Below are 60,948 nucleotides of genomic sequence, written 5' to 3' on the forward strand. Positions count from 1 at the left end.
TGCATTTGCCCTGGAAATTATACACATGGCATGCTCTGCACTTTGCATTAATTTCACATTATTCCTATTTCATCAATAGTCAATATGAGATTCTACTGGCTTTGTAGGACTGAGGTTTAATTTGGACTGTCAATGTATATAGTGATTAAAGGTAAAATATGTAACTTTTAGCCTATTTTTATATGAATATAAATATTTTAGGCCTCATTTCCCTCTATCGGCTACTATATGATTGTGCCTGTGTGTTTCTTTGCATAAAGACACTATCTTGCTGTATTTTGATTTTGTTCCACTGTTAATGTTGACATTCATCCCTTGAAGGGATGCCTCTGTCTGTGAGGGGGGAGCTCGGCAGTAGCTCTTAATTGGTCCCTTTGAACTTCAAAGGGGTTGTGCACTGAGTTGATTGATTCGGCCATAAAAGTGTCAAACTCGTTCTGTACTCGTTAGTACTCTCTCTAATAAATTAAAGCATCAAAGACAGCTTACCTGTCTGATGTCTCTGAAAAGGGGGCGGGGGGGTGTTTGTACACACACACCCAGACCAGAAATGTTACATATTTTACCTCTAAAGTGATGGTTATTTAGCAATAATAATATATGTTGCCAAATTGGACAAAAGGTAATATTGGGAAAAGATATCACGGTCTCAATTCAGTGCTTGTTCACTTGTTACAGCTTCCAACATGTGTGTAAGTGATATTCTCAACTTGTAAACTTGGGGATCATGGACCTTGTGCAAGGCAAAGATGAAAGTGCATAGCACTTTTTATCACAAGAATAGGATTTGATGTGCATTTGTGCATTTGTCCAGCCATGATATACAATAGATTTAGCTTGCAATGACTATTACTTTAATATGGATCTGATTGTAGAGGTACAGGTATTAAGGGGAAAGTAACAGTACAATGAATAAATAGTGTTAGTTTCATAGGTGTAAGGGTGAAGATAGTGCTGGTGCTTCAGTGGGAGAAGAGCAGTTATACTGAGGCACTAACTCGAACTGCAAGGTAGGCCTGTAGGGATAATGGACCAACACACGTTATTGGAACCAGATAAACAATTGGGGGAGTGTGAGACTCTTGGTCTGAATTAGCGAGAGACTTAAGTTTTGATTTTAGCCTTTGATAAAGGTTACAGAAGAATAACTTGACCACGCCTACACTTTGTGTAAACACATGCTGTACTCTAGCATCTTGCTTTGTTGAGAGTTTTTATCCTCATCTTTAGAACAATATTTATGTTATTTAACATAACATTGACTATCCCACCGAGGCCGGAAAGGATGATTTCATGGCTATTGTCAGGCTAAGACTTGTTAAGACTTGCATAGAAATCAAATGACTGAAATGTTAAGCCCTTCCCTTGTGCATATTAACTCATATTTTGTCATAATGCCTTCAAGGATGCACTTTTCACTGGAAACCGGAAGGTCTGGAGCAATTTCACACAAACCACAAAGCAAAGTAATTTATACGATAAAATGTGTTGGCCGAATGGAAAGACGAGAAACAACTAACAGAAAAAACATCTCTTCAAATAAGCTTTCAAATTCAGTGTTTCGCAGTAACTTATTACTAAGTAATATATAACTATTATATTATTACTCTCTACAGTAACAAGTAGTGTAAGGGATTACAATTGCCAAAACATTAATAATGATATTACAGTTATGAATCCAATCCAAGTAATCATAACTTATATACTGTATCCCATCAGGTTTGACAGGCTGCAATGTGTGCAGTTTGGCTGATTGGTGACTCCTCCTGTGAGTTGAATCATTGTTCCGATGAAGTGAATTGAGTCAAGGAGCTGGCTAAACAGATTGTTTTATACATCACTTTTTTCGGGAAGGATGCGGACGTAGCTAAAGTAATATAACATAGTAATACAACAAGTAATGTAACTACTATAGCCTACTTTTGGATGCCAACAGTGGTATGTTCTAGGTTTTTTTCGGAGGGCATACGATAATCATTCCCTGCACGACATGCACGTGGTCGTGGTCATACGCTTGTGCGTGGTCAATGGATGAAATGGTTAGTAGAGGGCATATGCTTTTTTTTAAAGTGCACGTCATACAACGTATATAGCCTAACACGGTAGAACAGTGGTTATCAACCAGTGGTCCTTGAGGGGGTACCAGGGGGTCCCCAGCAAAATGTGTTAACATAGCATCACAATCATTTTAACCACTTAGCTTTGGCTATTCAATTTATTTATTTTTTATCTTGAAAATGTGTGCATATCTTTGAATATATATATTTTTTAAAGCGAACATTTTTAACTCAAATCTTTGCTTCTGGGGGTCCCTGACACAACATTTTCTGATGGGGGTCCGTGGCCAAATGTATATCAATTTAGGGGTCCTTGGCATGAAAAAGGTTGAATACCACTGTGGTAGAACACACCACTGGATGCCATTGCCAAGTAATATTAAAGCTTGACTATGTAAGATTTCTGGTCTGTGTCTGTACAAACACACTCCCCCCCCTCCTCCCCCCTCTGGCAGACATCCAAGTGATGGCTGTCTTTGGTGCATTCACTGATTAGAGAGAGCACTAACGAGCACATAACGAGTTTGACACTTTTACGGCCCAATCAATCAACTCAGTGCACAACCCCTCTGAGGTTCAAAGGGATCAATTAATAGCCTCCCCCCACACACACAGACAGAGGCATCCCTGAATGAATGTCAACATAAACAGTGGAATAAAACCAAGATACAGCCAGAGGAATGTGTATTCCTGCAGGGAAACACACAATAGTGTAGTGGCTCATAGAAGGAAATGATAATGATGGCTAAAATAGTTTTATATATCTATAAATAAAATAGGCTAAAAGTTACACAGTATACCTATAAGTAAAGTAGGCTATACTTTATAAAACAGTATAAATAAAGAGTAATGTATTATAGGCCTTCCTCCTGAATAACTTGCCCGACACTATAGGATATGCAATATATAACCACCAGAGAGTGAGATGAGAAACCCAGCCAATTAATTTGTCTTGTCTGTTCAAGCCTGCTCTCACTTTCTGCCACTGCCTGTTTCTCTGGCACTCTCTCCCTTATCTTTCTGTTTCTGTGTCTGTTTTATGAACCTATCAGTCTTTTACGCATGCGCGCGTGCACACACACACACACACACACACACACACACACACACACACACACACACACACACACACACACACACACACACACACACACACACACACACACACACACACACACACTCAGGGGTGCATTATCTTTCATCTCACTTTTTGTTCGTCATACAGTACATCACCATATTTAAGTAGGCTATCATTTCCATCATTTTTAGGAAGTATATTTCTTATATGCATTAGCCTAATTCGTGTGCAAAGCTGGTGAAATTCTGATGATTTATCTGTATACTGTGCCTACCACTTGTTAAATGTAATAATGACATTTAATAATGAAAATATTAATTATCCAATAAACCTGCTATAACCACAAACTGTACTGTGCAGGATCATTTAAGTCAATGTCTAATCAACTCATATGATTCAATTTAATTTAATTTCACATATGATATGATGATCTGTTCCCTAATCAAATCCAGAGTTATGTTTACAGATTATGTATTAGTATTATCACTATCCTAATACCACAACAAATTCCTATTATGTTTATTGTAATGAATAATAATTGATTGTCAATCCATTACAAATTGTATGGAAAGAAATATAATTTGATTAATTCTAACAATACTTTTTAATTAATAGTCTATTTGTATTTAATTCTCATAATGTAGCTGACTCAAATCTCAGTCTATCATGGGAAATACTAGACTAGATCTTCATCCTGTCTAGCTGGCCTGGAGGTGGAGGATGAAGTCATGTCTTTAGAAATAATGTATTTTAATGTACTTTTCATCGTTGAGCAATGCTGCGTTGGCGCACTGTACCAGGGGGTCCCCAGCAAAATGTGTTAACATAGCATCACAATCATTTTAACCACTTAGCTTTGGCTATTCAATTTATTTATTTTTTATCTTGAAAATGTGTGCATATCTTTGAATATATATATATTTTTAAAGCGAACATTTTTAACTCAAATCTTTGCTTCTGGGGGTCCCTGACACAACATTTTCTGATGGGGGTCCGTGGCCAAATGTATATCAATTTAGGGGTCCTTGGCATGAAAAAGGTTGAATACCACTGTGGTAGAACACACCACTGGATGCCATTGCCAAGTAATATTAAAGCTTGACTATGTAAGATTAATTTCACATATGATATGATGATCTGTTCCCTAATCAAATCCAGAGTTATGTTTACAGATTATGTATTAGTATTATCACTATCCTAATACCATAACAAATTCCTATTATGTTTATTGTAATGAATAATAATTGATTGTCAATCCATTACAAATTGTATGGAAAGAAATATAATTTGATTAATTCTAACAATACTTTTTAATTAATAGTCTATTTGTATTTAATTCTCATAATGTAGCTGACTCAAATCTCAGTCTATCATGGGAAATACTAGACTAGATCTTCATCCTGTCTAGCTGGCCTGGAGGTGGAGGATGAAGTCATGTCTTTAGAAATAATGTATTTTAATGTACTTTTCATCGTTGAGCAATGCTGCGTTGGCGCACTGTCAGGGAGTGGCTAACCAACCATAGGGGCGTACCTAAAAACTTTAAACTAGATATAAACCTTGGTCTCGCTCCGACAGATTCAGAAACCAACTGAACAAACACAGCGACAAGAAAAAGACAAAAGAAACTCGAACAAAACTACTACAAAATGTACTCGAGATCAAACAGCGTGACTCTGTCTATTCAGACGAACCAGGCAGAAAGCTTCGCCGTACCCAGAATGATGGCGACGCGGAGTAAAGAGCCAGAGATCTTCACCTTCGAGCGGATACCAGCTCAGGCGACCGCCGCGCGCTCCTACGCTCCTATCCGGCCGAGGAAGCGCTGCACCCGGGTGATGTACCCCGCTAAGGTCCGCATGCACCTGCCACCCGTCGAGAAGAGCCCCGTCAAGCGCTGGCTGCTCGTCCTGTGCCTGGTGGTGCTCTGGCAGATCTACACCGAGGAGCCCTGCCTCGACACGCCGGTGGCTAGTGGCGACAGCCCGGCGAGCGAGTACCAGGTTCTCCCCTTCCAGTCTGCAGAGGAACAAGTGCGGCATCTAACTGATGATGCCGGCGCTTCTTCCGAGGGTCTTCTTCCAGTCCCATCATCATCACCGAACTGTGACGATCATCTGTCCAGTCTCAGCTCGTCATCATGGGACCAGATTCTGATCAACACCACCTGCCCCAGTCCCAGCCTGGAGACGGAGATGAGCCGCATGTACAAGCAGAGTACCCGCAACGGCTACGTGGTGGCCCTCCTGGTCTATCACAGACTGGGCAGCGATAGCAGTAACTAAAGGGACTGGTACTGAAGAACCGAGCTGAATTTGTGGACTGGACTGTCCTGAGGACAGTGTCCTCCTCCGGACTGAAGTACGGAGTGGAGCTGCTCTCCGTGCCCGGCGTCCCATGGGGAAACGAGCTGCATGTCGAGAGTCTCAAGACATGTTTACTAGCTCACCATGGGTGTGGAAAGAACACTTGAAGGACTGAACTGAACTGAACCGAATGCATATTTACTACTTGCAACGGAGTGAAACTTGAAAAGAAGAAACTGTAAAAACTTGAATTTTATGTTTGTGTGCTCACAAATAGAAGTAGAAATTTGTCCTCAGGCAAATAGCAAACTGTACTTTTTAGAACTCACACAGCATAGTCGAACTTGAAACTGACACAATTGTTTGTTGATCATGAAGAATATTGTATTTATTTATTCAATTATTTGTTATTTATTTTATTTAATGAAATAAAAATATCTCTAAAATGAAATTCATGTTTTCTGCCTTTTCATATAACTGTGCAATTAATCAGGGATGGTATTATTGTAGCCTACATATTTGGCTAAGTAGACCCAGTTACCAATCAGTGGGCAGTTGTTAATATCTTGCATCTGTTTATAATCTCAATTAGGCCTATATGACTGATAGAAATTTGATGACAAAAGAAGAAACATTTTATAAATAGGAACAACTGCTCCCTCCAAGTGATGGCAAGGACAAAGCTAGAATAATTAATAATAATAATAATAATAAAAATACATAATTTTAAGGATAACGGTATAAGCCTTTTTTTTAAAGGATGACAACATTTTTACAGACTGAAAATCCTAGGCATATTATGGTTACTTCATATATCGCAGCTGGGCTCTGGGATCAATCTTTGCATAGAGGAGAGGATGAGTAACTAATTGCAACTGGACAAGTCTTAAACCTTCCCTGGGGCTTTTGTGACTCCTTTTGTTATTTTAATGATTAATATTCATCATGTTTAGACATGATCCTTGTTCATACACACACATTATCTCATGGTTTATCAATGCATTACCTCAAACTAAACATTGCACATCAATGAATGTGAGAGGGGCATGTAGAAAGAACATTATGCATATGTGAGTAACCCCCATCCGCTATGTTAGAGCAGTGGTTCTCAACCTTTTCAGGCCGCGACCCCCCAAAAAAATCACATTTGAACTGGGGACCCCCTAACCTTGCGTCACCAGGCTTTCCACCTTGGAGCATAGGCCTCGGGGGAAAGCCTGGTATTCGTTCTAAAACTAGTCTCACGTGGCCAGACAATTTTCAAATGTACAGTCTGGGACTCGGAAGCTCTGATCATGATTAAAATATAAACCGGATGTGAAGCCTCCTCACCACTTCCATTTCGTCTTTACAGTCGCGCAAATTTACCCTAATATAAATCAAAATCCTAGTATATTTAGCCTGCTGCTTAGCAGAAATGGAAATTAAAAAACAAAATGTAAAGATATTTTAAAATATATTTTCGTGAACGGAAGTGCCAGTTTCCTCTCTCGGATTTCGGGAGGTAAGGTGTAGTTCCAGACTCTATATAGCGTTCGGAGATTGTGGAATAGTTGTCTGGCTACGCGAGACTATTCTAAAACTAGCCGTGTGATCTGGTTTAGAAAAAAGGAAAGAAATAATTTTGGTTCCGGTGGTTGGTTCCTGTTGGCGTTGCATTGTTTTTGTGCGCCACACAATACGAATCAATATTGTTTAGTCTCGCTAGTCGCGCTACGAGCTAGAATAAAAGATGGACATACCAAACCATTATTATAACTAAAGAAACGAAACGATTATACCAAACTAAACAAGTATTAAACTAGGGGAATCATTTTGGAGGATGGCACCGGTGGTTCCGGTCATTGTTTCCGGCCACCTATTTCCGCTCCGACCGGATCATAAACCCGAAAATGGTATTGATCCCAGGCTAGGGACCCCCCACCATGACAAGCACTTGGCATTGTAGTCGTTCTGGCATTACATTTTGTTTGACTCGGTTCCACCATATTTCACAATTTGGCCAATGTTTGACAATTTTTATTGTAGGCTATAGTTTGTTGATTACTTTTGACGCAGTAATAGTCTTTTTTTTCAGTATTAAAACTACTGTATGTTGGTTTGTTTACTGTTGAGTGAGAAAACAAAGTGGCTAATCATCAGGTTGAGAACCACTGTGTTAGAGAGATGAAACCCCTATCACATGAACAGAAAAAAAGGATAAAATCATTTGTTGGAATGTTCAGTAAAGGGGGGCCCATAAAAATAAAAGATTCCAAGGCACTCTTCTCAATTAAATATTTATTCATTATAGCTTTAGATTAATTAGTAATAATCTTCAGGGAAAGAAGGCCATGTTCTTTTAGCCTTAATGTCTTCCTGTACCACGTGCTGTTTACATTTCTAACTAATAAAGTATTCAATAGATCAAAATGGGCCGAAGCATGTGTGCTCAAAGATAAACTAGCCTGTTTTATAAAGCTTTTTTTACATTGGGAAGAGTGCCGTGCAATCTTTTTTTCCCATCATATGACCTCAGGGCTTTTGGGGATGCCGTTCGAGGCGGAAGTTTATGTTTGGGTAACCATGACACCAGTTTATGAGCCTTCATCACTACATGAACATGGTGATTCCGGAAAAGATGACAAGGGAGATCCTCTGTCATGCCGACACAGTAACATTTCAGGTTTCGGAGGTGCAAAATAGCGGATGGGGGTGGTGGGTGTGTGGGTGGATGTCTGTGTGTGTATGAAGGAATGAAGGAACGCAAGCACATAAATATTACATAAGAGATTAAGGTATTGTCACAGACATGTGTATACATGTACTGTATGTATGTAATATGGGTGATATCATAGCCAACATACTACAGCTACTCATTTGTTAAAGGTAGGGTAAGTGATATTTTTTGGTTAAAACAAAAAGTATTTTGTTAAAAGGTTAAAGTATTATATTCTGATAGTAATCATTGCTATAGAGTGTTTGTTCAGTAACAGGAGTCTCCCTGTCTCTCCAGCTCTTTAATAAACAGAAAATACATTTTTCGGTAGGTGTCAAAATCTCAGCCAATCAGGAGAAAGTACCCATTTTTAAGCTTAATTTGTATAGTGTTCCAGTTCCAATTTTGTCTGCTCATTTCTTAGTGTCATCACTTCCAATTTCACTTGTTTAATCTGTATCCTGATTGAGCTCTCTGTCCTGGTTGGATAAAATTGGAAATGAAACTGAAAGTGAAACGAAAATGCATTTTCTGTTTAATAAAGAGCTGGAGAGACAAGGAGACTCCTAATACTGAACAAACACTCTATAGCAATGAGTACTATCAGAATATAGAGCTATTTAACACTTATTTTAACCAAAGCAAATCACTTACCCTACCTTTAAGTAAGATCAGGGTTGCTATGTGCATATCAACCTAATTCTAATTAATTTAAATAACGTTATTGAACGACCTTTGGACTTAGATAAATGGAACTCAAACAGATGTAGAATGTAAGCTTGAGTCATCCAAAAAGACAAAAATGTATCCAAAGCACTCTTCTTTAAGTTTGAAAAGCTTTAATATCAGGTGAGTTTGTAATTGAACAGTTTCAACAGACAAGACTAATTGTATTGGCTACATCCCCACAAAACAACACAATTAAATACAATACACTACGCACACATGCACACACGCATGCACACACTTTGTCCATCTGACTGTATCAGCTATGTAAGTGTATAGAATCTCAATGCAATTTAATCATTGTACAGAATCATTGTACAATCTGATATATGGCTTTTAATATACAAACATGTGTGGGTGCCTGGTGGCCTGGCTCCCTGACTCCCAAAAAGAAGAAACCTCTTGATTTTGTTGACCCCATGACCTTTCCTCTTGCCCCACTATCAGGCTGGACTTTCAATATCTCAATAGATATTGCTGGATTGCTACAAAAAATGGTGTTGTGGTGGATATACACACACAGGACAGTTATGATTCACAATGTTTACAATAGTTTACTTGGCTCTTCAAAGAGGAATACATCTCTGTCGTTTCTCTGCCTGCACTCCTACAGTGTACACATTCAGGCTCCCAAGAGGAACACACCTTTTCATTTTGGTGGCCCCATTCACTTTCCTTTATTCCCACCATCAGCCAAACATTCCAATTAGCAAACTACTGAGATTTGTCCTTGCATTGTTGTTGTGAGGGTTTTTCTCAAAGATAGCGAACTGCAGCTGTGATTGTCCACATCCACATTCCTGTATGAGTGTTATTTTATATTGCTGTATCCAGGGGTTATGGTACTGTGTGGTTAAGATACCGTGTGTCTACCTACCATGGGGCTATATACTGTATACTATATCTGTTTGTGTGACATCGTTCAACCTTCTTTGGCCTTGTAACCGGAAGCTGTGGCTTCACACACACACACACACACACACACACACACACACACACACACACACACACACACACACACACACACACACACACACACACACACACACACACACACACACACACACCATCTCCCACACACTGAATCTTGCCATGTAAATACTGCAGTCAGCTTCCTCCTGACGTGACAGAGCCATTATTTACAAGCATTTATTTGAAACACTATCCACATAATCTGCTCTCTAGTAAACGACACACCGTTATATGGATACACTTACACCCACACTACACTCACATGCACAGACACTTGTACAAACTTGTTTAAACTAAGTCATGGTGCGTCAGGAGCTCTCACGCTCTTATCCAGGGTGACCTTCAAGAAGCGTAAACACAGGATAATGTTTCTATACCTGCATTAGCATTACAAGCACTCAGCAGTACAGAGAATGATTAGGCTGTTTAAGGGAGAGATAAGAAATGAGTTTTGGCCTTCAGCATTGCATAGTCGCATGTAACTGCTTTTAATTTTATAATTCTATTGTAATTCTGGAATCATAAAATCCCTCTGAATTAGTTTCAGCTGAATTAAAGTGATTGTACTTACCATCTGTCACCCACGTTTTGCATGGGAATAGGCGTATGTTGCTTAGGAATACTGTTCACCGAAGCAGTCTAACTGTACATGTATATTAACCTAAACCCGGTATATTTCGTTGATTGGGGTCCCCCGGGGGTCTGCACTAGGCCAGTGGTTCTCAACCTGTGGGTCGGGACCCGCAGAGGGTCCCCACATGATTTTGGGAGGGTCCCCAGATGATAGTGAAGTGACAATTTAAGGACCTTTTTAATACCTAAAACAAATAACAAACAAGAAAAAGACCATTACTGCATCAAAAGTAAGCAACAAACTATTCTATAAAAACTGGTCAAACATTGGCCAAATTGTCAAATAACAATTCCTTGCTTGTGAGGGGGGGACCCAGTTCAAATGTTCAAAAGAGGAGCAGTGGACATGTCAAAGTCCATCCATACCACACAGTAAAGACATAGTATAGTTTCAAACACAGTTTTTTGTTTCCCCAATATGCCCGCCCCCCCTGCACCCCTCTCCCTCTCCTCTCCTGCCTTTCTCTGTCCCTCAGTTTCAGAAAGCATTCCAGTGACTCAGGCCAACAGTCTGAGTCACTGTTGGCCGGAAGCATGGACCAGTTCATATACAGAATGGTGAGAATGGGAAGGGATTTTATAGAAATTCTGCAGAAAAACATATTGTCTGATCTTACATCAGGACAGGAGGGTGTGTTATGGAGTTAAGATAATCCATGAATTGTGTGGAGGAGGGAAGTGTTTGTTTGTTTGTTTGTTTGTGTGTGAAGGTATACAGTATGTGTGAGTTTGCGTGTGTGGTATATAATGTGTGTAAAAGGAGAAATAGTAAATGTGAGGTCCCAGAACTGTGCCATGTACAGTAGCAAGACGCAAGAGTCACAGTTTCACAGATTCAATAGATTATTATCAATGATAATCTCGTTCTCAAACATCTGGTCACATGCACAGTCATATAACTTTGGTTACGTGATTATGTGTGATCTAAGATACAGCAATGCGTGACGTACAGTAGTTGTAAAAGCTACAGTAAATGACTAGGGAAAACCCACATTAGAGACTGTCATGACTTCCTTTGAAAATGACTGGTTTGGCATACAGGTGGTGCATGGTACTTAGGGATTCCTCCACCACGTGGTTCTGTTGGTGCACTAGCAACTCCTACAGGTTGGTCGGGGCACCTGTTCAACAGGGAACAGAACTGGGAGGGATAGCGCGTTCCTCCGTATGAGTTACGTATGGTGTAACTGATCACGAAAAGAAGAGGCTGGGGACTCCATGCGTATTGGAGGAGACATGGTTGTCTACACATACACCCTCCACAAGACCAAGAGTGACTGGATTTCTGTATACAAATAAGGGAATTGGAAATAACAAACTGAGAAAGAATGAGCATGTATTTATATATTTCATATTTTTATATTTGTATATTAAAATAAAAAAGATTTGAAATGTTTAGATCTTTTAATTTTATTTATTTTTACATTTTTTACATTTTTACATTTTTACATACCTCTTGAGAGAGGACACTGACTTTCACACAGTTAAAACTATGACATCTGCATACTACTGCACCTACCTTTTTGTTAAATGAAGGTTGCACAATCCTCTACACAGAGAGAGAGAAGACAGACTTTCTCACAATCACAGTTAAAGTTATGACATCGGATACTGCACCTACCTTTGTCATTCCTGAGACACGTCCGGTATGTGTTCCATGTGGCATGTAGTCCTCCTACCTGTGGTACATCAGCTGTGCTACAGGTATGTACTGTATGTAAGTGGTTCTCAACCTGTGGGTCGGGACCCCCAGGGGGGTCCCCACAGGATTTTTGGGGGGTCCCCAGATGACAGTGAAGTGACAATTTAAGGACTTGTAAGACCTTTTAATACCTAAAAAAAAAAGACAGAAAGAAAGAAAGGAAAAAAGACCATTACTGCATCAAAAGTAATCAACAAACTATACTATAAAAACTGGTCAAACATTGGCCAAATTGTCAAATAATCTACTGTAAGAGGCAAAGATTGTGAAAATAGCTGATTTACAAGCTTGTAGATCTGCTAATTTCACAATATCTATCTTAAAGTTGAACCAAGCTTTACTGTGTTGCAGATACAGAAGCTCAGATGACCACAAGGCAATTGGATTCAAGGCTGGCTGGGGAAAATGTGGTTGGCAAAAAATATCCATTAACACTATCCCTAACTGATAACTACATCTGAGGTTCCCTTCCTGAATGCACTTAATCCCACATTACTCCAGCTGAACTGCCTCAGTAGCCAGAGGGACTGTGGTTTTCTAGGCAACTCTTTGGGGGGGTTAACATAGAAGACTGTAGCCCAATGTACAGTACAGTCTTGTACAGTATACTCCATTGTAGGATGGTGTTCTGCAAGCTCACAAGCTCACTTGTAGATCTTTGGCGGTATAATAAGCACGTGGTTGCAATGGGCTGCTCCCACTTGTGGAACTGTGTAAGTGTAAATGTGAAGCAGGGTGTTGTTGAAATCAGTAGTACATGTATGTTGGCTCAGCAAACATTACCATCCCTGAATAAATAGAACGTTTTTTTAAAAAGTTGTGGAATGTTAATGATATTTTACTAGCATGATTCACTGCATCTAAATGTCCCCCACCCAGGATTATTAAGTATAGGTAATACTGTAGGAGTGTCCATCAATGGAGTGCTTGAAAGCTTTGTTCAATCCCCATTGTTGTATCTTAAGGCCTGTGGTTTCTTTGAAGGGGTGACTAAAAGGCAAGGTCTGAAGAATGCTTGTATAGGGTTTGACGAGTGTCCGTATCAAGGAACAGTTTTAGCATGCTGAGACAGGTTTCTAGATTTAAACAGGGCTTAGAGACAACATTCAGTGAGTGCCCACATTACATCTAACTATATAAATGGCGAGCGACTTCCGCACCCTCGGTGCGACACCCCACAGCTCTGTTATCGAATAAACAACGCACCGCCAGACCACATGTCGCCAACTGACTCGCCACGGCGGCCGCGCTGAATTTACGCGTCGCGTAGGGGACATCTCATTGCTCACTACACCTTTTCCACCGCGCAACATAATTAATTCTACTCACCAAATGTCGGACAAAACGGAAGGGGAGGCAGCTTCGTACCGTTTACCGTGCACACCACCGACACCGCACGGCGACGGGTTTCGCCGAAACAACACGAGCGGCCGCCATTGCACTCTGCCCATGTCCTCCACAACACCACACACACAGCTCCTTTGCTTCAACCCCCCCCCCCCTTCTTACGTACCTCCTTTGTTCCACCCAGGCCGTTACTTTCACTTCACTCATGTCTCGATCACAATATGTCCGTCCTTCACGTGCCATGTTCATCCCAAACACAAAAACAAACAGCCACGGCCAGTCGGCCACAGCACAGCACGCTGCCCAGGGTAATCTGGTAAACAAACCTGCCTAGGTTCATGACACCACAGGACTCGACAGTGATGTCATCATTATGCAACCCGGAAGTACAAATACCAAGGATAGGTCAGTGATGTCAGTCGGGTTGCCAAGTTTGCTGCCAGGTTTTAAAAAACAAGCCACAGAAACAAGCAAACCGTGCATGAAAAAAAAAAAAACTGCCGAAGGGGTCCGCCATGTTCCAGGGGGGTCCCCGGGGGTCCCAACACTTTTTTTTTCCTTTTGGACACTTTTACTCCGGCGATTTGGGTACCCCAATATACACGCACCCACGCTGGGCCCCGTGCGCGGCTGGGGTTGAGGGGGGCGTAGCCCCCCGAAACTCTAGTTTACAATAAATCAGTTCTGCATTTGCAGAAACAGATTGCTGCTGCAGATTTTGCTGTGTGCATGGTCTATTGACACACAGAAAGCAGTTTGTGAGACATATCCTAAATGCACCCACATCCACATCCACATCCACACACACACACACACACACACACACACACACACACACACACACACACACACACACACACACACACACACACACACACACACACACACACCCACACACACACACACCCCCCCCCCCCACACACACACACACACACACGCACGCACGCACGCACGCACGCACGCACGCACGCACGCACACACACACACACACACACACACACACACACACACACACACACACACACACACACACACACACGCACACACACACACACGCGCGCACACACACACACACACACACACACACACACACACACACACACATGCGAGAAGAAGTTAGCGCAATCTGATGTGATGTCATCGACAGCATGAAATCTGAGATCTCTTCCTTACTGATGCCAATGAATTTTCAAAGCATGACCTGTATGCGATGCACAAACGGAAGGCCTCTTAAGCTTATTATTATGCAAAGTAGGACAGGGGCCTTTCAAAGTTTTTGTTTGCTAGTCCACATTTTCAAAAGAAATTATCTTGTGATCCAAAGTGTGTGATTGGCTCACATGATAAAGCAAAGTTTACTGCACCATTTATACAGTAGCCTAGATGTAGACTGTTCTCCTTGCACTTGGTATTGTACTGATGTGCCGTGGCTGACCTGTCACTCTTGGTTCAATGAACCCTAAAGTCCAGTTTATAGACGACATACACAGAAATTACCGTTCACATGCGCAAGGCATCTTTATTGACAAACAAGGGAGACTCCCTCTATACTATGTGAATAAAAGAACAACAAATTAATGATATTAAAACAATACGACCTGATATATCACGAAGGCAATTCGCTCCACATCTAGGTCTGCATGCAAACAAGCGTTCGGTTGAGCGCCTGGAGAATTCTGAAGTTCTTATCTATTCCATTCAGTATATCAACGCAGTTGCTATCAAGGCCTTCCTTCTAACCGGAGCACAGCTACTGTGCTCCACACTCTATAAAGTAAAGGTTGACGGCCCAAGGTTCCACAATGGACCATCAGTACTCATCTTGCTTTGCACCACAAGGACTAAGATTTGAAGAATATATACTGTACATACAACATATAAAACAATATTGTTATAACTGCATAAATCGTTTCTTTCCAAAATGTGATTGGTATCACAAAAGCAAAACGCATTACAAAAAAAGACTATTATTTTGAGTAATATTCTTATCAAATACTTAGGCATATAGTTACATCAGAGAGAAGTGTTAGGATAGGAATGCATTGGCAGTGCCCTAATTAGTGAGTCAGCTAGGTGTCCTGTACATGTATGTGCATGTACTGTACATATCATGTGTCAAGAATTGTGGTTCATGAACTGGGTTGCCGGTTATAACTTGTCTCCAATGTGGGTGAGCTACTGTAAGAGAATTAAATCCAGAGGGAACAGAAAAAAATCCAAGGAATATTTATACTATTAGAATAAATGATGTGTACTGTATAGGCTGGACCCTGGCCAGTGGGCTAAAGTTAAAGAGTGAAGCTTTGGGGGACGTTGAATGAAACCCAATAGAGTCATTAGCGTGCGTGCGTTTTTGTGTATGTGTGTGTGTGAATTGGCTTCACTGATTTGTTGAAAGATGAGTGACGTTTAAGTTATGTGTGACATTTGTCTTGCCGTCACATCACTAATGTCATAGATGACTAACGTCATAGACCGGCCTTCAAGTACTGACAAAGGGTACTGGATGGACCTGTTGTCACAGTATTGATAGCATAGCACTGACATAACTGTACTCTCGCCCCTCTGTTGTCTGTATGCAAAGCCCTATGTGCTGGGTGCAATGCCATTTTGTCTGCCTTGCTAAAAAAAATAAGTTTAATCTGAAGACTATGTGACTTAGTTTTATCCTTCATTGTTTGCACTACTGGGGGATTATAAATCAAGCTAGACTTCTTGGATTTTGTTTACTTACCTGTTGCATTAAAGAGCACCTATCTTGTGAGCCATTAGATCCAGCGCTTCCTTCTGTTTTAATCATAAAACATAATCGTAGATTTGTCTGATGATGAACTTTGATTTACACCTAGCATTGACAGATTCACAGAGAATGAAGAAGACGAGCAATGAGTGGCATTTGTTTGAAACATGATATTATCCAAGAGGATGTGGTCACACATTTTAGTTACTTCACATGCTCACAGTTAATACGACAGTTGTGTCGTATTACCTTACATTTCCACTACCTTACATACCTTCCGCTAACACTCACACGCTAACTAACTAACTTCAAAGGCCTGGCCCACAGAGAATAGGTTGCTCTTACTGTAAGCCTGCATTTAAAAGATGACACAGTTTTGGCAGATTTAAGGTCATCAGTCTGTTTGACCCAGAACGTGGGACCATAATGACAAAATGCACGCACCTTCACGTGATTGGTTTAACTTTAGAGGCAGTGAGCAGGTCAAAGATGTATTCAAGATCTAAATCATTAATAGCTGTGTATCAGTAAGTATAGCACTTTGAAATCAATTCTGTATCAGGATCGAGCCAGTGAAGTGATCTCAGTATAAGAGTAATGTATTCACTGAAAAGGTTAATTTCAGTGAATGTGGTTAAATACTTGAAAAGCAAGTGTGGCAAACAAAGCGTGGCAAAAAATATCAACATAAGGGAATTTTCCTTCTCAACTCATGACCTCATGTGCCGCAACTATGTTCATGCCTGACCTTGGCTGTAACACCACCAACCGCAACATTTCTGCAATAGCTGATAAATACAGAAGCAATGAGTAACACAGGGACTTTATTGTGAAGTCATGAAATCTTACAAGTTAAATTTGTTTGGATCACTTTGACGTTAATTACAGTTACAATGTAGTGAAATGTCTTTAGCTTATGACTTCCTATGATCAATGTGTTTGTACAGTGTAGATCAAACTCGTCTATATCTCTACACTGTACGTGTCCTGAAAGCATTCCACTCACGAGATGTTTGGTATTGTATGTATTTCATCATGTGATTTGAAGAAGTGTGTGTTTGCGTGCGTGCATTGTTTAAAGGCCAGGACTTGACCTATATGGGATCCATGCCAGCTTGTTTAGGAGTACACGACTCACCATAGAGACATGTGATTGGTTACGTAATGGACACACACACACACACACACACACACACACACACACACACACACACACACACACACACACACACACACACACACACACACACACACACACACACACACACACACACACACACACACACACACACACACACACACACACACACACACAGCCAATGTGAATGACCCAGAAAGATTAAAGCATGAATAGAAGGGGAGATGGAGAGGCATATTTAAAAACTCTTGTTAGCCAGTGTTGTTATTGTGAAGAACCCTGTCTCTGGAGCCCCACTCGCCATGGTTCACATGACGCTCGTCTGTCACGAGCGTCATGGCGCAACTTGTACCTGGGTTTGGCACTTTCTCCATTTACAACCCATACATCTACATAAACGTTCAGATTTCAAATATAAAGTGCTGACCCCACGGCCATGGATGTAATAAGTTGAAACGCTCGGGTCTAACTACTCGTATCTTCCGTATTGTTCATAGTGCAATACACCTCCCAACCGAGGGTCTCGTAGTTGAAAGCATATGAAGGAAACTTTTTGAAAATGGCCACCGATCGGATTAAAATGCTTTTTATTGAACAATACGGAAGATACGGGTACTTAGACCCGAGTGTTTCAACTTGTTACATCCATGGCCGTGGGGTCAGAACTTCATATTTTAAATCTGAACGTTTATGTAGATGTACGGGTTGTAAATGGAGAAACTGCCAAAACCAGGAACAAGTTGCGCCATGACTGTCATGATATGACAGTCATGTTTCAGGGCTAGGGCCCCATGTGACTCACTCTGACCTACATGTATACTGTAGGTCAAATCAAACAGAGACTCTCTCCCCACTGTCCCTCACCTCTAAAAACAAGACTACGAGTCTAAAAGCCCCACCAGCTGCACCCAACCAGACCAAACTATCTGAACTGACCGGCAATGACATATAGCATTGTAGCATAATTTTGAGATATCTTGCGTAAATCTTCATGACATTTATGGCCTAAGGGTGGCGCTAGAGGAACGCCAGGGGTCACCAATCACAGAAACTTCCATGGCAATCTTGCCAGTAATTTGTATTATGTTGTTTGTGACCAAAGTGTTCAAGGACACACGGATGGACGGAGCCCAGTCACTGGCAGAGCAAAAAATGAGGAGGTGAGGTGAGGTGGTGGGATGTAATAGAGGAGGAATAGAAGTTAGGGTGAAGCTATGGTTTGAATGGAATGAAAAGTGTGAGAAAAACAACAACCTCTATGAGTTGACTGTACTGCTGAACCCTGAGAGATATCGACTGGGTTATTGTTAGCCTCTACTGCTCTCTGCTGGTACACATAGGCACACACATACGCATGCTGTGGCACACATTGCACACCATACAAAAACATTACATATGAACCAAGGCGTGCAGATACCATGCACAAACACTTGGCAATATATGTATGTATGATGGATTGAGCGGGCCCAGTTCAAGTCTTATTCAAGTCTAAAAGTTCTAGAGCATTGATTGATTTATTGAATAGGATACTTAACAGTATGGCAAGGACCTCATGTCTTCAACAGGAGGTCTGGGACCCTTTAGGTCTAGGTTACTGCAGTGGGGCTGCCAAATCTTTGTGATGGTAACGTTGTTGTTGTTGTTGTTTTGTCTTTTAAAATATAAATCTGAAAATACACAATAACATAGATCCAACATATTAGCAAAGATAATGTGCAAACAAACAAACAAATCATTTAATTTACTCATTACTGGTGACAGCGCTATGAAGCCATCAAAACTGTAGCATTACTTGCAGCTGCTGCAGAAATCCCATAGGCCAGTGGTTCCTGGCAACCTTTTCGCAACCCCACAAAATAATCATATTTGAACTGAGGACCCCCCCCCTGACAAGTACATGGAATTGTAGGAGTTGAGGCATTACATTTAGTTTGACTCGGTTCCACAGATAAATATTGTGAAAATAGCCGATCTGCAAGCTCACAATGCATCGTAATATTTCCCCACTTTTTTCCTCTTACTTATTATTTGACAATTTGGCCAAAGTTTTTTTTTATTTTTTATAGTAGGCCTATAGTTGTTGATTACTTTTGATGCAGAAATGGTCTTATTTATTCTTTTTTTTTTGTTTTTGTTTGAGGTATTAAAAGGGTTTTAAATTTTAAATAATTCCAAGCTATAGTCTCATAGATGAGATCAGCTAAATGGGGTGAGCTATAGCTTTGAAAGTATATTTTCAAGTTGCATAAAAAAAAGGGTTTCTCCAAAAAAAAGTAAAGGTTTATTATGAATATGCTGCATGTTAAACCTATATTTTTTTGTTTTTGTTTTTGGAGAAAGCCTTCCAAAAATAAAAATAATGTAATACAATATATAGTGGGGGTGCCTACTTCTTCTTTCTCTCAGGTAAAGGGTCCTTGCTTGGCCTGAAAAACATTGAAGACCCCTGCTAGTGAATGTGTAATGTCCATAACTCTATGGTAATGTGCTACACTATAGGAACACTTCGAGAACGCTGTGATCTCACTTTGGCAGCAGCTCACTCACACAGAGTGGGCTCAAGTTGCCCCTTCTCAAGTACACATACTTAAGTACAATTTTGAGGTTAGAGGTTAGGTTAGATTTTTTACTTTCTGGAGTAGCCTACTTCCAATTTCCAGTACTTTTACTTCTACTCCACTACATCTCAGAGACAAATATTGTACTTTCACTCCACTATAATTATATGAAAACTTGAGTTACTTTGTAGATTTTGATTATTATAATAAAATATACATTTACCACTTCAGCCCTATTTAAACGTTGGCTATTGAAAATAGTAGATCTACAACTCACAACCTGTGGCATTGTGAGCTTGTAGATCTGCTATTTTCAAAAGATCTTAAATTAATTTTAGACCATGATAACTTGTGAAATGGGACATTCTGCATAATGAGTACTTTCTACTTTTGGTACTTTAAGTACATTTTGATGCCAAAACGTTTGTACTTTTACTCAAGTAAATTTTGAATTCCAGACCTTTACTTGTTTCTACATTGCAGTATTGATACCTTTACTTAAGTAAAGCATGTGAGTACTTTTTCCACCACTGCAGCTCACACAGAGTGGGCTCAAGTTGGCTGCCCCTTCCTCCCTTCCTCCCTTCCTTACTCCTCCTCCTCCTCCTCCTCGACGGAAGCGGGATGTGATGTAAAACGTACATAGAAACTTTTTTTTTGAGTCAGTGTGCAAATCTTCTTCCGATGCATTGTTGCTGCAATACCCCGATATCAATTTTCTCCATAATGATCTGAGTCTTCTTTTAATCATCCGCGTGTCTCCGATCGAGGACAAAGGGAAAAGAAATAACCTTGTTGTCGGGAATCTTGTGAGAAAACTGCGACCAGGTAAATAAATAGCTGGATGTTGTCGCCGTTTCATAATCTAAAGTGTGAAGAAGTTGTGTGGAATACAGACAAAAGTTTCCCCATCGCTGTTTTTGTTGGCCTCTTTGTTGCGATTAACCAGAATGGAGACAGAGTTTTACGCACAGAGCGTCGGCGGACGTTGTAATATTTGGAAGGATTTTTTTGAAGAGTGGCATTTAGCCTACATCTCGTGACAGCGATGACAACACTGTGTGATGTAGGCTATACTGCAGGCCTAGATGGAAATAATAGGTGAACACAATCCGATCCAGACCTTCATAAAAAGAGACAACAACACATTTTTACGCACCGTTGCTGTTAAGTTAATCACGTGAAAGGACGATGTTGTCTTGTCTTTATAACAACTTTTCAAGTTAAGTTCGGCCAGCCTGAGAATACTTTTGAAATATGCTAACGAGAGAGGTATAGGCGAAAACAAAACACAATTTACCGTTAGATCAATATAGGCTAGTCTTGAACAGGCGAGGTTAATGTATTGGTGGCAGATTAACCAGTCAAATGAAGCCGAACTCCAGGCTGTTGGGACTCACTGTGAGTATGTATGGCATTGGCAACACCACCTATATGAGGGCTGTAGTACTGTAGGCCCAATTGATGCCTATTCATTTATGGCAGCTTCAACGTCATGATGTGGTTGACAGGTGACTTGACCCAACGAACAATCACTTACAGTAGGCTACTTTAGTTAATTGATATATATATATACAATTATTGATTTAATTGTGAATTATTGAATAGATGGGTAATTCGGCAGATGATTAGCCTACCATGATACATTTGTTTAATAATTGTGTCTTGAGCCACACATTTCACCAGAGGGGTCAGAGAGTTCAGGGCAGCTATTGCCAGCAGGTTTGATGTTCATTTGCCTTGCTTACCTCTTAATAAACCCTATAACTATAATTGGTTGAGTGGAGTCCCTCGGTGCTCTATACTAGTGCATTTTTCTATTATTAAATAACTTAGCTGTTGCGCTTGTAGATCTGTTATTTTCTGCGACGTTTCCCCCAGAATACAGATGCTGGGGAATAGGCTATGGGAACTTCCATATGTATTGACAGGATTTGGCATGTTGTTTGTTTTTGTGAAGATCAAATCTAGTCAATTAAACTAGATTTTGTATGTTTTAACCTATTTGTGAAGGTAAGATACAAACACCCAAAGGGCTTATAAACCAAATGAAGTACAATAAGTGGTCATCTCCATGACAATGGTCATAGATTATGCAGATGGGGAATGGTGACATAGTGGCTTCACAACACATTCTATCCTGTTTAGGGACTAGACTACTAGTCACCATATGTGTTGTGTTGGAGTGAGCTCTAAGGGAAGCAACGTAACCTGAGACTGCTGGGTTATGGGTATGTAAATAGCAAAGAGGTAAATTGAGAGAGAGAGAGAGAGAGAGAGAGAGAGAGAGAGAGAGAGATATTCAGAGAGCAAGAGCTGGCTGATGATAATATTGTAATTAAACTTAGGGCAGCTAAAAGGAGCAACTAACAACACTGTAATAAGGCTGAGGGGTTCATATTTAGGACCGATGTGCGATGAATAAATAGTTCTCTTATGAAAACGATTTAATTAATTCAGTGTGTCTGCATAATCACAGAAACACTATGATATATAGACAATGTGGATGACAGAGAGGGTGGGAGAGAAAAACTGATTATGTGCCAAAATCACGAGTTGGATTTGAACTCACAAGACCATGATATGTGGTATAACCTTTCACTGTGCCACTAGAATACATATTGATAACTAATAAAGGGGAATGCGCTCACAGCCAGCCCTCTACATGTTGTCAGTCCTATAACTATAGCCTTCTGCACAAAGCAGCTTCTTGCTTTGCAAAGTATTAAAACTGAGGTGAAGAAGGACAGGAAACGGTGTGATGTGGTGTCTGATCAAAAGACAAGATAATCAAGAACTTGAATTAAAAAAAAATCCATAATTTGGCTTCTTGGCATGTAGATGAGAAATGAGTTTGCGTAAGTGAGGGTAGAGGTATTTTTTACATCATAAACCTGTACCAGATTTGCTCCTACCGACCTGTGCAGAGATCGCTTTGGCCAGCCACATACTGTTCTGTGCAGAGTGATAGGGAGAGAGACTTCAGACTTCATTAGTTATGGTTCGATCTGGTAAACGATAATGTGCAGTGGAATGCCGTTTAACATTATGATCCTAGTATGGACAGAGACATATATAGATACAGAGACATTAAGTAGCTGTGACAGGTTTGACGTTAGTTCCTACTGGAGGCAGAAGAGCTTAGATTGTATCAGTAATCATCACGTCAACCCTGTCAATAATACCCACCCAATCCACAACAGCTTCTTTTTTCAGTTGCACGATTTTACAATCCTGTATTCAAATGAAAACCCCAATTATGAGAAGATCATATTTCATTTCAATTCCTGGTCAATAAACATTGATTAGACTATAACTCAAAATATGTGTATGTTTTACTTCAATGGTTGCAACAACAAAGTAGAATTTACAGCATCCCAATTGATTTAAAACTCATGTTTAGTTGTCTGTCATACCGTAATAAACAGCCAGTGCAGGGAAATCACATTTCAGTTAAGGCCATTATTTGCCAATTGCAGACTGGGGCTTGAAATTTAATAGGCTACTTGTGAAGAGGGACAGAGAATAGCCAATAGCTGCATATAGTAGCTGTGACTACAGTTGTACAGTTGAGAACAAGGATTATTGAATAATTTAAATGACAGAGTGAGTGCTGCTTGTGTGTTTGTTTGTGAATATTTACACTGCTGCCAAGCCATAATCTGTGGCTCATTGTGTCATTAGAAAAACATTATTCGTTAAACTGATCGTTAGCAGAGACACTAAACATGGCTCTCTCCTCTGAACTCAGACAATATAGACTAGTCTTTCCTGTACTGTTCAATGGTCAGGGTGGGCCACCCCTGCCTACAGGAATTTAATTACATTTTACATTTTTGCATTTCAATTTTAAATTTGCCATTGGAATGTTGTAAATACTGTATTATACTAATACTAATATTTCTTTTGTTTAGTTCCAGTGAAGTGTCTTAATTCTCTGTTTGATGCCTTTTTTAACCTAAGTTGGTTGCTGGAGAAACTAGACTTGTGTAGGTTATAGGTTTTAAGGGGTCTTAATCACTTCAACTCTCTGGACACAGACAATGTGTTGGACAGTCAGTCAAGCATAAATCAAGTTGGTCTGATGATACAGGTGTATCATGGTGGAGCCCCTGGATAGACATATATCTTAAAATAAACACTATACATTGACAGATGAACCATTCTTTACATACCTGAATCTAGGTGCATGTGCGTGCATGCATGGCATGCACGCACATGCAGTAAATGTTCATTACACATACTTTGCACTTTATGTCGCTCTGGATAAGAGCGATGCTACATGCCTTGTGTTTATTTGTGTGCCTGTGTTGGCAGATATGTTTTTGTGTGGATGTATGGTGTCATGTCATTAGGCCTGTAACAATTACTACATAAATAATCACCTAATCGCAATTATTTGAGAGAATTTTTTATTATTTTTGCATAATTGTCAGAATGTCATCGTTTCCACGAAAAATGTTCATACATTTTCAAACATAATTTATTGCCCAGTATTTTTGTGTGACAAATTGTCAAGCAAAATGTCATGATCGTGACAGCCCTATATGTTCTAGGTGGATACCCTGCAGCTACACATGAATGTTGGCAGGTACGGTATCTGTGTGTTTGGTTTCATAGGTGTATAGTATACCCTGCGGCCACACATTCCTGCCCTACCTATTATTGTGCCTCAGTCTGTGTTCTTTACGAGGACAGACATGGTCTGAAATGACACGTTCACATTCAGCATTTCAGTGTGGATTTACTTACGGAAATCATATAAAGTCCCAATCTGTAATCCAAACCCAAACCAACGGCTAGCTTCATAATCACAGGCCCAAATGCCATGATAATTGGATTAATTACAGGAATTAATCTCAACATTCAGATCTAAATGCTAACAATATGTGACAGCCTATTTTAAGTTTTAGTGTTGTGTCTTTAAAACATCGCTAAAGTCTGTAAATATTGGTGTAAAAAGAGCAAAGCATGGGTTAAGAAACATTCATAAATGTATACATCAAACTCCTCATCAATGATATAATTATATTTACCCTGCGTGTATTTCAGTTAAGTGTGAAGGCAGTGAAAAAAAAGGGAATACAACATTTACTTGGTTAAAAACATTGTGTGTTTAGAGTTAGATTTTGTTGACCTTGACTAGAATGTTTTCATTAGTGAGTGAGTGGCTGTTGAAGGGCCTGACAAGTCGCATCAAGCACACCCCAGATTCTTCAGATATTTGAAGCTCTTTTTCAAACCTTGTGTTACCTTATTCTGGCATAGGGATGAATCCCTATACACATTAAAATCCTGAGTGTTAATCTAACTGAGGGTGTGCATAACAAATGTTACCAAATGGACCGGTAAGGGTGGGTTTGGTTACATTTTTTGTATACACTTTGAGTTACAAATGGATACATTTACAGTGAAGACTTTACTGTGTACTGGGTTTTTTGTTTACATTTGTAGGCCTACTACAGCGATTTTTACACTATATGAGCAAAGAGTGCAAGGGTTAGATCAGGGGTACGCTGACTGAGAAACCTTTTAACCCCACGAGCATTTATCACATCTTGCCAGTCTTTGAATTAGTATGAAGTATTGACAATATTTTTGAAATATTATCTACCTTCGAACATTACTCTTAAATTGCCGTTGAATTCAGACATGCAATGCTTTGTTTAACCCTAACCTTGATTGGTTAGGTGGGCATGTACATGAATAGAATAGAACAGAACAGAACAGAACAGAACAGAACAGAACAGAACATGATAAACGTGGACGGGACTCAGGAAACACAGCTTGAAACTGGGACAATCGACGCCTGGTCACCCCATGTTACGGTGAAATTGGCAAATTGGAATATGTGACTATCTTGTGGACTTCCAACGTAACGTCCGAATGTAAATCACTGCTGTTTGTATATTAAAACCTAAGAAGAGTTTGGTATTTAGGCCACACATTTATACCTTTATTGATAGGACAGTAGGCTGACAGGAAATTGGGAGAGAGATGGGGGTGACATGCAGCAAAGCCTAGGTTCCCAGACGGTTACGCCAACCGTCCGGGCTGAATTGATATTTTTTTGACTGCTGTGTGAGTCAAGCGAGTAACCTTAATCAGATAATGTTACAGTGTAGCTTTACTTTGTCATGAATCGCGAGTGGAGTTGCACTGCACATAATTGCCCACGTGCAAAAATATGTGGGCACGGAAATTTTTAGGATATCAATACTGTTTCATACCACTACCGAAAAAATTGCATACTGTTACTTCCCTCCCTACAGTTGTCCCAAGTTACTGAACTGATAACTTTTATTTTGAACAGAGAGAGAGAGAGAGAGAGAGAGAGAGAGAGAGAGAGAGAGAGAGAGCATGCTTATGCTTGTGTAAACAGTTTCTCTGATGTGTGTGGATGCTTCTTCATGGTGTAACTCTCTCTCTGTGTCTGTGTGTGTGTGTGTGTGTGTGTGTGTGTGTGTGTGTGCGTGCGTGCATGCACGTCCGTGTGTGTGTGTGTGTTGGTTTGAGGCCAGGCCTCTGCAGAGCACTCGAGTCTTACATTGTTTATTGTGTTGTGTAATCAGATGGCCTGCTATGCAGCCACAGCCTGTGTGAGAGAACCAGTCAGTAAGACATTAACCAAGACAGTCTGTGAGTCTGAGAGGCAGTCGGACGGTCAAGACAAGCATCCACCAATGTAGTCAGCTAACAAGCCAGTAAAGCAGTCATGAAATTAAGTTATCTGGTGGACAAAAAGTGTGTTCAGGAAACCAGCAACTCAGTCAAGTCAGCCAGCCAGCCTGCAGCCCATGAGTCAGGGAGCAAGACAATGAACTAGAAAAACAGACAGTAAAGCTTGTAAGCCAATCAATCAGCCAGCAAACTGTTGTCAACTTGACCAAGGCCGGGAAATTACCCCGACAGATAAAAAATCTGCCTGCAAGCAGCCATACATACACTGTCTAATGTTTGTCATTATTTACCCCAGCTTGCATCATGTGTTATGTTGTTCTGTCTGTGTCATCTACAGTGAATTACGGTACTCCTCAATGTTCTGTTCCGTTCCGTTCCGCTCTACTCCGCTACGTTCCGTTCTATTCTGTTCTGTGTGCGAGTGCGTGTGTGTGTGTGTGTGTGTGTGCGAGTGCGTGTGTGTGTGCGCGTGTGTGTGTGTGTGTGGGTGTGTGTGGGTGTGTGTGTGTGTGTGTGTGTGTGTGTGTGTGTGTGTGTGTGTGTGTGTGTGTGTGTGTGTGAGTGAGGCATGTGGATTCCTGTGTATATGAGAGAGAGAACGAAGGAGCGAGAGAGAGAATGGGATTTGGGTTGCGTTGAATGTTTGGAATGTTGAGGCTTTTGGCTCATGTTTGGTCTGGTGAGGGAGGGTATAGGGACTTCTCTCCCTGGGTCTGTTTTTTAGATGCGTGTTTTTGTTTCTCTCCCTCTCAACCCCTGAGACCTACGCGTGTGTGTGTGTGTGTGTGTGTGTGTGTGTGTGTGTGTGTGTGTGTGTGTGTGTGTGTGTGTGTGTGTGTGTGTGTGTGTGTGTGTGTGTGTGTGTAATTAGCCTTAGGACAAAAGTCAGGCCCTATGGCTGTCCATACTATTGTTGTTAGAGCTGCAATCCGTAACTTCTTTTAGTGAATAGAAAATGTTTTGACTAATATAACTACTGGATGTGGTCTACCTGCTCTTCAAAGGAGCAATTTAGACCCAAATCTGCCCTCCCCATGCAGGCATTCGTCTTAGCTTAGTAGTAGAAATGTTCTGTGTCCTGTGCGGGAGACCTGGTTTCGAATCCCAGGAAGAACATAAATCTTATGGATTGCAACTCTAAACTCCAAAGAAAACCAATAAACACTTAGTTAACTGAAAATGTCCACCAAATGGGAGGCACCGCACTATATAAATTGTCAGACACATTCATTGCTCTTTTTGCAACAGTTTCTGCTCCTCAATTGAAATTAAGGCAGGGCTGTTCTTCTATTTCTATGATTTGACTGAAGTATCAAACTTCAAATGTTCCAAGAGAAATACTATACATAAAGAGCGTTGAGACGCTAGAGCTAATTTTCCTGGCATTGATCTTCACTGGTCAGAGCTAGAGCACTGGAATACCTGAATGAAATGCCTACTGTAATACAGCAACATTCAGAAGTAGCATGCAGCCTCAGCTCTTTCACTCTCTCTCTCGCGCTTATAGGCTCTCCTATATCTTCTACTTATCTCTCCCCCATTTCTCTCCCTCCTTTTTTCACTCTCTCTGTGATCTTCATTTCTCCCTCCATTTCTCTCCTCCTCTCTCACCCCCCCCCTCTCTCTTTCTCTCTCGCTCTCTCTCTCTCTCTCTCTCTCTCTCTCTCTCTCTCCCCTCCTAGTCATGTGATAGTAGAAAGATGAGCAACAGTAGAGGAATCTGAGCAGGCCTCTACAGAAGCCAACACATTACATAAAGCTGTTCACTCTCTGGTGCTCTTAAGTCTCTCTCTCCCTCTCCCTCTCTCTCTCTCTCTCTCTCTCTCTCTCTCTCTCTCTCTCTCTCTCTCTCTCTCTCTCTCCCTCTCCCTCTCCCTCTCCCTCTCTCTCTCTCTCTCTCTCTCTGCCTCCACCCTCCCCCCTTTTCACTCATTCTTTCTGACTTTCTTTCTCTTTCAGCGCTTCTCTGACTAAAAAAACATTTACATTACATAAAACAGCTGCATGAAAAACAACTGTCATTCTAGGTATCCCTCTCTCTTGAACGGTCTCTCTCTTCCCTTTCTCTCTGTGATTAAATCTCTCTCTCTTTAAAAAAAGACAACCTATATTCTGTCACCACAGCGTACACAGTACAACAGTATATATCATCTCTTTCACACCTCCAAGTCTTTCTGTCTTTTTTTGGTCTGTTCTTTATTTCTGTTTATCTCCCTATGCTGGATTTCTCTCATTCCGTTATATGTCATGCTTTGTTTCTGTACCTCTGCACCGATTCTCTTTCTTTCCCTCTCCATCTCTCTCCAGTTATGTCTAAAAGCATTGGTGTAAAGTAACTAAGTACATTTACTGTACAATTTTGAGTTTTTTTTTTTCTTTTTACTTTACTGGAGTATTTCCAATTTTCAGTACTTTGACTTCTACTCCACTACATCTCTGAGGCAAATATTGTACTTTTACTCCACTACAATTATTTGAAAACTTGAGTTACCAGTTACTTTGTAGATTTTGATTATTATTACAAACCATACATTATCCACATCAGTCCTACATACATTTCGGCCATTCGAAAATAGCCGTACTTACAAGCTGACAATGCGTCACGATGCGACCCATGTAGAGCTTCTATTTTCAAAAGATTTGTATACATTTCATTCATTTGAAACTTGTGAAATGGGATATTCTGCATAATGAGTGCTTTCTACTTTTGGTAGTACATTTTGATGCCAATACTTTTGTACTTTTACTCAAGTAAATTTAGAATTCCTGACTTTTACTGGTAAGTACTGTACTGGAGTATTTCTTCATTACAGTATTGATACTTTTACTTAAGTAAGAAATGTGAGTACTTTTTTCCACCACTGTATAAAAGTCTATCCCCTCCCTCCTGTCCAGCTGTGTTCTCTAGTGAGTTGATGATGTTCTGTGCAGCGTTGCCAGATTTTGCTAGAGAAACAAGCAACCAGGTCTATAACAACCAATCTGGGAACCCATTTGCATTTGGTAAAATGATGATGAGGTGCCTGTGGGGGAACCTCATCCTTTTTTGTGTAGAAACAGGAACTCGGTTTGGCTCCTCCCCTTTCTTAGTCCACTTCCTCCCGGGTGCTTCTGTATTTATTCCTACTAACAACAACACTACATGTTTAGGGCAGTGGTGCTGACAGATTCTGCTGTTAGCAGAATCTGTCTTGAGAGATTAATAAAAACAGTCCCAAATAAGCGACTATGGCAGGTCAGTCAAACTTTACTGTCTAATATTGTTTCAGTGCAGTGGTTCTCAAACATTATCATGTCAAGGACCCCCAAATTAATATGTATTTGGTCATGGACCCCCATCTGAAAATATTTTGTGCCAGGGACCCCCACACAAGATTTGTGCTTGTAAAATGTTTCAAAAACATTAAAATTTGCCAATTTGTTTTTCAAGATTTAAAACAAATAGCAGATCTTCAAGCTCACACCGTGTTGCAGACGTTGTGAACTTCTGCTATTAAATCTGCTATTTAATAGCCAATGTATATGTATGTAGTTTTAAAGCGATTAAACTGAAGCAAGCCCAAATAAGCAACAACACTTTGGAAACAAGCCCAAAAAAACGCAACCCGCGACTTCTAATATTTACAAGCAACTTTACAGAAAAACAAGCCTAAGCCCAAAGTCGCTTATAATAAGCAGACATGGCAACACTAGTTCTGCGTGCTGAATCAGAAACCCAGTTGCAGACAGTCTGGAGAGAGACAGAGAGTTGGGGGATGTTGACCTCAGAATGATGAATGATGGAGATAGAGGGAAGAGACACAGGCTTGAAGTGTTTTAATAAAGTATTTACAGACCACAGAATGACACTTAAACCTAATTTATACTAGTCATCCGACGGCTTTGCTCACCGATTTTTTTTTACTGATTTTCAAATTTCAAGTAATGTTTTACTGTAGTATAAATTATTTTCAGGAATCACAGGTGCTGTGTTGTGGATCAGACATGAGTACAGCTAGGTTTCATTGTTCATGTGAATATGCGAGGGTGACGTCTATTTGTGTGTGTGTGTGTGTGTGTGTGTGTGTGTGTGTGTGTGTGTGTGTGTGTGTGTGTGTGTGTGTGTGTGTGTGTGTGTGTGTGTGTGTGTGTGTGTGTGTGTGTGTGTGCTTCCTTTAGTTCTGTGTTGCATAACAGCTCTGAGTGGGCCTGTGTTTGAGTCCAACTTTTATAAACTACTCGTCTCTAAAGCAATAACATGGAGAAATGACTCAGACACACACGCACACATGCACACGCGTCGCACACACACACACACACACACACACACACACACACACACACACACACACACACACACACACACACACACACACACACACATACAGATTCTTAGCTGCACTCTGTGTTTAAAAGCCATGTCCATTTAGCTCATTTTCTATTGGAATAATCATTGCTTTTCGTATCATATATGGTGAATTTGCTGGCTGACCTTAATGGTGAAAAATCTCCTACAGTGGCAAAATTCCATGAATAAATACTTCATGGCCATGTTGCTTATCAACAATCCATTCTCTCACACAGAGGGAACAGCAGGACGTCAAGGCATTGATAGCTTATTGGAATACATTAAGCAATACTACTTTAAATACATTGGTGTCAATATTGTCTGTCACAAAACAACTTTTTAACTTGAAACCTAGGCTAGCATGTCACCCTCATGTATTTAAAACATGCTCATAACTGAGTGAAATGGAGGACAGTTTGTCAATGTTCCCTACTGGAGCAAAGGCTTAAGTCAAGCAAGTCTAGGCTGGCGGCGTTTCCAGCGCCTTTGAAAGTTAGCTCTCGAGATACTGAACACGTCGGAGAGTGTTCTGTCAAATTTTAATATCCGCACCGTACAAAGAGGATTCTGGTTCAAAATTGGAAAAAACATTGGCCTTTAATTGTCCAACTAGGCAACACAAGCACGAATGAAAACGCCATTCATCCGTTTGGTTTTATTAGCCATGGGGCTTATAAAAGAGCAGCATGCACAGGCAATGTAATGCAGTTACGCCAAACTACTTTAAATGATGAGATTCAATCAAACAATGAGTCGATTGGAGACATCATGTTGATCATTAGCTACTTTTAGCCACCTGGTTCTGTGTGTCTTTGTCTTTTGGTCCATCTGTTTGTCAGTCACAATCTGTCTAGCTTTTCTTTGTCTGGGTGCGTGTAGGCCTATCACAATTATTACATAATCGTCTAATCTCAATTATTTGAGATAATCTCAATTACTTTGTGCATAATTGTCAAAATCATTTCCACGTTAAAAATGTTCATATATTTTTAAAAAGTGACAAAAATAATGGAAATACCAGATCTACAAGCTCAAAACGTTTTAAGCTTGTAGAGCTATTCTGCTATTTCCACTATTAATGTTTATTCTTTTGTATAAAGTAATTAAATATGTGTCATTTGTCATATCTGCCCTGTGCAACTTTTGTTTACGAAGGCTAAAAACCAAACGTAATGAAAAGTGTTTTTTATTCATAATGTTCCAATAATGTTCAACGACAGAAACACAATTAAATCGTTAATCGCAATTATTTGAGCGATAATTAATCGTCAAGTAAAATGTCCTACTCGTGACAGCCCCAGGGGCCTGTCTCCTGTATATCTGTTTGTCTGGCTGTTATCGGGCCATCCTTCTGTCTGTCTACTAGCCAGTCTGTCTTGCTGTCAGCCCAGGCATTAGTCCGTCTTTCTTATTCTTATCGTCTGTGACCTTGTTGCATTCATAATCCATAATGAAATGGGTATTTCAATTTGGGATTTCAAGGTATGACAATTATATTAATCCCCTTACCATTTCCTCCTCTCTATCTGTCTGTTTGTCTCCCCCCCCTTCTCTCTCTCTCTCTCTCTCTCTCTCTCTCTCTCTCTCTCTCTCTCTCTCTCTCTCTCTCTCTCTGTCAGAGATGTAGCGTGTGTGTTGGTGTGATCGGCGGACCATCATGCACCTCTTCCTGCTGCTGATCCTCCACGTCACAGCAGCCTATGGACAGATAGACCCTGGTACACCCCCAAAACCTTTCCTTTTTTATTATTATTCTAAAAACATTTTAAAATGGTGAAAATAGCCGATCTTCAAGCTCACAACGCGCCACGATGTGACGCATTGTGACGCATTGTGACGCATTGTGAGTGTGTACATCTGCTCTTTTCGCTACTTTTGTGTGACACTCTTGTATGATGAAGTAGGTCATTCATTTATGGGAAACAAAAACTGAAAAAGTTGAACTATACCTGACAGCAACAATATACAGATTGCATCACATCAATAAGAACATGCGTTAAAACACTCTGCTTGATGTTATTTGTGCATTCATCATCATCATACTTATGCATAAACCCACACGTGTGTGTGTGTGTGTGTGTGTGTGTGTGTGTGTGTGTGTGTGTGTGTGTGTGTGTGTGTGTGTGTGTGTGTGTGTGTGTGTGTGTGTGTGTGTGTGTGTGTGTGTGTGTGTGTGTGTGTGTGTGTGTGTGTGTGTGTTTGTTTGTGTGTGTTGCAGCACACTGTCGCTATGCCTTGGGCATGGAGGATGGCCGGATCAAAGATGATGACATCACAGCATCCAGCCAATGGTATGAGACCACGGGCCCTCAGTATGCCAGGTTAGTACAATTATGGTGCCTAATGTGTTTGTCTGAAGCCTCATTTATCCCTTTAAGTCCTGAGGCAGATTCTACAAGATGCCTTCTAAGTCAGTAGTTTTCACACTTTCAAGATGTTTGAAAAATGTTCAAAACGACGCGCTGTGAGCTTGTATATCTGCTATTTTTGAATAGCCAATGCAAAATGTAATGCAATGTAAAATTACATGCTTTCCCAGTTTTAATGGGTTAATCTCCTTCGTCCGCCGAGCACGGCCCAGAATAGCAGATCTACACGCTCACATGTCGCATCTGCAACGTGTTGTGAGCTTGTAGGTCAGCTAGGTTGTGATGGTTCTCAAAGAGGGGTCTGGGGATTCCCTGGGGTCCTTGAGGGAGTTCCAGGGGAGTCCCCAGCAAAATCAGTTTATAATATATAGCATCAAAATCTATTTAACCACTTTAAACCTACATACATTGGTTATTAGAAAATAGTTGTAGAAATCTTGTAGAGCATCAAGACATCTTGGAAAAATGTGAAAGATTTGGAATCTTGTATGGGGGTCCCTGGCACAACATATTTCCAGATGGGGTATTCATTTGGGGGTCCTTGACATGAAAAAGTTTGAGAACCACTGTGGTACTAACAAAAAAAAATGGGTTGGGCATGGGTTTCCGAGGCTACTGTGGTACAGTATGCGGTCTTACTCAGTGAACTGTTGTATTCTTAATGTGTCCAGGTTCAACCGTGAGGAGGGAGATGGAGCCTGGTGCCCTTCAGACACATCAGACAGTCAATACTTACAGGTTTGTACCTTTTTAGTCTATGTGTTGTATATACTCTGTCTAGACTATAGTCTGTGCACTATCATATAGTACAGACCTGCATTGATACAGCGTTATATTTCATATAGTATATAGTACAGCATGAACTGACAGTCATACTGTATCATATCATATCATATCATATCATATCATATATCATAACATATCGTCGCTGTCGCTGTGATGTAGTTATTATTTAGTTACAAGCTTTTGCTAATACTTTTGATTGGTTAAATATTTGTAAAACCCCACGGACACACTTAAATACTTCCACTTCCACAAAAAATGTCAGAAATAGCGAAAATACTGTAGCATTTACAAGACCTGGTAGATTGGCAATTTTCACTGCTTAGGCCATTAATTTATGGAAAAACATAATCCTATCATAAAACATATCATAGCACATCATAATAACATATCACATAAGGATAATTCCTTTTAACACATCGGGTGCCAGCATTTTTTCATAACAACTTACCGTGGGTGCCAGCATTCTCCCCATTGACTGCGCTTTGCTGTTTAAAGTTTCCTTGTGCGTTACAAGCAAATCCACGCAAAAAAAAGCATCGATTCATGTTCTGCCATGAGCCTGGCTACAGGCTGGAACCATAACATTCCCCTCGCGGGTTACAACGGGGGGGGGATCGCGCATCGCGCATGACCGTTTTTCCCCACAGGAAACAGATTCGGAGATATAGGCGTTTCAAAGTAGGAAATAGACAGGAAACGGATGGGGGAAAAAAAAGTGTTTCCGGTGAGCGATCTGGCACTTCCTTCGCAGGATTACAATGGGTGCTCCCAGAGCTGCTCTAGCCCCGCCCGCGCGGAGAAAAACGAAAAAAACAAAAAGACTGAAATCACGGTTCAGACCGTGTTCGGCACCGAAGCTTCGGAACCGCCACTATGTAAACACACGGTTCAGACCGTGTTTGGCACCCGATGTGTTAACAGGTCGTTCATGAAAGTCCTTGCGGTCTTGTTTCCAATGAGAACCTGTGAGCAATTAGGGGTTAAGAGTCTTGCTCAGGGACAAATTTCATTTCATCGACTCATATGCTGGCGTGGCCTGGAATTGAACCTGGGGCAACCAGGGCCTCTGGCTCCCTAGGCGGGCTCACTAACCACTCAGCTATGGCCGCCCCCCACATCATCCAATGGGTGGGGAGGCAGGGAATCAGAAGGTCCCCGTTTGGTTTGCCTCCAGTCTGCCTAGTCTAGACACCGCCTAGTATCAAAGTGCCCCCCCCTGAGCAAGACACTTACTCCCAACTGCTCCCAATAGTTAGGATGGGTAAATCCAGAGGACAAATTTTACGTACGTGCAATTGCACAGTGACAAAAAATACCCCAAATGAGTGGGGACTGTATTATGAATATGAATATGAATATGAATATGAACATGATTATGATTATGAGTATGATTGTGATTTTGATTGTGATTGTGATTGTGATTATGATGATGATTATCTGCACATCATAACACATCTTATATCACATCACAGCACATCATCATATCATAGCACATCATCACAGAACATACCATGTCTTTTATCACTTAATTAAACCCTGTCCGTGTGTCCCTGTAGGTGGACCTGGGAAGGCTGACCTTCCTAACAATAGTGGGGACCCAGGGGCGATTCGCCAGGAGCTCGGGGAATGAGTTTGCCCGTGCCTACCGCCTCAACTACAGCAGAGATGGTCTGAGCTGGAGGTCCTGGAGAAATAGACTGGGCAACAAGGTGAGAGGAGAGGGAAAGGGAGAGGGAGGGAGGGAGGGAGGGATGGAGAATAGATGATAAACATATCTCAAAGTCCCACAGAGATTTGCTTTTGAGGTATAGAAACTTCTGTCACACTCATATATTTAAAACGTGCTCATAACTGGGATGTAAATGCAACATGTAAGAACTCTAACCACTTAAACCCTACTGCAGGGGTCTACAGATAGCAGATAGCAGATAGCAGATCTACAAGCTCACAACGCACGCACTGTGAGCCGTTGTGAGCTTGTAGATCGGCTATTTTCGGAAAAAAGAGCAGACTACAGAGTGAAAGGTCAAGTTTACTAAGTATTGAGGGTTTAAGTGGTTAACATGAATCCAACAAGATAGTGCTGTCAATGAAGTCTATGAAGCTATCTATGAAATCTATGAAAAAGTTTATAATCTACAATACAATTTTATGCAATATGTAGTGGAGGTCCCTGCTTCATCTCTCTCAGCTAGGGGGGGTCCTTGGCCTGAAAAATATTGAAGACCCCTGCCCTATTGTATACACTATTTATTTAACTTATTTTATTTTTTATATCCCACGATTTTGTAACCCTTTTTTCACCCGGTGCCAATTTTCTAAGTGATCCTGGGCGCTACACTTCCCCCACAGCCTAGGGAGCCCAAGGCCGAGCTCATGCCTCCTTCAATGCATCTTGTCACCTGACAGGGGATGTTTTTGCCAAAAATATCCGATCTATAAGTTCACATTGCATCGCGTTGCGACGCATTTTGAGCTTGTTGATCAAATACCTTTGCCGAACGTCATCCTATTATGTCATCCCCAGAATAGGGATGCTAGTGCTCATGTGGTTAAAACTGACAAGAAGAAAGAGGGGAAAAAGCGAAGGAGGAAATGTGTTAATCTGATAAACATTTAAGTTTAGAAAAGAATAGGTGAAAGAGGAAGGACGGAAAGAAAAGAGTTTGGCTTTTTTGTGTGCTAATGTTTCATTATGAGCCATTTCTGGTCATTCAAACTTCTACCACAAGAAATGACTTATAGGGCACTTCCTGGTGACCTCAGCATCCACTGGCTATGCCATTAGCACACCATTAAACACCATGTCATGCGTGTGTCAACAGTTGCCGCCTTCGTTTCCCGTCGTAGGCTGACCGAGCTGGTCCAAACGAGCTGTTGGGGGTTAAATACCTTGAACAATGGCACTTTGAAGCGAGCTAACATACACAGGGAGAGCATTGCTTTGTTCTGCCAAAGGTCAGGTGTTGAGGATGTTAGAAGACAGAACCATCAATCATGTCAGGGTCAGAGGGAGATGAACCAGAGCACAGCTACAGTATACGTGCTCTGATGAGCTGCCTAAAATGTTATAAAACAACCTAACCATGAGGATGTTGCCCTCACTCCCAAATGCATGCATGCACACACACACACACACACACGCACGCACGCACGCGCGCACGCACACGCTCACGCTCACACTCACACTCACACTCACACTCACCCACTCACTTTCTCTCTTTGCTTTTAGGTAGAGGAAGCCTCACTTCCTCACCGTAATTTTTGGCTCTATTATTACACTGTTATTAAACACTACTCACTGTGATGTTGAAGTTTGTATCTCAAACTACAGTGTAGTACAATATATCATGTCATCTCAGCCTTGGCCACTGTACACTAAACTGTTGGTGAATGTTGCACTTACTGTATGATATGAATGACAATACATGGAAAACAGCCTTTTCTATGTAAAATCTTGTTCAGAGAATCACAAGTAGAGTAAAAAATAAGGGCACATACTGTACCACATAAATAGGCTATAGCTAATATTCCTTCCCACAGCTGGCCCAGGTTCAAATCTGACCCCAGATTACTGCATCTCATCCCCCACCTCTCTCCCACCATTCTTGTCTTTCTGTTCACTGTAGCTATCTCTAAATGCAAAAAATAGATAAATGATAACGCATATTGAAATAGTATAGTTGAATGTATGGTGTGTGTATGTATGTATATACACACTACATATTCTACATACTCTATTCTTTTTTCCTGGCAATTGAAGGTAATGGAAGCCAACGTCAATGCCTATGCTTCAGTCATTAAAGACCTACGCCCTCCAGTCATCACCCGCTATGTCAGACTGATTCCCGTCACCAAGCTGTCCACCACTGTCTGTATGAGAGTTGAGCTGTATGGATGTCCCTGGGAAGGTACACACACACACACACACACACACACACACACACACACACACACACACACACACACACACACACACACACACACACACACACACACACACACACACACACACACACATTGCTGACACCTGCATGAAGATTCTCAAAATATCATGTTGTGAAAGAGTTGGTGGAATGTTTTGTACAAAAAGCAAGTATCAGGGCACCTGGTTGTGGTGATTGCAGTGTTGATGTGTGTGCGTGTGCGTGTGCGTGTGCGTGTGCGTGTGCGTGTGCGTGTGTGTGTGTGTGTGTGTGTTGTGACATGTTTCACTATACTCAGCAGGACACTCTTATCACTTACCAGAAATGTGTGCAAAAGAAAACCACAGTCTACCCTTTACCCTCCTTACTGTCCTCTTTTGAACTCTGTCTTCTCTTCCCTCCTACCACACTAGACACCTCATTGTTGCTGTCGGACGGAAATGTCCAAAACCATGAATTTTAAAGACATGGAAAAGAAAAAGGAAAACTGGTTCCATGGATCTAATGGGTTTATAAGATTTTTCATTGGTTAACCACTTTCAACCCATGGCAGCCCCTTTTTTTTGTCATTATAAGCACGTACAAAAATACTGTATAATTACTGTATATATGCATATGCATTTCGAAAATATGCTATTTTCGAAATGTTTGGAAAGCACAAGATAGCCTTAAATGGTGGTAATAATAATAATAATTATTATAATATTGTGCATTTCTGAAACGCACAAACAAACAAAGCAAGCACCACTGTAAGCACAAACATACAGTATATTTAGAAGATAATCTCTAAATTCTCTCTCTCTCTCTCTAGATGGGCTGATCTCCTATAGTGCTCCAGAGGGTCAGTTGATGATGCCACCAGGATTCCCTATTGCCAGCCTCAACGACTCGACATATGATGGAGTGGTCGAGAGGAGGTGGATCTCTCTATCACCTATCACACGTGCACACACACACACACACACACACACACACACACACACACACACACACACACACACACACACACACACACACACACACACACACACACACACACACACACACACACACACACACACACACACACACACACACACACTTATTATTATGGGTGCAACACTCGATGGGTGCAACACTTGAACTAATTGATTTAATCTATTGTTAAAAAATGTTTTTTAATAAATGAATCGATCGATTAATAACCTCTGCTCCTGACTGATGGCTGTCTCTGCCAACAGGAAGCTGTCTGGGGGGCTGGGCCAGCTTACAGATGGTGTGATTGGTCAAGATGACTTCCTGTTGACGCGTCAATATTTCGTCTGGCCCGGCTACGACTACCTGGGCTGGAGGAATGACTCAATAGGAACCATGGGATACGTAGAGATGGAGTTTGTCTTCAACAGACAGAGGAACTTTACTTCCATGAAGGTATGATAGAGAGAGAGAGAGATCTACATTGAAAAACAGATCATATGAATAGATAGATTCAGATTGATTGATTGATAGATAGATAGATAGATAGATAGATAGATTGAGTGATTGATGAAAATATGTCAGTTACCATTCATTGATTTATTAATTGATTTTATCATTCATCATTGATAAACACCCTCTATCTCTCTATCTATCCATCCTCTCCCATCCCTCCTTCCCTCCCCATAGGTCCACAGTAACAACATGTTCTCCAGAGGGGTCAAGATCTTCTCCTCAGTTTCCTGTTGGTTTAAGCCCCGCCTTATTGCAGGCTGGGAGGCGGAGCCAGTGGAGTTCCGTACGGTATTGGATGACCGGAACCCCAGTGCGCGCTATGTCACAGTGCCGTTAAACCGTAGGATGGCCAAAGCCCTGCGCTGTCGCTTCTTCTTCGCTGATGTCTGGATGATGTTCAGCGAAATCTCCTTTCAGTCAGGTACAGGCGGGCACAGAAGTACGCATAGAGTAACTGACACACACAGACACACACAAATTATTATTTTCATTAACTTTTCAGTAAACATTCTGGTTAGCCTTCCTCAACTGTTTTTGTCTTGCAGAGGACACCGTAGGTCCAACACAGATGTCCCCAGTAACCACCCCCACTTGGTCAAGTGAACACAGCCCCATTGTAACCACACCAAAGGCTGGTAAGAACTCACAGATTTACCATATTGTAAAGAGTTACCTTGAAGGGACAGGTTTTTTTCCCTCTTAACCAAGCATTTGCCATAGCTAACATCAGCTAGCCTACATATTGTATAGCTTGTTAGTATCATTAGCATTTCCATGTATTCCTGTTTGTTCATCTCTAACCTGTCGCCCATGTCTCAATAGCAACTAGCCCCTCAGCCACTGATCAGACAGATGATGGAAACACGCCCATCCTGATTGGCTGCCTGGTGACGATCATCCTGCTATTGGTTGTCATAATCTTTCTCATCCTGTGGTGCCAGTATGTCTGCAAAGTTCTGGAGAAGGTAAGGCCATAAATCACTTTAACCCTGTACACCTCATTGTACTGTACGTCATATAGCAAAAATAACCAATCTTCAAGTTTGCAACTCATGACCAGAATAGGGACACTAGGGTTCATTTGGTGAAGGGGTGGCTGGTGCTTTCTGGAGACTGGGACTTGACATTCCTCGACTCCTCAGAACTCCTCAGAACTTAAATGCTTTGTCATCCATGTTGTTTTGCATACCCCACTTAACTTAACCAACCCGTCAATTAGCCTTGTTGTAACAGATCATGGCATTCAGTTTAAACGCACATTTGCGCTCAAAGAACCACAATGGGAATAAGCTCTTGAGCTTTTTTGGGGTTCTTTCCTTTTGACAGATGGATACAAATATATGGTCCTGTACGTAGTATATGCATCAATCAATCAGCCTGTTTCCTCTCCAACCTCTCTCCCCTCCCTCCAGGCTCCTCGTCGCATCCTAGAGGAGGACGTGACAGTTCGTCTGTCCTCCTGCAGTGACACCATCATCCTCCAGACCCCTCCTGTGCCCCCCCGCTCAGGCCCTGCACCCACAGGTACTACAGTTTAACCCGTTAAGACCTGAGGCGATTCTACAAATGTCTTCTAAATCCTAACAGTTTTCTGAAAAAACGTATGTTGCTATATCAGTGGTGCTCAAACTTTTTCATTTCAAGGACCCCCAAAATTATATGTATTTAGCCGCGGGCCCCCATCTCAAAATATGTTGTTCCAGGGACCCCCCGAAGCAAAGATTTGAGTTAAAATTGTTCGCTTTAAAAATATATATGTATTCAAAGATTTGTCACAAATGTTGAAAATTCTTCAAAAATAGCAGATTTACAAGCTATAAGCTTGTATATCTGCTATCTGTCATTAGGCCGGCTTTTTGCTTTTTTACACATCACAAACAAAGCTGGCATGATGCCAGATTTTCATATTATACTGAAATCAATAGAATTCAATGGTTTCCTCAAAAATGAGGGTTTTGGAAAATGGTTCTTTAAACCCTGATGGTTCACTGAGAAGGCATTCCTACTGTATTGTGTCACTCATTCATTGCTACTGTACATCCATTCTTCACTCATTTATCCACTGACTAGGCTCGGCTCAGACAGATCCTCACTATGAGAGAGTGTTCCTGTTGGACCCACAATACCAGAACCCTGCGGCACTCAGGAATAAACTTCCAGAACTGTCACAGAGCGCTGAGGCCTCAGGTAAATAAACTCTAATGGAAATTCTGACCAGAACGACAATGTTCTACTTCTACAGGTACAATCACTGTATTATGTTCTCTCTGTTATATTGGTGCAGAGGAAATGTGCAGGCATTTGTGCTCACCTATGTACATAGTGACACACATGGTAGGGGCAATATTACCTCACATTTAGTGCTATGAGACAAACACAGAAAAACATACTACAGATACTACATCATGCATATCTGAGCAGTACTAAGGAGATACAATATCTCATAGTGCTGCTCATTGAGAAACGGAACTGCTATACTACGCCTCCTGGTGGACATTTTGAAGCCCTCTGAGAGGATATTTAGCTTCAACCATGTGGCTAGTACAAGTCACTGGTGGTCAGCCCAGTTGGTCCAAGATCTTCAAATGGAAAATGGAAAATGAAAGCTTATCTCATCTTACCATGGATTATATGCTTGTTTTGTTTACATGTGTACTGTCAGTCATCTCCACCTCTATTGTCTCTCTGGAGGAAAGGTCAGGCAGTCCCAGGATCTAGGAAGGTGTGTGTGTGTGTGTGTGTGTGTGTGTGTGTGTGTGTGTGTGTGTGTGTGTGTGTGTGTGTGTGTGTGTGTGTGTGTGTGTGTGTGTGTGTGTGTGTGTGTGTGTGTGTGTGTGTGTGTGTGTGTGTGTGTGTGTGTGTGTGTGTGTGTGTGTGTGTGTGTGTGGAAACGGAAAATAAAAACATACTTTGTTGGTTTGAAATATAAATCACGATCTTTGACGTAATGTCCAGGCGGTAATACTTAATTTATACTCAATCGTACGTTGTGTTGTGAGCTAGTAGATCGGCACTTTTTAGGTGTGCGATACCACCGTTAAACTAAAGTATAACTCAGGCTTTACTGCTGTCTTTGTCAGGCTGTGTTAACCATAGTATCTGCATGACCTGTTATGCATCTTTTATCTCTGTCTCCTTCTCTATCTATTAACCCCTCTATCTATTTAGCTAACTCTATCCTTTTTCTTTCTTGTCCTCCTCTACTCCTCCTACTCCTCATCCAGTGTTCTTGAATCCTGTTACATCTCAATTCTTCTCATTCTGTCTCTGTGTTTCTCTCTGTACGCTTTTTTCTATTCTTTATACTCTGCCATTTCCTGTCCTCGTCTCCCTCTATTCCTTTCACGTTTACTTTTCCAGCCCTTCTACTTGGTAACCCTTTCTATGACCGGCTCCTGCTCACTTCCTGTCACATGACTTCAGGCTGGCTGCGTGGTAAGAGCTGAAAGGTGTGGCTTCATCCTTTAGACTACGTCTTCACTTTAAGCACAGGGATTTAATGGTGCGCTTTAATAAAGCAGAGGGAGTTTGTTACTATGATTATGGGTACAACTAGCTACCACTGGCAGCACCAAAGTGCACTATAATATCATAGTTACTGTAAAGAACACTCTCTTCTATACAAGCAAACAAGTTTACTGACCAAAACTTTTCAGCAAAGGCACAAATGTATAAGAATATAAACGGGAGAAAATGAAAGATTACCAGGTACTGTACCTCTGTGATTCTCAAATGTTTTCTTGTCAACTACCCCCACCTGAAAAGATTTAGTGCCGGGCACCCTCAATACGATTTGTGTTGTTAAAATGTTTAAAAAATATTCCAAATGTTTTTTTTTTTTTTTTTAAGTATATAGGTTTAAATTGGTTAAACTGATTTTGCTGTGGACCCCCTGGAACCCCCTCAAGGACCCCTGTGAAAGTAATGGCTTTGTGTCTTTCCCATACTCCACCACCAATCTGCCCACCACCACCACTGGCAGCGTGTGGAGGGGGCTACGCTGAACCCGATGTCACCCAGTGTACCCCGCACCAGTGTTTCCACAGCAACGCCCCCCATTATGCGGAGACGGACATCGTGCGGTTGCAGGGCGTTACCGGTAGCAACATGTACGCCGTACCCGCCCTCACCGTGGACTCGCTCACCCGGAAGGACATCTCCGCTGCAGAGTTCCCACGCACACAGCTGGTGTTCAGAGAGAAGCTGGGGGAGGGACAGTTTGGCGAGGTGAGGAAAGGAGGTGGAGCTAGATAAGATATTTTTGGGGTCTTTTTCTGCCTTTATTGATAGGAAAGTAGGCTGACAGGAAATGGGGAGAGAGATGGGGGGTGACACACAGCAAAGGTCGTCGGGATTGTGAGTCGAACCCGCGACACGCTGTCAAGCTGGATTACCAGCGTATGTGGTATGCGCCTGGACCGCTAGGCCAGCGGGCGTCCCATGGAGCTAGATTTTAGGGATGAAAATGTTGATTATTTCCTTAGCGATTGCTCTATCAATTACCTTTAATCTATTACTATAGATAATTTTACTAAATGATCAATTAACACATGGGGTGCCAAAACCGTATTTATACGGTTTTGCAAAAGGTGCAAAAAGTTACTCGGAGTGCCAAAACCGTATTAAAGCAGTTTTGGTGTCTTTTAGTTTTTTCCGTTTTTTTCCACACGGGAGTGGCTAGAGCAGCTCTGGGAGTACCCATTGTGATCCTGAGAAGGATAGGCCAGGTGGATCACCGGAAAAAAAAACATGGCTCCCCATCCGCTTCCTGTCTATTTCCTTCTTTAAAACGTCTGTATTTCCGAATCTGTTTCCGGTGGGGAAAACCAGTCATGCGCGATCCCCCCCGTTGTAACTCGCGAGTGAAATTATATTGTTCCAGGATGTAGCCAGGGTCATCGCGCTACATGAATGGATGCTTTTTTTTACGTGGATTTGCTCGTCGTGGAGTCTAGAGCTTTAAACAGCAAAGCGCACTCAATGGGGAGAATGCTGGCACCCACGGTAAGTTGTTATTAAAAAATCCAGGCACCTTTTTATAATTGATTAAATCGATTAGTTTAATTAACTGTTGCACCTCCGCTAGATTAACTTTTTTTTAAGACATTAAAGAGCAGAGAGTTCAGTAGAAGTAAAGGCATTGTGTAACTCTCCATCTCTGGGTTCTAGGTCCATCTGTGTGAGGCAGAGGGTCTCCCAGAGTTCCTAGGGGAGGGCTCCCCACTTCCCGACAGAGACGGCAGACCTGTTCTAGTGGCTGTCAAACAACTGAGGGCGGACGCCACCAGCCAAGCCAGGTACATTGTTTGTGTGTGTGTGTGTGTGTGTGTGTGTGTGTGTGTACAATGTACAAGTACACCCCCTGCACATTACACTAGTTGACTAGTATGCCGCAGGGACTTGGGCATTGGGTACCATTTTTATAGTTTTTGGTATAAGGATTGAACCCTAACCTCCCAGTCTCAGGGCCACTGAGCTGGTTCACGAATCAAACAATAGAGATATTGTTAATACATTCCCTCTCCTCTCTGTCTGTCTGTCTGTCTGTCTGTCTGTCTGTCTATCTCAGGAATGACTTTCTAAAGGAGATAAAGATCATGTCGCGTCTCAATGACCCCAACATCATCCAGCTGCTGTGCGTGTGTGTGTCGTCAGACCCGCTGTGCATGGTCACAGAGTACATGGAGAATGGTGACCTCAACATGTTCCTGTCACAGCGCGAGATCGAGAGCACGCTAACACATGCTAACAACATACCTTCAGTCAGGTACATACACATTACATACTGTACACACAATGTATCCACATGCTATTGTTTAATCTTTATTTACCCAGGTGGTTGCTGTGACCCAGGTGGTTGTGTGACTTTGTGGTGCGCCTATTAATGTAATTTTGCCCCGTTCTTTCCCTGATACTGTAGGTCACTGTTATGCAATGGTGGATAATCAATGGGGAGCGGGTCAGTATTGAGAAATAAATCCGGAGTGGAGGTGTCTAATCTATCAATAAAGATGTCAAAGTCAAAGTCATGGAGCAGTTAACTTAGCTTAGCTTAAAACGAGAGTTATGCATATAACTAAGGTTCTACGAATTCCGGATGACCGCCAGAGGCAGTGTTTTCAACACCTGGATATCCATCGCGCGCTCGCGCATAGGTCGAATATTAATACCAACAAAGTCACTCGTGACCTGTGTACGCGCACGTCACCTATATAGGTACGGTGTACACAGCGATCATCCTCTTGAAATCTTTTCGTCGAGAATGAGATTCCGAGTGACAGTCAACTCTGGCGGTCATCCGGAATTCGTAGAACCTTAGTTATATGCATAACTCTCGTTCTACTTCATTCCTCCTGACCGCCAGAGGCAGTGTTTTCAACACCTGGATGACTAATACCAACATAGTCACGAGGAACCTGCCCTTACCTGACCATCAGTTGCAGGTTGAAGAGGCCGACAGCACCGCCATCGCCACGGGATGAGGGGCGGCCACGTTCACCCTATAGAAGCGGGCAAACGTGCAGGAGGAAGCCCACGCTGCTGCAGCACATATGTCAGCCAGTGGGACACCCCTCAATGCAGCCCAGGAGGTGGACACGCTCCTGGTCGAATGGCATCTCACAGGAGGAACAGGCAAACCCTTGCGTTCGTAGGCCTGCAGAATGGCATCAACAATCCAGTGAGAAAGTCGTTGTTTGGACAGAGCACACCCTTTCCTGTGCCCTCCATAACAGAGAAACAGTGCGTCCGACTTCCGAAACACAGAAGTCACGTCCACATACTGCCTCAGGGCCCGGATGGGGCACAGCAACCCACCATCAGGATGCGATCCCTCCGTTCCTGGCTGTGGGGCATAAGCCGTCAATCCGACAGGCTGGTTGATATGGAAGGCTGACAGCCTTTTAGGAAGAAAGGAGGGGTTGGGCCACATAGTAACCCCCGACCCATCCGAAGCCCACCTCAAACAGTCCCTAGCGACAGACAGGGCCTGGAGTTCTCCCACTCGCTTGGCAGATGTAATGGCGAGGAGGAAGGCGGTTTTAACCGACAGCCACCTGAGATCAGCCCGCTCCAGCGGCTCGAACGGCGGAGAACACAGTGCTTCTAGGACCGTAGGCAAGTCCCACGAGGGCACCCGAGTGACATGCGGGGGGTGCAATCTCAGAGCCCCTTTCAGATAGCGACTCACCAAAGGATGAGATCCCACAGTACGACCGTCCACCAGCCCATGCTGAGCCGAAATGGCGGCAACATACACCCTCATTGTAGAGGCTGAGAGCCCCTTATCCAGCAAAGTCTGTAGATAGCGGAGCAGCATTGGTACTGAGCACATGACTGGATCCGCCTGTTGGCCCTCACACCAACTACGGAACAATTTCCATCTGTTAGAGTACAGCGCTCTAGTGGAGGGTGCACGAGCGTTAAGCAAGGTATGGACAACCGCCTGGTCGCAGGAGTTCATCAGCGAACCCGGCCTCTCAGGGGCCAAACATGAAGCTGGAGCCGATCTGGCTGGTGATGCCAAATGCGGCCCCCTACTTGCGACAGGAGATCCGGCCTCGATGGGAGAGGCCAAGGTGCTCCGTTGAGAAGCCGTCGGATCATGGGAAACCATATCCTCCCCGGCCAGTATGGAGCCACCAGCAGCACCGTGTGACCGCATGTGGCGATTCTGTGAAGTGTCAGCCCGAGCAGTGGAATTGGAGGGAATGCGTACAAGAGGCAGTCTAGGGGCCATGGGTAGGCTAATGCGTCCTGCCCCAATGGACTGGTTGGATCCGACAGGGAGAACCACAGTCGACAGTGTGTTGATGTGCTCGAAGCAAACAGATCCACTTCTGCTCTCCCGTACCTCTCCCAGATCTCCTGGACCACTGAGGGGTCCAACCTCCACTCGCCTGGAGGAGGACTCTGGCGAGAAAGCATATCTGCAGCCTGGTTGTGAACACCTGGCAGATGTACTGCCCTGAGACTGGCAAGGCGAGGAAAAGCCCACTGAAGAAGTCTCTGAGCCTCCTGCAGAGACTGCCTGGACCTGACACCTCCCTGATGGTTCACATGGTAGACCGTTGACGTATTGTCTGATCGGACAAGGACATGTTTCCCTTCCAAGGCTGGAAGGAAATGTTTGAGGGCTAAGTACACTGCGCGGAGCTCCAGTGCATTTATATGTAGTCCCTGCTGGGCGGCCCAGGTTCCTCTGACTGTCCTGTGATTCCACACAGCCCCCCAGCCTGAGAGAGATGCATCCGTCACCACTATCTCCCGGCGAGAGGGTAGTGAGCCCATGGCGACGCCCCGGCACAGACTCGCGCTCCTTCTCCAGGGTTCTAGCAGCCCACGGCACTGGCTGGAGTTCCTCACCAGCCTCTTCTGGTGCCTCTTGGGGTCGAGGCCTAAGCCGTTGACCAACAGCTGCAGGGGGCGCAACGAAAGGAGTCCCAGGGGCACAATTGCGGATGCCGCAATCAATGTGCCCAGCAGACGAAGGAGCAGGCCGTATGTCAGCCTTGTACTCCCCCGTACACGAGCAACAAGGCCCACAATATCCTCCACTCTCCGCGGGGAGGGGCAGGCCCGCATTGAAACTGAGTTGAGGGCGATGCCGATGAACACAGTGGTTTGACTGGGAGCCAGAGAGCTCTTGGCGAGATTCACCGTGAGCCCTAGCTGAGCGGCATGGGCCAGAAGGGTGGACGTGTCGCTGAGTGCCTGCTCTTGGTTCGAAGCACATACCAGCCAATCGTCTAAATACGGGAGGATCCGCATGCCTCTGGCTTGCAGCGGAGCAAGCGCCGCCGCTGCGCATCTGGTGAAGATCCGGGGGGCGAGAGAGAGCCCGAATGGGAGCACCCGGAACTGATAAGCCCGCTCTTTGAAAGCAAAGCGGAGAAACTGTCTGTGGTGTGGTGCTATTGGCACATGAAAATAAGCATCTTTCAGGTCGATGCTTGTGAACCAATCGTTTTCTGACACAGCCTGGAGAACATCCACTGTGCGCAGCATTCGGAAACGAAAAACCTTCAGGTACTGATTCAACTGCCTGAGGTCGAGGATCGGCCGAAGGCTGCCGTCCTTCTTCGGAATAAGGAAATAAATGGAGTAGAACCCTCTTAGCTGAGCTGAACCAGGTACATACTCTATGGCTCTCTTCTCTAGGAGCTCTGAAATCTCCCGGCTGAGGGCTTGAGACCTCAGCGGGTCGTCGACCACCGTCATTCGTACCCCTGTGAAACTTGGGGGCCGACGTCTGAATTGAATCCTGTAACCCTTGGACAGCGTTGTCACCACCCAAGGGTCTGAAGTCAAGGCCTCCCAGCGGCTGAGATGTTGCGGGGTGAACCGGCTGGGGCCCGGGTCGGGAGAGTCACCTCCGACCCCCCCGGTCCTGAAATGGTTTAGAGGATCGGCTGGCAGGGGCCCCACGCCTAGGAGCCCTGCCTGTGGGCGGCCGGAATGAAGGCTGTTGGGGGCCCTGTTCGGGTTGGCCCTGCCTCGGAAAGGGACGTCTGGCTCCCGAGGAGCTCTGGCCCCTGGCTGCAGGGTAAGGAGTGCCCGTGCGTCTATGCTGAGGTGGCGGTGCTGGGCGTAAGTCCGCAAACTGGCGCCTGGACTTGTTCGCTTGAACACTGCGCTCCAAGGCCTCTTGAGCTGCGGGCCCAAACATCTGGCCCGGAATGACAGGCAGTGTGCGGAGTGTCCTCCTGCACCCTTCCGACAATGGGGCCTGGGCGAGCCACACCTGGCGCCGGGCCAAAGTCAGGGTGGACATCAGTCTGCCAAGTTCCCTCGTCATATAAGCGAAAGCGTGGAGTGAGGCCTCACTCAGGCTCTGTGACGGGGCATTATCCCCCGCCGTGCGGAGGGACTGGTCTAGGGCAAGTATAAGGTGGGAAAGAGAATTTCCGATACGCGCCGCCCGGGCTGCTATATCGTAGCTCCTAGTGAGGTAGTCATCGGTGACCCTGCATTGTGCTCGTGGACAACGAGCATCCGGTCTGAGGGCCTCATCTGGGGACAGTATTAAGGATGCAATGGCAGGGTCCATAGCCGGCACGTGGTCTAACCCATGTTCCCCCGCTTTGTCCATGGCCGCCAAGGTCCTGCAGTCTCGTGACAGGTGGAGACCGGCCTTGGCCCTGGGATCCGACCAACATCGCTGAAGCTCCTTGATGAAGTCCTCAGACGGTGGCACACTGAAAGAGGACTGCTGAGCGTGCCTGAAGAAGGCATTAGGAGGGGGGGCCTCCCCAGGGGGGGCATCCAGCCCAAGCTGTGACAAGGCCAACTGAATGGCCTCCCTAGCTGCATTGAACCCAGGCCCATGAGCATCTGCTCCAGACCCCTGAGAGCCTGCCACTGAGTGGGTGGGGGACCCGCCCTCTTCCTCTAGGTCCTCATGCCCTGCCGTTCCGGACGCAAACTGGGAGTCCGAGGCTGCAATAGACATCGCATCGTCCTCATGCTGATCAGCAACATTGACAGTATCATGGTCATAGTCCCCATCTCCGCTCTGGAGTGGAGACGCCGGGGCCACAGCATCAGTGCGGGGAGCCACAGGCTGCAGTTTGAGAAGAAGAGCCTTAATTTGAGCAAACTCAGAGGTCAATGTGTCCACCTTGCGAGACAACGGATCCTCCTCCTTACGTCTCTTCTTGGCGCCTGAGGCCTCAGTACATAGGCGCTGGCGCTTAGAACTACCCCCTACAGGGCTCAAGACCGGCATTCCTGAGGGAGGCACCTCGGTGTCCTCCTCAGCCATAGCCAACCTCTCTTCCCTCTCAGTGTAAGACATGGTACTGCAATTAGTGCAAGCGTCCTCTGTCAAGGCTTGCCTCAGGTGCCCAATGCCAAGACAGTGTGGGCATAGGTCATGGCCATCCTCTGATCCCAGAACAGCCGAGCACGTGTTACAGACGGCGTACATTGCCAGCGCCAAGCAGCAGCGGAGGCTAACGGTATAATAATAATAGTGGGCCGCGCACCGCGGTCCCTCAGAAGCGGCAGAGCGAAACACACTCCCAACGCTAATCCTTATTATTCTTTTATTTCTATTGTTGTCCAGCGACCAGCAGCAGCGGGGCGAGACACACCCCCAATGCTTGCGGTATATATCCAAGCGGCAGGGCGAGAAACACCCTCAACGCTAATCTTCCTTCCTTTTTTTCCTTTGTCCAGCGACCAGCAACAGTGGAGCGAGAGACACCCCCAATGCTAATTACTGACGGTGTACTAATACACTGGGCCGCGTACCGCGGTCCCTCAGAAGCGGCAGCTTTCTTTTCTTTTATTTTTATTCCTGTCCAGCGACCAGCAACAATGGAGCGAGAGACACCCCAATGCTAATTACTGACGGTGTACTAATACACTGGGCCGCGTACCGCGGTCCCTCAGAAGCGGCAGCTTTCTTTTATTTTATTTCTATTCCTGTCCAGCGACCAGCAACAAAGGAGCGAGAGACACCCCAATGCTAATTGCTAACAGTATAATAATAATACACTGGGCCGCGCACCGCGGTCAGCTTTCTTTTATTTTATCCTTATTCTTGTCCAGCGACCAGCAACAATGGAGCGAGAGACACCCCCAATGCTAATTGCTAACGGTATAATAATACACTGGGCCGCGCACCGCGTCCCTCAAAAGCGGCAGCTTTCTTTTATTTTCTTTTATTTACTTTTATTCCAGTCCAGCGACCAGCAACAATGGAGCGAGAGACACCCCCAATGTTAATTGCTAACAGTATAATAATACACTGGGCCTCGAAAGCGGCAGGGCGAAACACCCCCAACGCTAATCTTACTATTCTTTTATTCGTATTTCTGTCCAGGGACCAGCAGTAGCGGAGCGAGAGTCACTCCCCACGCTAACTCCATATGATTATTTCTGTAAACACACACTCACCGTCGCCAATGCACGGCTATGGCTCCACGGGACAAACAACAACAGTGGAGGGGGAAAGCTCACGATGCTAGTGTCGTTAGCTCCAGTGCTAGCAAGCAGCCGCCACAGCCGCAGGGCTGCTCCTATACACGTCCTTTCCTTTTTTTTTCTTTTTTTTCCCTCTTTTCGGTTCCTTCCGATGCCCCTATGAACGGGGTAATCCAATATATAAAGCAGGCTACGCAGCCTCTGGAGGACGAAACCGTAGTCCGTAGCTCCAACCGTTGGTTGCGAGGCTCCACGCGCAGCCGCAGTAGTTAATCGACCTACGCTCCGGAGGCGAAAAGATGAAAGAGGATGATCGCTGTGTACACCGTACCTATATAGGTGACGTGCGCGTACACAGGTCACGAGTGACTTTGTTGGTATTAATATTCGACCTATGCGCGAGCGCGCGATGGATATCCAGGTGTTGAAAACACTGCCTCTGGCGGTCAGGAGGAATGAAGTAGAACCCCATTTATACTTTGTTGCACAAAGTCACTTGTCACCTGACAAAAATAATTTCCAAGCTAACAACACCTTTCTGCACCTTTCCACTCCTCTCTCTCTCTCTCTCTCTCTCTCTCTCTCTCTCTCTCTCTCTCTCTCTCTCTCTCTCTCTCCCCCTCCCTCCCTCCCTCCCTCCCTCTCTCTGCAGTCTATCAGACCTGCTCCACATGTCGGTGCAGATCTCTTCTGGGATGAAGTACCTGGCGTCTCTGAACTTCGTCCACCGTGATCTGGCCACCAGGAACTGCCTGGTGGACCGCCGGCTCACCATCAAGATAGCTGACTTTGGAATGAGCCGGAACCTTTACAGCAGTGACTATTACCGCATCCAGGGCAGAGCGGTGTTACCTATACGATGGATGGCCTGGGAGAGCATCCTATTGGTGAGGAAAGGTGGAAGGGAGCGAGTAATAATCACTTGTTAAAGGTAGGGTAAGTGATTTACTTTGGTTAAAACAAGTGTTAAATAGCTCTATATTCTGATCGTACTCATTGCTATAGAGTGTTTGTTCAGTAAAAGGAGTCTCTCATGTCTCTCCAGCTTATTAAACACAAAATACATTTTCAGTGCTCTCTCCTGATTGGCTTACATTTTGTCACCTACCTGAAAATGTACTATATTCTGTTTACTAAAGAGCTGGAGAGACCCTTGTGACCGAACAAACGCTCTGTAGCAATGATTACTATGAGAATATAGTACTTTAACCTTTTTAACAAAAAACTAAAAAAATCCAAGAAATATCACTTACCCTACCTTTAAGGTTGTCATTTTTTTTGCAGTGAGAAAATGTATATAACGTGTCCACTGTGATTAGTTATCGAGACATGACTTCACATATTTACCATAATGTGTTTGCTTTTGTGAAGATAACCTCACTGCAAAGAGCGTTGATTTGTTTTTATTGGCCAATTAAGTAATTCATAAAATGCTCAGAATATCTACATTTTGAAGAAAGATATTCCCTATAGCCCTAGATAAGCTACACTATAATTAGTAAGTGCTAGATAGGCATACGTACTGTAGCTCTGTTTTAGACTTGTAAAAGACAAAGAAAGCAACACTGATTTATTTAGTTGTGCCGTGCGTCACTGTCAAAATAGCTGATCTACAAGTTCACAACGTGTCAGCGCAATGTGTTGTGAGCTTGTAGATTGGCTGTTTTCGGTGTGCAACACTGCACTCAACCAAGTATAATTCAGGGATAAGAGTAATTGGGTTGCAAATAATAGGCTTCACATTTAATCAGATTTCCATGTCTGTTTCTGGGGTGGGGGTCCCAGATGACAGGATGGCTGCAGTGGAAAGTGATTTAATACAGATATCACTGTCTGTTTTACCCCCCCAGGGAAAGTTCACCACAGCTAGTGACGTGTGGGCATTTGGAGTGACTCTGTGGGAGATCTTCACCCTGTGCAAGGAGCAGCCGTACAGTCTGCTGTCAGATGAACAGGTCATAGAGAACACTGGAGAGTTCTTCAGGAACCAGGGCAGACAGGCAAGTTGAAATAAACACCCCCAACATACTGTAACAACGGGTGCATGGGTACAAAGGGACCCTGTATAGCCTCTATACCAGGGGTTCACAAACTGTGATGGGGGGGGGGGGGGGATTTTGAAAACCTTTTGAAAAAAAAAATCATAATAATTAAAAACTAAATGGGTCTGTGACCAAAAAACGGTTGTGACCGACTGTTTGGGAAACAAACAGTATAGTGCTCTATACTGTCCCCATTATCATCTTCTGTTATTGTTGGTTATACTGTAGGTTAGAAGTCATGGCTATGAGTCTCGCTGGTGTGAGTGTGTGTGATGATCCAAGTTAAAGGCAGGGTAGTGATATTTTATTTGTTTAGAAAGATATTATTATAGTATAATGTGTTTCTTTTTTTTCTTCTTTTTTTTAGGGTGCAGGTAAATCATAAGCATTAACAGTGTTACATTGTCTTATACACTTACATTGTCTATTGTATATAACAGTTTATAATTGCAGACATTTAGCCTAAGTCATTTGTTTTAGATTTTATTGCTAACATTTAATGAGAATATTACGTTTTTAATGCCATCATTTGACGACAGTCATTTGTTCATTTTTTATTTCTGACAATTAACAACATATATAATAATATAATCTTGTCTTAAAACATGCCTGGTTCATGCCTGTGTATAAATAAATCTGATCTGATCGAATAAATCTGTTCTTTCTGCTTTCTTTCAGATCTTCCTGTATGCCCCTCCCCTCTGCCCTCCCTCTCTTTTTGAGCTAATGATGCGTTGCTGGGCTCGTGACATCACAGATCGACCAACCTTCGAGGGGCTGTACCAAGCTCTGAGGCCCCATGTCAACCAGTGAGCCAAGGCCTCTGGGAATGTTCCACTTGGGAGAGTTGTTCAATCTCTGGATTGTTGTGAGATGAACGACTGACTGATGTGAACAGAGTCAGGTGGTGAGGATAATAACATTTGAATAGAATTTCAACAGGTCAACCTGATAAACAAAATGGAGGTGGATAGCTGATGCTGATCGACTCGACTGGGAGACTCAGACTATCCAGTCTTTTAAGAACAAAGACTTCTCTTCTGTCTCATTCAGTGACACAAGACGTCACACTCTCTGTTTCTTGTGTGAACTGTGGTCTGTTGAGCTCTGTTCTGCAATTTATTTTCTTGACTTAAGAATTTGTTATCTTTTCATATAGTTTACTTCGCTTCTGGTTGAACCTTTGAACATGCCAACAACTGGACAGCCTTTGTCTGTTTCTCTTATCCCTGTGGTTTGTTGTTGTAAAGCACTGTGTTTATCTATGTGTCTGTTTCACATATCCATGTTCATATTCACCCACACTGGAGCTAACTGTTTTTTTTTTAGATATTCTATTTTATTTGTATTTTATTATTTTATTTTATGTTTCTTTCTCGGTCATTGTTATGGATATGAAAGGTGAGCATCACATCACAGTGGCAAGAATCTGCATTGAAACCTATGGGAATCACAGACAGAAATTCGGTTAGGCTTCAACAAGTTAGACTAAAACATGACATTTGCTATACCTACCTTCCACATTTGTCAAAGGGCTGTCAAATGTAATATGAGTTTTCAGGCGTGTAGTATGGACACAGATTATTTCTGAAATGGTGCTAAAACGCTCGTGTGGACGGAATTAGTTTTTGTTTTAAAATTAATTTAGAAATTAAAACGTATCAGTGTGGGTGTAGCCTAGTGAACTCCACTCTAGTCTGCTGTGGGTAATTTGGTTAAATATGCCCTAAACATTTATTTTGTTTGCTTTCAGGACTGTTTATACCAAAGAAAAAGAACTATTCAACACTTTGTTTACTGTTTTAGAACAATTGGATGGTGTTGCAGTATAGTTCTTGCTCTGTTGATGTGATGAGAGTCATAAGTAGAGACAGATTTTAAAGTGATACCTTGACAATTTGAACATTCGTCTCATCATTATGCCACAATATGGCGTTGGCTTTCCAGTCAGCAGTTTCTTAGCATTCTAGCATTGTTCATTGAAATCAGTTGTTACTGCTATCAATAGTGTCTGGCAAAATAATAAATAAAGAACAAAAATAAAGAAAAAACATAAATTAATGTCAAGGTATCTCTTCATTTGTGTACATAGCTTGTTGGAGGTCATAGAAATATAGATAGGTATGTCAACTGTTTGTCTTTGTAGGGGCCTGTAGATGCTTAAATATTCAGTTTTTGTATCTATGCAGAGAACTGTAGCTATAGATTCTGTTTATATATGCAGGGGCCTGTACATATATAGATATGTTAACTTAATATGTATGTAGTGGCCTGTAGATATATAGACAATCTATCTGTGTATGTGTCTATATAGGGGTCACAGCAGAACTACTGTGTAAGAACAGGGCCCTCTGTGATGAGGGCCACTGAGCCACTAGGGACTGTGGAGGTGGGTGGAATAAACCCTATAGAGAAATAACCATTGGAGAAGTCCCACTTACTGCATAACCTGCGCTCACCAGTCAATGACTGAGGCACCATTTATCTGCCTGTCAAGACAAACTGTATTAGCCTTCATTTATCTAGAGAAGGCTTATCATTCTCCACTCAGGCCGGTGCAAGGAATGGTCTGCTGATGAGTTTGACAAAGACTTTGCCATTCTTGTTAATATAACTTATGATCAAATTAATTTTACCTTTAAGCAAGGGCACAGTGAACTGAAAAACAAAACAAACTAGAAACCCGTCCCGATATCTCCATCGGGACGGGTGGCCTACACAGAGCTGTGTAAGTGTTGGGTTGCAGCCGTCCAGACCAGAGGAAGCCATGGGGGGAAATAGACCACATACAGTTCTGCACAACCTTTTTCATTTTGGCATCCCCACGGCCATGGGCACAGGTGTGTCTTGGGTGAAATTTAGGATTGATTGGATGTTGTGCTCATGATTTATGACAATTTGAAAGAAATGGGCCCCTCCTGAGTTTCGCACTCATTGTCACCATTTACGTGATCACGTGTACCTAACTTGGTGAAAATGTGTAAAAAAAAAAATAGAAGGATGTTTCTGGATTTGTGGCACGCCCTTGGGTCTAAGCTAAGTTGCTTTTGGCTCTAAATTGTTTAGAAGCCCCTTAATATGTGATTCAAATCCAGACTTTTTAACGTTAGGCCCCTCCTACAAACTTTTGAAGCCAATTAAAGCCAATCGATATGGAATATAAAGAATCTGTATGATACATGTTTATCACATGATTCCAGAGGTACTGACCAGTGATTTGTGTTGGTTTTGAACAAAATCGGCAGGAATCATTTTGAAGAAAATACAAAATTGTAGAAAATCTAGTAAGGCAAAATGGGTGTGGCAACACACTAGGTGTGAGTAGGAATCAAAGGAATCCAGTGGAGAAAGAAAACCAAAAAACATTGTAAAACCTAGAGTTATAGGCCAAAATATAAAGGAGGCTGCTATAGCCTAGTGCCACAGTGAGGCCAATGTGAAGAATTTGGGGTCTTATTTCTCCTGTGGTTTGCCGCTGATTAGTCCAGCAGTTTGTGAGATTAGCTCAGGATTGATGCATGCATGCACACACAAACAAACAGACAAACACACAGGCCAAAAAATATAATCTCCGTCCCTGGCCTTCAGCCTGGCTAAGATCAAAACAAAACATTTCAGTTTCATGGTGCAGGGTAAAATGTAAAAATAAAGCAGACACAGTTTTTCATCTGGGCACTTTCATTTAAAATAAAGGACGTTAAAGTAAGTTTACCATGGCAGTATTGAAGCAGCATATGGGACTTCTGCTCTGGATACATCAAATCCTTAATCCAAATGTATGCTCTCTCGCACAACAGTGTTGCGTACTGAAAATTGCAGACCTACAAACAGGGCATCGCATCCAGCATGCCCTGTTCACTTGTTCATGTTCAACGCTCAACACCGTCGTGCGACAAAGTATGAATCGGGCTTTAGGTAGAACTAAGGAAAGGTGGAAGAGTAGAGAGAAGATGATGGGGATGATGATGATAGTATTGAGAAGAACTATCTTGATTCAGTTTCAGGTGTGCTCATTTCTAAGGTGCTGTACCTGCCTATTCTTGCCCTCTGATCCCCTCGATGTCATCATCATCTCCCTCATAATCACAAAATGTTAAAGCACATTTGACCTTTTTTGATATTTCATCATTTTGTGTTTTGTGTTTTATGTTAAATATACTTTGTTAATGTCAATTTGCCATATATGTATTGTGTGTTCTCTCTTAGACCAATTGTTTGCTCCCATGTTGTTTTTTTTGCCATTTTTGGAGGGTATTTTCTGTTCACCTTTTTGTGTTCCTCCCAGTAAGCATCGGATTGGAATCCGTTTATTGACATTTATGTGTGAGACTAAGAGAGGGAGTTTTATTAGTGGAGTCCAAAGACAGAATTTGACGTGTTTTACATTGTTTCTGTTAATGTTGTCATAATACAGTAGCATTGTGTTTTGTTATCTGTACTGTATCCTAACACTTCTAGATATGCTTGGTGTATGTGAGGATGTAGATGCATGTTTGTGTATGCATGGATAGGTAGTATGAGAGACATTAGAATTTTGATAAGTGACATTCCTTTGAGCACTGGGAGTTATTTGAGATTGCAGTGGCTAAACGTTGAGGTGCCCAGTTTTGCTTGGCTGTGCAAAAAGCCAAAACATAGAGGAGAGAGGGAGAGACTGAAGAGGGGGGGGGGGGGGGGTCTCAGAGGGATCGAGAGAAAATAATTGGATGTAAGGAAACCACTAAACTCAGTCTCCCAGAATCCTTTGCAATCGTGAGCCTGTGCCTGAATTTTCTGGTTTCATTGGAGATAGAGAGAGAGAGAGAGAGAGAAAGGCCAGACTTTTAGACTGTGTATCAGTGTGCTATAATCTCAGTGTGCGAATGCAGATTTATTGTGATGACTATTGATTATCTATCAGAATTTATATACTGCTTTTTTTTTCTCTTAACGTGTCTGCTCTTGAATCATGTGACTTTTCTTCTTTACAGGAATTCAGGTTGTTTGGACACAGACCTCTTTCATTTGTAATGGAGCTTTCCTGTCTTCCTGCTTATTTTAAAACTATTATATTTCTAAACACATCCCTGCTCCAGATGACTCCATCCTGTGTGATCTTCTGTCTCATCTACAGCATTGTGTCAGACATGTACATATGCTAGTCAGAGTAGCTGTGTATAGTAATATATTGGGAGCCGAGCACTTTTCGTTCCGTGGCCCCAGTTCCTATGCTGTCATGTCTCGGTTTGGTTTCTTATAATAAACAGATTTCTCAAAAACATCAGAACTCACATGTATCTCCCTTTATTGTGTTACATTTAGTGAATATTTAAAATTTTCAATTTTCCAAATTAGGCATTTTACTCTACAGTGTGTGGCGTTATTATCCAGAGACTATTTATTTATTTAAATATGTTTTTATTTTTTAATATCTTATATATTTAAATCACTACATATTTATTTAAATAAGCCCAGAGACTGACAAAGAGAAAGCAGGAAAGGGTTTGGTCTGTCACATCCTGCTCAGGAATGCTTCAATGAGTCATTGATGTGTTTGTTTTGGGGTTTGAACCAGTCTGACATTTTGTAGTATAGGCTAGGCCAGGGATGGTTGCATAGAGTTGGATGGTTGTCATGAAAACATCAAGTGCTATTTGCAGGAGTAACCGATATGCTACTTTTAATAGTTGTATTCTACTATTGCTGCACAAGCTTTTCAGGATAAAGGGTCGGCTGAATGTTTATAATATGAATGGAAAATGTATTCCAGATAATTCCATGTACCTTTCCGTTGGAGAACAGCAGGGGGCAGTAGAGAGCTAGTTATGACTTCACTCCACGTGAACAAGTGTGCTTGAAAATAAAAGTGTGGCGCCTTTTATAAATTGGTCTTAAAATGTATCTTGTCCATTGTGAACATTAGGGATTCTCTCCCAAATAAAACTAAAAACAAGAAGTCAGGACTCACGAAATGTTGCCATTCATTTTCAATTCATAGCCTACATTACTATTACAACAGCAGGTTTATTGATCCAATCTCTATTCCTCTCTCTCTCCCTCTCTCTCCCTCTCTTATTTTAGCTAAGGTCAGAAGCCAAAAGGTCAGTTATGGCAACATTTACACACACATATGCCTGTTTTATTTGAGAAAAAGCTGTATAATTAATTGATTATGTCTTCCCAAGTTCCTGTAGTGTAAGCCTAAGTAAATGGAATAAAATAACCACATTTGTTAGTAGTCTAAATATAAAACAGCACCATAAGGGAGAAGAATTCTGTACAAACTGTGGGTCCCAGGGGATATGGTTTCAATACCACTGTGCTAAGAGACAACAGTTTTTATATGGCTACGCTTTCAGTGTGGCGTGATGCTAGAGTAGTTCCTGCCAAAACCCTACCCTAGCTGTAATTATTTTTGAAAGTGAAAGAGAGAACTTGGCCGTGGAATACACAATCTCCAGCAGTGTGATTTCTGTCACGTACACATCGACCAGAGGTCAAAGTAAAAAGGTTCTAGAGAAACATTCACTCAAACCTATTTACTATGGGGACCAGGACAGGTAAAGGATTACACACGCAGACACATACAGGAGTGGTCCCAGTGGTGAGAATGTTGCATAGTGGGGATGGCAGCATATGTTCAAACCCAAAAAAAGAATTAAGACTAAAGGCTAGAGATTTACAGTAGGAAAGAGCTAGTCAAAAGAGACTGACTTGTGAAACTGCCGTGGGGCTGCAGTGTCTCAGGAGCTAGAGAAGCTGCTTGGGAATCGGAAGGATCCGGTTCGATTCTCAGCTCCCCTGGTTAGTGTCGAAGTGTCCTTGAGCAAGACACTGAAACCCTAACTGCGCGCGTGCGTGTGTGTGTGTGTGTGTGTGTGTGTGTGTGTGTGTGTGTGTGTGTGTGTGTGTGTGTGTGTGTGTGTGTGTGTGTGTGTGTGAATGGGTGAATGTAATGCACAATGTAAAGTGCCTTGGATAAAGATGCTATATACTGTAAATGCGTCATTTTCCAAATTCAATAAATAAATAAAGATACAGCAGATCTTCATCTTCCACTTTGCTTTTCAGCTTTGGTCTGAATAAGCAAGACATGATTTCCCATTCCCCACAGACATAAACTGACACCGCTACTGTTTGCCTGCTTCTTACAGGAGAAAGACTGAGCTACCTACAGTATACCTTAATCCTCCCCTGAAATGTGTATGTCGGACCCTATTTTAATGTCGAAACATCAAACTGGTGTATATGTTCCATCTTAACCAGTTTTATAGGCTGCTAGACTCTGCAAGGAAAGTTCTTTCTTCTGTTTTTACTTACACTAAAAGTCTACACACCTCTCTGGCTCTCCATCCCCGTCTCCCCCACACACGTCTTCTTTTGTTTGATGCTCTGGGATAGAAGGGCTCATGTGCTGCTGGAAGCCACGTAGCACAAAGTCAGTGTTCTCTTTTTTCCTTTCTTCTTCTTTATTCTCGCTGCAGG

The 60,948-nt window shown here is 42.6% G+C and overlaps 2 protein-coding genes across 4 annotated transcripts; both read left to right on the top strand.

The window, feature by feature from the left end:
* Positions 1–4,731: 4,731 nt before the first annotated feature.
* Positions 4,732–5,892, top strand: ier3 (immediate early response 3). The gene has a single exon (XM_084054145.1). It carries the CDS (start codon positions 4,785–4,787, stop codon positions 5,418–5,420), a length of 636 nt encoding a protein of 211 aa, XP_083910271.1. The 5' UTR covers positions 4,732–4,784; the 3' UTR covers positions 5,421–5,892.
* Positions 5,893–20,592: 14,700 nt separating this feature from the next.
* On the top strand, positions 20,593–57,096 carry ddr2l (discoidin domain receptor family, member 2, like). 3 transcript variants are annotated; one of them, XM_084054796.1, is made up of 20 exons: positions 20,593–20,783; positions 32,583–32,681; positions 33,182–33,284; positions 34,004–34,070; positions 35,675–35,827; positions 37,882–38,029; positions 38,856–38,961; positions 39,265–39,454; positions 39,689–39,935; positions 40,060–40,149; positions 40,337–40,479; positions 40,927–41,038; positions 41,585–41,701; positions 42,875–42,949; positions 43,497–43,741; positions 44,684–44,811; positions 45,084–45,281; positions 52,095–52,329; positions 53,293–53,442; positions 54,163–57,096. In XM_084054796.1, exons 2-20 carry the CDS (start codon positions 32,621–32,623, stop codon positions 54,295–54,297), a joined length of 2,703 nt encoding a protein of 900 aa, XP_083910922.1. In that variant the 5' UTR covers positions 20,593–20,783; positions 32,583–32,620; the 3' UTR covers positions 54,298–57,096. The 3 variants fall into 3 exon arrangements, with proteins under 3 accessions (XP_083910922.1, XP_083910924.1, XP_083910923.1); XM_084054797.1 differs by having other exon boundaries at positions 20,596–20,730; positions 32,581–32,681; XM_084054798.1 differs by lacking the exon at positions 42,875–42,949.
* The last annotated feature ends 3,852 nt before the right edge of the window (positions 57,097–60,948 follow it).

This window comes from Gymnoscopelus microlampas (genome assembly GCF_963454915.1).
Source record: "Gymnoscopelus microlampas genome assembly, chromosome: 4".
Classification (NCBI taxonomy): Eukaryota; Metazoa; Chordata; class Actinopteri; order Myctophiformes; family Myctophidae; genus Gymnoscopelus; species Gymnoscopelus microlampas.

Excerpts from the sequence above, each read along its gene's own strand:
- ier3 (XM_084054145.1), top strand. The coding sequence starts at position 4,785 with ATGTACTCGAGATCAAACAGCGTGACTCTGTCTATTCAGACGAACCAG.
- ddr2l (XM_084054796.1), top strand. The coding sequence starts at position 32,621 with ATGCACCTCTTCCTGCTGCTGATCCTCCACGTCACAGCAGCCTATGGA. Across the intron at positions 38,030-38,855 it reads GTATGGATGTCCCTGGGAAG|ATGGGCTGATCTCCTATAGT; the intron begins GTACACACACAC and ends CTCTCTCTCTAG. Across the intron at positions 43,742-44,683 it reads GGGAGGGACAGTTTGGCGAG|GTCCATCTGTGTGAGGCAGA; the intron begins GTGAGGAAAGGA and ends TCTGGGTTCTAG.